Raw genomic sequence first — 60,948 nt, 5'->3', positions numbered from 1 at the left:
CTGGAGGTGCCCAGGACCAGGCTCAAGACCAGAGGGGACAGAGGCTTTTCGATAGCAGCTCCTAGGCTCTGGAATAGCCTCACCTTCCACATCAGATCAGCCCAGAGCCTCGTGGCTTTTAAATCCCTGCTCAAGACGCACCTTTTCTCCCTGGCCTTCGACCTAAATTGAGCCTCCTGACAACCAAATTGCTGTTATATTGGTTTATTGTATAATTGTTTTATACTTGTTGTTTCTATACTTTTATTGTTTTATCCATACTTGTACTTGTACTTGTTGTTTCTATACTTTTATTGTTTTTATCTGTGAAGCACTTTGGTCGGCCACTGGTCGTTGTAAATGTGCTCTATAAATAAACTTGACTTGACTTGACTTGACGTCACTCTGACTAGTTCCTTCCTCCTTTTACCATGGCAATGGAGATCATTATTAGGGCTTCAAAATGGGTAGTGGGTGGAGAAAGGCTGCAGGGAGGGCTGCGGCTCCCTCCAATTAGGGCATACATGGATGACATGACGACTATGACGTCAACCGCTCCATGTACTAGCAGATTGTTGGATAAGTTAAATAGTAATCTGCAGTGGGCTAGAATGAAAGTGAAGCCAAGTAAGTCCAGGAGTATTTCAATCATTAAAGGGAGGGTAGTAGGTAAGAAGTGTGTTATAAATGATGAGGTGGTGCCTACAGTGTTAGAGAAACCAGTCAAGAGTTTGGGAAGATGGTATGATGCAAGTCTCAGTGATAAGGGACAGTTTGAGGAGGTGAGGCAGGAAATGATTCAAGGTATTTCAAGTATAGACAAGTCAGGGCTCCCAGGAAAGTTAAAGTTGTGGTGTTTGCAGTTTGGATTGTTGCCTCGGTTGATGTGGCCACTGACAGTGTATGAGGTTCCCCTTTCAAAGGTAGAAAAGCTAGAAAGGATGATTAACTCATTCATTAGAAAATGGCTCGGAGTCCCACGCTGCCTAAGCCAGTGTAGCCTTATATGGGAAAGGCATATTGGAATTGCCATTATCTAGCCTGACAGAGGAGTTCAAGTGTGCTAAGGTTAGACTGGAAATGACTCTGACTCAGTCAAAGGATCCAGTGGTTAGGAGTGTAGCGCCCACAGTTAAAACAGGGAGGAAGTGGAACCCAAAGGAGGCAGTACAGCAAGCACAGTCAGCTCTTAGACACAGGGATATCATAGGTCAGGTGCAGCATGGGCGTGGAGGCTTAGGGTTGTGCATAGGGAAACCTGTGTGGAACAAGGCATCAGTAATAGAAAAGAGGAAGATGGTAGTTGAAGAAGTACATAGGCAAGAGGAGGCAGTAAGATGTACTAAGGCAGTGTCGCAGGCAAAGCAAGGACAGTGGGTGAACTGGGAGAGTGTAGAGAAGAGAAAGTTGAAGTGGAGAGAGTTGTGGAGCATGGAGGCCAGCAGAATTAGATTTATTCTAGGGGCTACTTATGATGTGCTGCCATCTCCCCAGAACTTAAATCAGTGGTTGGGCGAGGATGGTGCCTGCCCGTTGTGTTCTAGTGTATGTACACTGAGGCATATACTGTCAGGGTGTAAGGTCAGTCTCTCCCAGGGGCGATACACCTGGCGTCACAACCAGGTGTTGAAATGTTTGGCAGGTGCAGTTGAGGAAAAGCGGCTAGAAGTAAATTCTCTAGTTGCTAGCAAAGAGACTAGACAGATCAAATTTGTACGTGAGGGAGAAAAGATTAGACCAATAGGTCAGGCACAAGTTAGGGCAGCTAAGTGTAGGTGGAGCCTGGGAAATGAGGGTTGACTTGAATGAACAGCTAGTCATCCCAGCATATATAGTTAGCACCCGGCTACGTCCGGACTTGTTACTGTGGTCTGAGGTAGAGAAGAGAGTTTATTTTATCGAACTCACAGTCCCGTGGGAAGATCGAGTTGAGGAGGCTTATGAGCGCAAGAAAGCTAGGTATGCTGAAATGGCAGCAGAGGCAGAGCAGCGAGGTTGGAGGGCTCGAGTGCGGCCTGTAGAGGTGGGCTGCCGTGGTTTTGTGGCAAAGTCCGTTATTGCCTTACTAACTGAGTTGGGCATTCGGGGACGGAGCCTGAAACTTGCGGTTAGCAACATGTCTCAGGCAGCAGAACGAGCAAGTGAATGGCTGTGGATAAGGAGGAAACATGCTAGCTGGGGAGCTCGCTAAGGTCAGATTGATTGTTTGTTGTTGGTCATGATTAACGGTCCGCATTAACAGGGCTGAATCATTGACGGTGGTGGTGTAGTTAGGGATTGTTTGTTGTTGGTCATGATTAACGGTCCGCATCAACAGGGCTGAATCATTGACAGTGGTGGTGTAGTTAGGGATTGTTTGTTGTTGGTCATGATTGACGGTCCGCATCAACAGGGCTGAATCATTGACAGTGGTGGTGTAGTCAGGAATGTCATACCGAACCGACCTGGATAGCTAGGCTTAGATAGTGAGGTAATATGCAGTTGTGCGGTGGTAGCATGGAGGGGGGTGTTTCCAGGACGCTGGATTACACCGTTAAGCCTTCTTGAGGTGTCGTGGGCCTAACTTAACGAAACGTCGGTGAAGGAAGGTGCCCACTTGAAAACCCCAATGACATGCTTCATACTGCTGTTGGCTAGGGTAGGTAACTGGTGATTTGTGTCTTCTTGTTTATTAGTTTGTTAGCCTGTTAGCTTGTTTTATTCTGGATTGGGCTTCTAAATGTGTTTTTCCTCTGATTTTGGCACAAGGGATAGTAACATCTTGTCCTGTGTATTAATTAATACTCCTGCGGAGCCTATCCTGTCTTTGTTTCTTTCCCATCCCCACTTCTTAACAGCCTCACAGCCTCAGCACATGATAAGCTCCGTTCTTCTCTGATCTTGCTCACTTTCCTTTCCTTCTTTCTTCGTGGACATTGAGCAGACCCCATGATTCCCATCACAGTGTAGGCACTTCTGTTCCTCCTCCTTTGCATCACACCTTGTACTAACTCCCCACATCTCCTACATATCTTGCTTTTAGTATACACAGCATCCACATGCCCACATACAAACACACACACACACACACACACACACACACACACACACACACACACACACACACACACACACACACACACACACACACACACACACACACACCTGACAGCAGAAGCACCTGAGAGGAGCTCTCTCAACTCATCCCTTCTCATCTCTTCATTCTCCTCACGCGCACACACACCTTTCACCCCCTGCACACACACATTTAATATATTTATTTATGTTCACATTTTACAAGAGAAATTCTTGAACACAAATAGTGGTAGATGCACATACAAGCTCAGAATCTCATTGACATGTCTGATCTGTCTATGGATACAGGAAGCAGCGTCTCCTCCATATGTGGCGGCTGCCTATTATCACAGATATCGAGCAGAATTTTGCTAATACTTTAGCTTTTGGCTTTGGAATTCCTGCCATCTGCAAACCCCTTACAACTAGTCTGTGGACGTTGCCAAGGCTAAACACCAAATATAAACACAAGTAGTTTGCACTTGTACCCGAGTTGTTCAATCTCATTTTTGAGAGGTTGGTATTTTAAAACCTTAGCAAGGAATGTCTCCTCCAGACTATAGTCAAACGTACAGCCTACTTCAAAGATGGTGACTTCTCTGCTTTCTTCGTCAACAACAACAACATCTGCTGTATTGGCTGTCACATTTGAAAATATCTCAGTTTCGTTATTGCATAGTATGAACATGTCAGATGAAACCCTTGTGTGAGTATAAACTTCAACAGAAGAAGGTGGGATGTATAGAAGCATGTCCTTAACCAGTAGGTCAACAATCCTGTCATGTCTGGAAATATACATACCTTTGTATACATGGCAGCCATTCAGAATATGTGACAGTGACTCTATGGTTGGGGTGTTGTGATGGTGCAGGCAATGAGGAGAAAATGTATTGGGGTACCACAGAGAGAGATTGAGTCTGGTTGGGAGGACCTGTAATCTGGCTTTAACTGCAAATGTAAGAATATCCTCATTAACTGCATAGTTCTTGAATATTGTATGGGAAACTGTATGGTCTGCAGTGGGAATACATGCTAGCTTTCCCTGTAACTTTAAACCGGTCCAGTGTTGTTGCTGCCTCTGTTGTTGCAGCCCTACCAGGTACCTGCGTGTGTTGGCTGGTGATACATGATGTTGAGTATCATTAACAGTTACCCTTACTGAAACTGTACAGTCAGATATAACATCCTCAGACACGATTACAGTGTCTGAGTCAGACTTCACCCAGTCCAGGGACACTCCAGTTCGCACACAAAGGTCATTGAGGTCGGGCCAGTCCGACGAGACCCCAAACCCAGCAGAGTGAGAGTCCATCTTGTTGTTGGGCTTCCTTCTGAAGCCTAGGAAGCTCGGCTCACCTTCTCCTGCCAGGGGAACCTTTCGCCGCTTCATATCGAGAAACAGCGAAGAACGTGCAAGTTCCCTGACAGTGTGGTCATCACAGTTCAGCATGTTGGTCAGATGGGCCAGCCTGGTGGCGTTATAGATCCACTCCACGCTTGGAACACCTAGACCTCCCTCCTGTTTCGAATGAAAAACAATGTCTCTGGTGGTGTGTGTATTCAGTCCGAACCACTTCCTCACCATGGAAACCACCTTGTTGTCCAGTTCCCGCAGTGTTTTGACCATGAGGTGGATGTTGGAGAAAAGATGTTGAATTCTCGACAGGGCCACCTGTCTGATGGCCTCCAACTTCATGAGCAGTGGGAGAGGTGAAACGTCGATCAGGTCCAGTCTGGTGGTGAATTCCGTGACCATATACTCCACCTGCTCCTTCCACACACACACACACACACACACACACACACACACACACACACACACACACACACACACACACACCTTTCACCCCCGGCACACACATACACACACACACACACACACACACACACACACACACACACACACACACACACACACACACACACACACACACACACACACACACACACACACACACACACACACACACACACACACACACACCTGACAGCAGAAGCACCTGAGAGGAGCTCTCTCAACTCATCCCTTCTCATCTCTTCATTCTCCTCACGCGCACACACACCTTTCACCCCCTGCACACACACACACACACACACACACACACACACACACACACACACACACACACACACACACACACACACACACACACACACACCTTTCACCCCCTGCACACACACACACACACACAATCTTAGCTGTCCATCGTGTTCGATGATGACGCTTGCTCTGAAGGGGAGGGGGGGGGGGGTTCAGCGACGCTGTCGCTGGTGCCACTTCTCGTGGGCGTTGAGTCCGATCCTTGAGCCGCACACCCGTCCGCAGATGGAGCAAGGGGACCCGGATGTCAGGGGGGTACCAGCCACCCGCTGGTGTCGCTGAATGCGTCTCTCGGATCGTCGGTCTTGGTTGGTTTGGTGTATTTGTGAGACTGCAGTGGCACAGGTAGCCTGCCAGGCTGATCTATCGAGTGCCAGAGTTTCAAGCTGCATGGTGTTGATGTTTGCTCGCTTTAGGAGGTCCCTGGTGTAGTCCTTAAAGTGCCGCTTTTGCCCTCCAGCAGAGCGCTTTGCGTCGCTCAGTTGGCCGTAGAGGACTTGGCGGGGCAGAGGGTGGTCAGGCATACGAATGGTGTGTCCGATCCAGCGAAGATGTTTTTTGGCCACAGCTGCTTCCATGCAGATTGAACCGGTGTTCTTGAGGATGTCTGTATGGGGGACTCGATCTTCCCAGGACAAGCCGAGGATCTTCTGTAGGCAGCGGATGTGGAAGGCCTCCAGGTTAGTGATGTGCCGGCTGTATGGGGTCCACGACTCTGCCCCATAGAGGAGAGTGGAGAGACATACTGCATTGTAAACGGCAATCTTGGTGCTGACCTTCAGGTTACGGTTTTGGAAAACTCTGCTGCGTAGGCGTCCAAAGGATGATGAGGCTTTATTGATACGGGTGTGCAGTTCAGTGTCAAGGGAGCAGCATGAGGACAAAGTGGAGCCAAGGTAGGTGAAGTGATCCACTGTGTTAAGTGGAATGCCATTTATATGAAAGCTGGGGGGTGTGGAGGTTGGGGTAGTGAGTTGGGACATGACCTCTTTTTTTTGAATGTTGACCTGAAGACCAAAGGATTGATACAGACTGGATATGGTGTTGAGGGCGTGCTGCATAGAGTCTGGGCTGTGAGCTAAGACAGCGCAGTCATCAGCGTACTGAAGCTCGCAGATTTGGCAGGTCTTTGTTTTTGTATGGGCCTGAAGCCGACGGATGTTGAAGAGGCTTCCATCAAGGCGGTACTCCACCTGGACACCGTCTTCATGTCTCATGCCACGGTGGAAAAGGCACGTGATAGCAGAGAGGAGGATGTTAAAGAGGAGAGGACCGGAGCCAATACACAGCCCTGCTTCACCCCAACGTTCACCTCGAAAAGCTCCGACTGGAGTTCCCCTGTGAGCACTCTGGCTTGCATCCCGTCATGCAACTGCTGCAGGATGCTGAGAAACTTGGGTGGTACCCCAAGTTTGGAGAGGTGTTTCCAGAGCAACTCACGGTTGATGGTGTCAAAGGCTTTGCTGAGGTCGATGAAGGCTATGTGGAGGTCCTTGTGATGTTCTCTGCTCTTCTCCAATAGCTGCCTTAAGACAAAGACCATGTCTGTGGTGGATCTAGTCTTCTGGAAGCCACACTGAGTTTCCGGAAGCACAGCTTCCGAGATGTCCTCAACCAGCCTGCTGAGCATGATCTTCGCCAGAACTTTCCCTGCAATGGAGAGGAGAGAGATTCCCCGGCTGTTCCCACAGGTTGCTCTGTCCCCTTTCTGTTTGTAGATGACCACGATGTTGGCATCCTTCCAGTCCTGTGGGAGAATCCTATGTTCCCAGATGTTTTGGATCAGGAGGTGCAGGCGGCGTGTGAGGAGATACCCTCCGTGTTTGAAGACCTCTGCAGGAATGCCATCGGGTCCAGCGCTTTTGTTGTTCTTTAGGCCCGCAATGGCTTGCCGGGTTTCTGAGAAAGATGGTGGGGCGTCGAGGTTCGTGATTGGTGGCAGATCTGGGAGATTATCCAGAATATGTAGGTCGACAGGGTTGGTGTGGTTGAGAAGACTCTCAAAATGGTTTGCCCAGCGGGCAAGGATCTCATGGCGGTCCTTAAAGAGCGTAGAGCCGTCAGCTGATCGGACTGGGGCAATCGCCCGCTTCCTGGGGCCGTACAATGCTTTGATGGCATCGTAGAAGCCCTGAGTGTTATTACAGTCTGCCAGATTTTGGATCTCATGCACCTTCTGCACCCACCAGGTGTCCTCCATGATTCGGAGGGCTCGCTGGGTTGCTGTTCTTGCTGCAGTAAAGGTGGCTTTCAAGGTGAGAGATGTAGGGCAGGACAGGAGAGCTTTGTGGGCCTCATGCTTCGTTTTTAGAAGTGACTGTATCGTAGCTGAGTTACAGTCAAACCAGTCCTGGTGACGCTTCCTTGACTGGCCGAGCGCGTCCGAGGCTGCATTATGAATAGCCTGGCGCAGAGCTGGCCAGTCAGCTGATTCCTCCGGGATCTTGTCGAGGTTTTCAGCAAGGAGCCGTCGAAGATTGTCTTTTGGTGGTGGGGCTGTTCAGTGCTACACAGTTGAGTCTTCTGTTAGGAGCTGTCCTCGGGCCACGGGGTTGAATGCTCATGAGGAGTTTGGATCTGACCATGAGGTGGTCAGTCCAACACTCAGCTCCACGCATGACACGGGTTGTGAGGACATCCTGTCTGTCCTTTTGACAGACAATCACGTAGTCCAGGAGATGCCAGTGTTTTGAGCGGGGGTGCTGCCAGGTGGTCTTAAGCCTGTTCTTGAGCTGGAAGATGGTGTTAGTGATGACCAGCTGATGTTCTGCACAGAGGGAGAGAAGCCGAAGCCCATTGTTGTTCATTTCCCCCACTCCGTGCTGGCCAATGACTTTACTCCATACCAGGTGCTCCGTACCCACTCTAGCATTGAAATCTCCCATGACTATGAGCTTGTCCGTACCCGGGGTTTTCTGTAGGATGGCGGCAAGAGCTCTGTAGAAATCCTCTTTGATGTTGTGCTCGGCATCAAGAGTTGGTGCATAAGCAGTGATGAGTGTAGCGAAGCGTTCCTTTGCCAGGGGAACGCGCCATGTCATCAGTCTTTCGCTGATGCCGATGGGGGATTCCGGGATGCGCTGAAGCAGTTGGGACTTCACAGCAAAGCCAACTCCATGGTTGCGGCGAGTGCCTTCAGGGACCCCCTTCCAGAAGAAGGTGTACCCTGCACCAACCTCTGTCAGGGAGTCCTCTCCATGTAGTCTGGTCTCGCTGAGAGCTGCGATGTCGATGTTATATCTTGCGAGCTCCATGGCCACAAGTGCTGTCCTGCGGTGGGGCCTATCAGGAGTTTCAGCCAGGTCCAACAGTGTGCGGACGTTCCACGAAGCAATGCATAGGGTTTTTCTTTTTCTTATTTTGATTTTTCGACCGCAAAAAGGGATGCTCCAACGATTGCGGTTTACCGTCTGGAGTATGGGGAGCAGACAATTTTTAGACCACCTTTTCTAGGTCCCATCTCAGGGGTGAGCAGTGTGGGGCTGCTCAGTCGCAATGGAAGCTGCCGAGGAGATGCGCTGCTCCATCCCGTAGTCTCGACGACCATCACTCCATTGCCGTCTGTGTGCATGGTTTTGACTAGTCACTCCCAGCCACATCCTTGGCCTGTGCCCACCGTCGTTCCACATCGCCACAGGACTTTTTTTTTGGGGGGGGGGGGGGGGGGGAGGGGTGGAGCAAGAAGCTTGCGCATAGGTAAGGATTAAGGTGAGGGTGTGGGTGCGCAGTCCTCACTCCCACCGTCTTCACTCCTACCAGGTGGACCTCCAGTGGCATGAGGGAACCCATGACGACCTTCGTCTGGCATGAGTTGCAGGGGGCTGCCGGTGGTCCGGTCTGTTGGACTCCGCCTGTGCCTGTCCCCGAGGGCAGGTTTGTCTTCAGGGTTTGCTCCCCTAGCCACTGTACCCCCCCGGGTTAACCCACGTGGCTGTGGGGCTGCCTTCTTCCGCCCTTGCAGCCGTTGTGGTGGTTCTCACATCCACCATCTTCCGCCTGCTCTGCCGTTGAGGTCTTCTGGGATCACTCTTAGTCTGGCCTCTACCCTTCGACCTGTTCGGCTTGGGTGACCCTGCCAGGAGTACGATACTCCGGCCGACATAGCTCTAGGGGTCATGGAGACGCGCAAAGTGCCTCACCACGGTAAGGTGGTGATCCCATCGAGGCACACACACACACACACACACACACACACACCTTTAACCCCCGGCACACACACACACACGCACACACACACACACACACACACACACACACACACCTTTCACCCCCGGCAGACCAGAATGATGACGGGACAGACCAAATATGATTTTGGGAACTTTTAACAATATAAGGAAGTTGTTGGCAGTTAATTCCCAAAGGTCACTTCTTGGTTTTCTGTGAAATACTTCCTCATATTTCTGATATACTACTGATGTTCTAATAATACAAAGCTGGTTGAAAATGGGCGGAGTGTTCCTTTAACTGGAGACAGATATGAGACAGCAGCTCAGAGCAGCAGACATCATCTGACCTGAAACATCTCGGCATCAGTATCGACCACGACGGGCGGCGTGATGATGGTCACCCAGGTCTACCCAGCACCCCAACTTGGTCCAGGCACCCAGGTCTACCCAGCACCCCAACTTGGTCCAAGCACCCAGGTCTACCCAGCACCCCAACTTGGTCCAGGCACCCAGGCGTACCTGGCACCCCAATATGGTCCAGGCACCCAGAGGTTCAGCCAGGGCCGGCCGCAGGTGTTGGGGGTAAGTACTACTCCAGTCCATTGTTTTGTGTTGTCCTTGAGATGCTACTGTTGCTTTACTTGTCTTTTATTTGTTAGTTAGTTGATTCACTTGTTTGTTTTGAGGTGAAAGATTTCAATAAGTGTCTTGTTATTTTTGATCTCTTCATAATTCTAAATATTTATTTACATCTGTTTTTTATCATTCCATTTTCCATCTCTTGATTTGTCTTAGTTAGACACTTCACTCCCATGGGTGATCACAATGCAAAAATGAAAATAAAAATAAAAAACTAAACTAAAAAAAGAAAATGAAAAAAGATGTATATTCCTTCTCTTTTTATAGCCAGTGAGTTCTCCTGGCTCACATCACATCACTATGCTGGCATCTCTCCTCACCTGTCAGGTTCACAATCAGTGTTAAGGTGCATTCTGGGGACCACCAGGGGTCCTTGAGGGGATTCCAGGGGGTCCCCAGCAAACTGATGAATTGTTCAACTTCACCATTATTTAGTTTATTATTGAACACAATTATTTTGATAGTTTCACTGTTATCTGTCTACCTACAATACAGACAGTCTGTTATCTGTCTACCTACAATACAGACAGTCTGTTATCTGTCTACCTACAATACAGACAGTCTGTTATCTATCTACCTACAATACAGACAGTCTGTTATCTCTCTACCTACAATACAGACAGTCTGTTATCTCTCTACCTACAATACAGACAGTTATCTCTCTACCTACAATACAGACAGTCTGTTATATGTCTACCTACAATACAGACAGTCTGTTATCTCTCTACCTACAATACAGACAGTCTGTTATCTGTCTACCTACAATACAGACAGTCTGTTATCTGTCTACCTACAATACAGACAGTCTGTTATCTGTCTACCTACAATACAGACAGTCTGTTATCTGTCTACCTACAATACAGAGTCTGTTATCTGTCTACCTACAATACAGACAGTCTGTTATCTGTCTACCTACAATACAGACAGTCTGTTATCTGTCTACCTACAATACAGAGTCTGTTATCTGTCTACCTACAATACAGACAGTCTGTTATCTGTCTACCTACAATACAGACAGTCTGTTATCTCTCTACCTACAGTACAGACAGTCTGTTATTTGTCTACCTACAATACAGAGTCTGTTATCTCTCTACCTACAATACAGACAGTCTGTTATCTGTCTACCTACAATACAGACAGTCTGTTATCTATCTACCTACAATACAGACAGTCTGTTATCTGTCTACCTACAATACAGAGTCTGTTATCTGTCTACCTACAATACAGACAGTCTGTTATCTGTCTACCTACAATACAGACAGTCTGTTATCTATCTACCTACAATACAGACAGTCTGTTATCTCTCTACCTACAATACAAACAGTCTGTTATCTGTCTACCTACAATACAGACAGTCTGTTATCTATCTACCTACAATACAGACAGTCTGTTATCTCTCTACCTACAATACAAACAGTCTGTTATCTGTCTACCTACAATACAGACAGTCATGCGACAAAATCAAATCTAAAGATACAAATATTTTCAGATTTGGGTCTGAGAGACAAAATATAATTAAATGGGGTACTCTAATGTGGACTAGGGTCCTTGATATTTCCTCATTTACTAAAGTGAATCTTGAATATGAGAGAGGTTCAGAATTTAACTGCTTTAAACGCCCATCTTTATTCTCTTTGCTTTGATTGCGTCGGATGTTTAATTCTTGTACTCTTGTTCTCTTTGTTTTACTATTTTACTGCCTTGCTATCAGGGTAGGAAATTAGCGAGGGCTCTGGCAAAATGTCCTGCAAAAAAATCTAGAATTGCCCTTGGAACTGGGGTGACGGGGGCTTTTAAATGCCCCCATAAAATAAAGAGTTGAATACTTTCTGTATTTTAACATTATTCTGCATTTGCAAAGCCTAACTCGAAAATGGCCAACTAGGCATCCGTACAACCCCCGCCATCCTCCTACTAGCGTTATTTACCTGAGTGACAGGCAGCACAAGCTAGCTGGCCAGCTAGTTCACTCATGTTTTTGCCAAGTACATTAATAACACACCAGACAATCAACAGTGTTGTTGAGATAGGATATTGGGATCTTTAACTGTGATTGTTTATGAACTTTTAGAAATAAAATATAAGACTCATTGATTGGTCTGTCATGCTACATAGGTACAACTAAAGTATTTCCCAACATTTGATAGAATTGCGCTGGAAATGATCCAAAATGCCCCCGAAATATATTTCACAGGGGCAAAAATAGCCCTTGTTTAAAAAAGTTAACTTCCTACCCTGCTTGCTATGGATATGTTACTGTTTTACTGGTTAAGTGGTTTTATTTTTCCAGTAGCCTATCCCATTGTGAAGCACTTTCTAACCACAGTTAAAGAAGGTATTTACAGAAGCTTTTCTGTGTTGTGTTTTTCTAAACTGTATCAACAGCAGTGTTGGGCAAGTTACTCAGGAAGTGTAATTAGTTACTTATTACTGATTACTACTTTTAAAAGTAATACAATTACCTTACTTTATTAGTTACATTACTCGTTACATTGCTCGTTACATTACTACTGTATATTACTTTCGCTACCCCCCTTCCGAAAAACTTTACATACAACCTTTTTAGCTAGCTCCTTTTAGAACTGAATCCACTTTATTGGAACAATAATGAACCTGATAGGAGGAGTCAACAATGAGCCAAACTGCAGACTTTGTATTTATTTGCATACCTAAGACAAAAAACTAATCACGTTCTGGCAACGCAGTAGTCTCGCACAGCCAGACCTATCCCCACACTTTGCTTTAAACTGAACAATTACAATAGTGTTCCACACACTACGTGCTTGAACCCCTAATAATAATAATAATAATGATAATAATAATAACAACAATAATAATAATATGAATGATATTAATAGTATTATTAATCATAATACATTGAACGTATAGAGCTTTTCAAAAACTGCCAGCTCACAAAAACATTAGGTTGATGTTTCCAGACAGTTCCTTCTTGGTTTTGCAGCAGCAGTGCAGCAGCTGTAAGCTAATGGTCTCTGCTGCCTCCCTTGTGGTCCCTCCAGACGGTGCAGATCATGATCGGCCTGCTGGCGTTCCTGTTCGGCGTTGTGATGTTGATGGGTGCAGATTCACTGGGCGTGTTCAGTGGTGTGTTCATCTGGGGACCTTTATTTGTAAGTCCATCTCACAGTCACCATCTGTATCTAAATACATCCCCATAGTCCAGTGGTTCTCAGCATGGGGTCCAGGATCACCAAGGGTCCTTGAGGGTCCCCAACAAATTGATGAGATGTTCAACTTCACCATTATTTAATTTACAAGAAGTTAACACAAGAGAATATAGAAGAATGACTGTTTGGATCATCGTTTCACTGTTATCTCAACCTACAATACAGACAGTCATGAAATTGTGGACAACAAAATTAATAGGGGTGTAAGACTGTGTTCACAAAATTCACATTTTGGTTCGATACGCCTCAGTAGTGTCACGGTTCTATATGTTTTTCGATATTATTTAAAATTAGTTTAATTTATTTGTATTTTGCTTATTTATTTTATTATTTTCACAGTCTAGTTACATTTTTTATTTCAATTTATGACGGTTTGGCACGGTTTGCAATGTGTCATGAACCTAAAGGCTTGTAGCCTACCTAAACGGTTCGATATGAACCTAAAGCCTTGTACCTAAACGGTTTGATACAAATATGCATATTGTTAAACCCCTGATATCTAATATCTAACAGTAGAACGATTCACAGATTTGGGTTTGAGAGACAAAATCTCATCAAATGGGGGTCCGTGTCCCTAATGTGAACTAAATTAGGGATCCTTGATATGAACAAGTGCAAACCTTTAAGCCCACGGCCCCTTTTCCCTCGCCCCACCATCCATATCCCCCTACCCTACCCACTCCACCTACCCACCCCTCGAATCCTGGCTCTCTACCACCTTCCTATCCTTAAGATCATAGAAAAAGTACTATCATTTGGTCTAAACCTTGTACCCCCCTATTTTTTCCCCTCTGTCGTTACTCTCTAGGTCCAGCAGCTGGATATTGATATTCATACTTATTTTTGATATTCATAATTAATTTTATTTTTTATTTTTTATTGATTCTTATCCATTGGTAACTTCATCCCTCATACCTCATATCAACATTCCATGCTTACTCAGAATTTTAACCCCCTCGAATGCCAGTTTACTGTACTTACTGTACAATAAAACATACAGTAGAAAACACAAAATATGATTTTTTCCCCTTCCCATAAATGCCACCTGGATCTTCCCCGGTGGGATTATCATAGCCTTGGATTCATCACATTTTTCACAGAGGAATTATTTTCTTCCATCTTTCATCTTTTGAGAATTGCACATTTGCTCGCAGAGGACTCTTGTCGCCCTTTGGGTCCAGCAGCCGGATATTGATATTCATACTCGAGAAAAGAGAAACACCGTGGCTCGTTGACACGGAAGTCCACAGAAGTACGCGCATGCACACCTGGGGCACTACCCGGATGCTGATCATGACCGAGTTTTGACATCCGGGTCAACACACACGTTGTCACATGGTTGTCACCCGAAACCAGGGAGGACAGACAGCCGAGAGGCTCTCTGCCGGGCATCGGATTTGCTGTGCTCCGGTGCAGAGAGCATACGGCATACGGAAAGCCATGGAAGGCCCCTAGAAGGCCCAATCATGACGCCTGTAAAGAGTTATACTCAGTTTTCGACGCTGATTCCAGCCGCGAGTCTCTACAATGAACGGTTGCTGAGATACGATGTCCTTTCAAAAAAGGTAAATTTGACCAAAAAAACATAAAACTGCCCACTGTCTCTTTGCAGTATATCCTGGCTGGATCTCTGACGGTGGCTGCAGGCAGGTCGATGAGCCGGTGCCTGGTTAGTAACTTTATAATTGTGTTGATAGGGAACAGTTTGAAACCTACTGTATCTATTTCCTGTCAGACTTGCACACAGCAACAGGAAGTTAGCTAGGGGCAATTTAGAATGTTTATGTTGTCAAGTTGAAACTGTCTTTATTCACTACCACCTTATATACTGTACATCACACTGATGCTCAGCAGCTCTCCAGACTTCAATTACTATTCTTAGGGGAACAAAAGGACAGTATCCAGTTGACACTCTCGGTCGCTCACATAATTTCCGAATTGGTATTGGCTGATAAATGGAAAAAGTTAATAAATTAATTACTCAATTACTCAATTAATTAGTTAATTCATTAATGTTTAGTCTCAACTACAGTAGACTTAGTGGCCAGACATTTTTTGGCCACACAGTTCACACCAGCCGCACCAGTTTCAGTCTAAATATAAGCATTTGTTGTGTGTTTTTTAGCTGCTGCATGGACACTTGAGGTTATTGCTCTGTCGAGTTGTGTCTGTGTGGCTCCGCCTCCCTGATGTGGTCTCTTTGCTCGGCAGGTGAGCGGCTCTCTGGGCCTCAATATTGTTGCTGCGGTTGTTTCCTTCACTGCCACCTGCCTCTACTTTTCGGATGCTGCCGGTGTGATGTTCTACTGCTATTACGGGGGAGGAGGTTATTATCCCTATGACGACTGCAATAATATGTGGGACTACCGATATGAGGTAAGACATTTTGGTTTGAAATATGTAGTTGTCAAAAAACTATAGGAACAACACGTGTTTGCTCCATGTTTCTCATGTGACGCTAATGGGCATTGATTGCTGTAAATAGAACAGGTTTGTGCCTCCATTCCAAGAAGCAAATAGACTGATGATGGTCTAGTGTTGATTTCTCACCATGGTGAAGAGAAACTGACGTGGAAACTAGTAAAGCTGTTGGAACAGAATGCACAAGTACTGTAAGTTGGACATAAACCTGTTGAGCGATTTCCTCCAAAGGCGTTTCCTCCCTGTTCTCCACAGAGTCGGTCTCAGGGTGTTTCAGGGGTCTTGGGTGTTTTCTCTCTCCTGGAGTTCATTGTTTCCATCACCGTTGCAGCGTTTGCCTGCAAAGCTAACTGCAACTCCACCCCCCAGGTGAGTCCACCTGTGTCTTACTGTACAAACACACAGTGTCATCACAGGGTGCCAAATGACAGCACAGAGCTTAGATGCTAACCTGGCTTTCACGGCAAACGCACAATCGCGCAAAACACATTTCCTCAATGAAGGACAGCGCAACATTCTCCTAAACAGCTGCACTTTTCTTTTCTTGAGGCTTGATCTGTTTGTTTTTCTTTGTATCTGTTTCAAATACAAAGACAATTCTGTTGTTTGTCTTATAGCAAGTGTTCATTGTGAGCAACAATTTACCTGAAGGGAGCAGAGTGACCATGCAGGCTCCGCCTACTTTACAGCCTTGGATGGCTTCACAGACTCCGCCTACTTCACAGGCCAACCACGAGGTTTGTTGTAAATGTGTGAAGTCATGTTAGTGGGTTTGTTGTAAATGTGTGAAGTCATGTTAGTGGGTTTGTTGTAAATGTGTGAAGTCATGTTAGTGGGTTTGTTGTAAATGTGTGAAGTCATGTTAGTGGGTTTGTTGTAAATGTGTGAAGTCATGTTAGTGGGTTTGTTGTAAATGTGTGAAGTCATGTTAGTGGGTTTGTTGTAAATGTGTGAAGTCATGTTAGTGGGTTTGTTGTAAATGTGTGAAGTCATGTTAGTGGGTTTGTTGTAAATGTGTGAAGTCATGTTAGTGGGTTTGTTGTAAATGTGTGAAGTCATGTTAGTGGGTTTGTTGTAAATGTGTGAAGTCATGTGAGTGGGTTTGTTGTAAATGTGTGAAGTCATGTTAGTGGGTTTGTTGTAAATGTGTGAAGTCATGTTAGTGGGTTTGTTGTAAATGTGTGAAGTCATGTTAGTGGGTTTGGGATCGCTTGTTTGCAACCACGTAATTCCCATGATGTCAAAAACAAAGGAGGGCATGCAGTGAAAAGCATACTGTGCTAGTTTAGACAATATTACAAGAGAAAGGTGTCAACAGAAAATCACTATATGTTGGTGATCCTTATGTTATGAAGAAGAGCTATTTCTCTACTGAATTGAGAGACTTCCTGCTATGGAGGCAGTAGATGAAAAGTATACTGAAGTATGGAGACAACTCACTTCACTCATTTTGCCATTTTCCAACATGAACGATTCATCAAAAATACACAGCGACAAATAAACGCCACCCCACAGATAAACCACATTCACAATAGCTCTCATCAGATAAACCACATTCACAATAGCTCTCATCAGATAAACCACATTCACAATAGCTCTTATCAGATAAACCACATTCACAAAAGCACTCATCAGATAAACCACATTCACAATAGCTCTTATCAGATAAACCACATTCACAATAGCTCTTATCAGATAAACCACATTCACAATAGCTCTTATCAGATCAACCACATTCACAATAGCTCTTATCAGATAAACCACATTCACAATAGCTCTCATCAGATAAACCACATTCACAATAGCTCTCATCAGATAAACCACATTCACAATAGCTCTCATCAGATAAACCACATTCACAATAGCTCTTGTCAATTATGCTCGATATGCCGTACAGCGTATCGACGCGGGTTACACCTCTTACTTCTATAGCTAGCCTATCCGCTGGTCATTTCTCTTATGGACATCTGCTACGGTATAGAATGCCCAGCTTACTAGTAACCCGCGGGGTAGAGAGATTCGTCCAACCGCTAACCACCTCCTATCCTCAAGTCCGACCTGCTGTATTTCCCCCCCCCGCGGGTCCGTACTCATTGACACTGTCAGATAAACCACATTCACAAAAGCTCTTATCAGATAAACCACATTCACAAAAGCTCTTATCAGCACTCGGCAATGTGATTTTTCAACTCAACCTAGCACGCACGGAGCCACAGCTTTACAAGCAGTCACACCACTCCACCACAGGACAAGCGGCTAACTAGCAACAAATACACAGAAAGGATCAAGACAAACATAAGCCTACCGCTTCTACCGCTGTGATGGCTGTTTCCGCCGCTTCTAACGTTAACATTACTCCAATCCAAACTGAAGAGGGGAAACAGTTACAGTCCAAACTTTCCAACAATATCCGTTCAATCCAAAACTCTGAGATCCACGGCGCCAGAACACCGGGCACTCTCAAGTCCAAAGTCTTCTCATTTATTTCTGAACTCGAGTTCTGTTCTGTCTGTTTTGAGAAACTCCGGCGGGCACAATATTTGCACAATATGTTTTGTCTATTATGTCCATGCGTCCAATCACATAATCATTTTGAAAGCAGAATCCCGCCCATCAGCTGTGTTGTGGATGCAGAAGTTGTTGTTGTTGTTGAAGTTTTGATCGATTTGTTCAAGCGTAAATTATGTAAAACAGGCATTTTGAGAGCTTGTGATAGTGCTTCTCTATGCCCTCTATGCAAGCGCGTCATTTTGTGTAGGGTCGGTAGGGTCCGGACCCTACCAACATTTCAGGGTGTCCAATTGTCCCTACCAACTTTTAAGCAACCTTATTTGCATTATCTTTGGAGTGCAGTTATATAGGTCATTTAGATTGTCTCCCCATATTTTGCAAGGATAGAATTGACCCGACCATTATTGAGTGAAATTAGTTTGCAATATGTTCAAAGTTACATTTACCCCTGTTTTTCACAACTGAATGAGCCAGTCCAAAAACCCCCGTTTGATTGGCTCATTTGGCTGATGACCAAACAAACGCCCACCCACACACATGGCTCTGACACACTACTAACACACCGACATGCGGCCGCCTCCTCCTCCTCCTCCCGCTCGGAAAAAGAGGGGTCGGTCCCCCTGCAGCAACTGTAAGTAACTCGTTACGTTAGGGTAGCAAAACGAGACGTCATTGTTGTATTTTTATTACTGAAAGTCCGACGCGCATCACGCGTCGCATTTGTGCCCCAGGCTGTCAAACTGTGACAGGCTAGAGGCTGTAGACAGGGACGCTGCAGCCTTTTCTTACGGCCAGGACACACATCTTGCATGTGGGTGGCGTGTGCGTGTGCGTGGCGTGCTTGCTGCGGCTGGCACGCCCGCGGCATCCACACAGGCAGCGTGGCTGCTGCGCGCTGCTGCCTGTCTGCCAACTATCTTCCTATAGAGTTTACCTTTTATTAAATTTGCTATAAACAATACAATGATGATTTTAACTGAAGATCGCTTGGGCTCACTTCAGAATCGAGGCAGTATCATTTGTGTGTGTGTGTGTGTCTGTGTGTGTGTGGTGGGGAGGGGAGGAACGAAGCCACTTGTAGCCTATGTGGTTTTCAGAGGGCAGGAGAACTGCAGCTGTGAGGTCAGCACATCCTCTCGTCTCAAAACACAAATCACTGTAATATTACTGGTAAGTGAAAGTTAGTATAAGTCAGTGCACATTCTTTTATGCATGGTGTGTGGGTTTCAGTGGCAATGTTTTCTTTCCAAACCGGCTGTTTGTGAAAGAACATGATTAGATGGCTAAACCTACAGTTTGTGTTTGTTAGTTACAATTATGCTGACAGGACACATAAATATGTCTAAAAAAGGTTAAAATAAACCAAATTTTTTTCATTTAAAATTAGATATTCCTCTAAATATGGCTAAAAAAGGTAAAAAAAAAAAGCTCAAATGGGCGCCGCCGAAGCCGCCTCCCCTCCTGCCGTCCTCGACCCTACCAACCTTGAGACCAAAACGACGCCCTTGCCTCTATGCCTCTATGCCCTCTATGCCCTCCAGGTATAATTCGCTCTGTGACGTGACATCACCTGAATAGAAGCTATGAAGGTCCATTCAGAGATTAAGTCATGTGAGTGGGTTTGGAGTAAAGGTCAAAGGTCAGTTCAGAGGGAGATTCCAACTCACATGATGTTGTTTTTCAGGCGACGGCTTCTGAAGAAGGATCACCTGGAGGTCTGAGCGACAAGGCCCCACCGTACACCGCTGTGCTCTACTGAGCTGCTGTTCATCAGACACGCACGCACGCACGCACACACACACACCCACACACGCGCGCACACACACACGCACGCACGCACACGCACACACACACACACACACACACACACACACACACACACACACACAAAGCAGTCCTGATTTCAATGTCTTTTACAAATGATTCACACTGATCATTATACTGGACCACCCTCGCAATGTATGTTTTCTATTAGCAGCAGACAGACTGTTCTCATTACCAACCAACGCATCCTATGTTGACTATTTGCAAAGTAAGTACCTCGTAACTATACTGACATGAGAGGTACCTTTCTCGTCATTTTTGGAGCCGTAGGGTCGTCCAAAAGAACTCACACAACATCTGAACTTGACGCCACGGGATTGTGACATCAATCCTTTGCCTTTCAGACGAGAGACCCATGTTCATGTCCCAGTGTGTCCAATAATGTTCAACCATAAGTAATATTTAACGTTTTGTTATTTAACCCTAACCCAAACCCTAACCTTACCTAAGGCGCTGACAGAGTTCCGCGCAGCCTTGACTCGAGCCTTGCCGCCGACTAGCGGCGACAGCGAGACTGTGCATACTCGAATGTAACTCGGCGCGTTGGCTGCGGTACACATCCAAAACACTAGGTGGCTTGTGGTACACTCATGTCCATTACATCTGATGCTATCATGTTGTTTACCAAGAACTTGCAATCATGTCGGTGCGGGGACATTTTATTGTCCGTCCATTTCAAAACTCATTCCGGTGAGCCTGCAGAAGGCTTTGCTAGATGAGGGACAAGCACTGTTAAATGAGGAAATGGCGTATCCTCATTCCTCACAACAAGTACATCAGCGGATACGTGCACGGCCCAGGGCAACGGCCAATCACAGCTCTCGTGCTGGTCACGTCACGACCATGTTGACGCCGCGGAGTCACATTTTCGAGGAGCTGCACGTTCCCTCCGCCGAGCTCCGCAGATAGGCCGGACAGCTGCTGCGCACCCCTCGGTGCAGTCGGCGCTGGCGATTTCGCGTAAGCATAAATCGGCTTTAAACTTAACCAAGTTGTTTTAGTTGTCTAAAATTAAATAAACTGATGTGACGGTTTTCAAATTAACTGAGGTGGAAATGTGAAAGTGACATTGGAAAATTACAAAACAGGGTACATTTAGCATCAACATAAGACTGAGGAGTTGGTACGCGAATGTGTTGCAGGCGCAGCACAGCGCTAGGCTTCATAATACATGTATTAGCTTCCTCTCATACATTCTTACATTTAGACACATTTAATTTCCTACCTGATGGCCACTATAATCATGCAATTTATTAGGGTCCAACCACCACAGGCCCTGAAGCTCTTTTGTTTTGTGCAGATTTTTATTATGTTTCTCATTCTTCTTCCATAAAAGTATCTGCATCTCAGAAACCATCAAATAAACTCAGTGTATCCAAACATCAAATAAACTCAAACAGTGTATCCAAACATCAAATAAACTCAGTGTATCCAAACATCAAATAAACTCAAACAGTGTATCCAAACATCAAATAAACTCAGTGTATCCAAACATCAAATAAACTCAAATAAACTCAGTGTATCCAAACATCAAATAAACTCAAACAGTGTATCCAAACATCAAATAAACTCAGTGTATCCAAACATCAAATAAACTCAAACAGTGTATCCAAACATCAAATAAACTCAGTGTATCCAAACATCAAATAAACTCAAACAGTGTATCCAAACATCAAATAAACTCAGTGTATCCAAACATCAAATAAACTCAAACAGTGTATCCAAACATCAAATAAACTCAAACTGTGTATCCAAACAGGGATGGAAATAAGTTTGATGGCTTTTTTGTGTCATCCTGATGAATTATGTTGTACTGTATTTTTTGATTGCTCAAATAAATAAATAAATAAATTCACTCCTGTTGGTATTGACTCTATTATTTTGAGTTGTTTATTGGATGATTGATCTATCAGTAACAAGGAACAAACAAGACATATTGGCAATTGTATGCTTGTATTGTATGTATTGTATGTATTCATTGAACAAGCACAGCACAAAACTCCGCCAAGGCCAACATTGTTTGTCTGTGAGGTTTGAGTTGCATCGGAATCCGCACCAAAATGTGACGGTCTTCCTTGGCCCATACTACACCATTCCACGAAGCTTCATGAAAATCGGTCCAGTAGTTTTTTGTATTCCTGCTGACAGACAAACAGACGGCACCGACCAATGTTGAGCAGCGCCAGGCAGTGAGTTGGAGTGGACTAAAGACGCAAGATGGATACAATAGTACCTTCTTCATTGAGGTGAAAAATGAGCTAAAATAAAATGAATACTGTATGCTATGTAGCTGCTAGATTATTGTCTCTGTTCCGAACCACATAGACAACACACGTGTCTATGTGGTTCGGAACGGTTGGCTTTCACATTTGCAAGTGTTCTGTGCCCGGGCACACTAAAGTGTTCCCCAAGCCACCTTTTCAAGTGGATTCTGTCACGGTTCCCCATTGCGTGCCCGGGTGCGGAATGGAACGCAACGTTCACACTCATCAAATGTTCCAAAACTGGGGTCAATTTGGGGACAAGTGTGCTCGGGAACGGTACCGGGGCACCAGTGTGAAAGCACCCTTAGGGCTAATGTACATTGATGAATTGTTAAACTTAACCATTATTTAGTTTATTATTGAACACAATTAGAGAATGTAGAAGAATGACTATTTTGATAGTTTCACTGTTATCTGTCTACCTACAATACAGAGTCTGTTATCTGTCTACCTACAATACAGAGTCTGTTATCTCTCTACCTACAATACAGACAGTCTGTTATCTGTCTACCTACAATACAGACAGTCTGTTATCTGTCTACCTACAATACAGACAGTCTGTTATCTCTCTACCTACAATACAGACAGTCTGTTATCTGTCTACCTACAATACAGACAGTCTGTTATATCTTTACCTACAATACAGACAGTCTGTTATCTGTCTACCTACAATACAGACAGTCTGTTATCTCTCTACCTACAATACAGACAGTCTGTTATCTCTCTACCTACAATACAGACAGTCTGTTATCTCTCTACCTACAATAAAGACAGTCTGTTATCTGTCTACCTACAATACAGACAGTCTGTTATCTCTCTACCTACAATACAGACAGTCTGTTATCTGTCTACCTACAATACAGACAGTCTGTTATATCTTTACCTACAATACAGACAGTCTGTTATCGGTCTACCTACAATACAGACAGTCTGTTATCTGTCTACCTACAATACAGACAGTCATGGGACAAAATCAAATCTAAAGATACAAATATTTTCAGATTTGGGTCTGAGAGACAAAATCTTATTAAATGGGGTACTCTAATCTGGACTAGGGTCCTTGATATTTCCTCATTTACTAAAGTGAATCTTGAATATGAGAGAGGTTGAGAATTTAACTGCTTTCAACGCCCATTTTTATTCTCTTGGCTTTGATTGCGTCTGATGGGCGGCTGTAGCTCAGGAGGTAGAGTGGGTTGTCCACTAATCACTTAATAAAAGAGGTCGGTGGTTCGATTCCCGGCTCCTCCAGTCTGCATGTCGAAGTGTCCTTGGGCAAGACACTGAACCCCAAATTGCTCCTGATGGTGTGCCAGCACCCTGCGTGGCAGCCTGCCGCCATCGGTGTGTGAATGGGTGAATGTACCTACTGACTGTAAAGCGCTTTGGATAAAAGCACTATATAAATGCAGGCCATTTACCATTTACCATGTTTAATTCTTGTACTCTTGTTGTCTTTGTTTTACTATTTTACTGCCTTGCTATCAGGGTAGGAAATTAGCGAGGGCTCTGGCAAAATGTCCTGCAAAGAAATCTAGAATTGCCCTTGGAACTGGGGTGATGGGGGCTTTTAAATGCCCCCATAAAATAAAGAGTTTAATACTTTCTGTATTTTAACATTATTCTGCATTTGCAAAGCATGACTCGAAAATGGCCAACTAGGCATCCGTACAACCCCCGCCATCCTCCTACTAGCGTTATTTACCTGAGTGACAGGCAGCACAAGCTAGCTGGCCAGCTAGTTCACTCATGTTTTTGCCAAGTACATTAATAACACACCAGACAATCAACAGTGTTGTTGAGATAGGATATTGGGATCTTTAACTGTGATTGTTTATGAACTTTTAGAAATAAAATATGCTTGGATAAGACTCATTGATTGGTCTGTCATGCTACATAGGTGCAACTAAAGTATTTCCCAACATTTGATAGAATTGCGCTGGAAATGATCCAAAATGCCCCCGAAATATATTTCACAGGGGGCAAAAATAGTTTAAAAAAGTTAACTTCCTACCCTGCTTGTTATGGATATGTTACTGTTTTACTGGGTAAGTGGTTTTATTTTTCCAGTAGCCTATCCCATTGTGAAGCACTTTCTAACCACAGTTAAAGAAGGTATTTACAGAAGCTTTTCTGTGTTGTGTTTTTCTAAACTATATCAACAGCAGTGTTGGGCAAGTTACTCAGGAATTGTAATTAGTTACTTATTACTGATTATTACTTTTAAAAGTAATACAATTACCTTACTTTATTAGTTACATTACTCGTTACATTACTACTGTATATTACTTTCGCTACCCCCCTTCCGAAAACTTTACATACAACCTTTTTAGCCAGCTCCTTTTAGAACTGAATCCACTTTATTGGAACAATAATTAACCTGACAGGAGGAGTCAACAATCAGCCAAACTGCAGATTTTGTATTTATTTGCCTACCTAAGACAAAAACTAATCACGTTCTGGCAACGCAGTAGTCTCGCACAGCCAGACCTATCCCCACACTTTGCTTTAAACTGAACAATTACAATAGGGTTCCACACACTACGTGCTTGAACCCCTAATAATAATAATAATAATTATAGCTGCTGCGCAGCAATGGGTCGTGGCCTGGGCAAGTCTCAAGGCTTTGAGCCTTGAGCCTTGAGCCTTGAAATCAGCTCAGAAGTGTCAAGTGTCAATACAAGAAAGAAGGTTGGCCATAATGACAATGAATCAGCACTTCCTGCCGCCCTTCAAAATAAAACAATTTAGAAGGTACAGGTACTGAATGCTGCTATAGCGCCCCCTAAAGGCGAAATGACACAATATTTATCCTATAGGCTCAGAGTACATCCTTCCACACCTTGACCAAGGTTGGTTAGGATCGCACGTTGTGTTCTAGAGTTATGGTGATTCTTGTGAAATTGGCCCCACCCACAGAAGTTTGGAAGTCGATTATATCGCAACGGTGTGCTTTTTTCAAATACCACGAAACAGGACACTCATCACATGATGTGTGCTTTGGTTTGGTGAAGACTGGACAAAATTTCAAGGGGGAATCGCAAAAAAACTGTTTTGGACCAAATTCAAAATGGCGGGAAATCTAGTCAGACGGAAATGGGCGTGGCCTAGATGAGTAGATGCGGAAGGACCCAAGGAATCCAGGGAAAAAAGAAGTTTGATGATAGACCATACGGTTCAGAAGTTATGGACCAGAATGTAAAGAGGGCTGTTATAGCTCCACCATCTGCTCAATTTGTGTAATTCTTTCATGTAGAATAAAAGGCCCCTCTGTGCACCTCCCTACCAAGTTTCGTAGCTGTAGCTGTTATGGTTTCTGAATTACAGCTAATTTACTGCAAGATTTTTCGAAACCCCATGCAAGTCAATGGGGAAAAAAAATATTATGACATCACAATTGCTCGAGTGACATCAGTGATGGCATCACAATTGCTTGACTGACTGATGACATCACAAATACAACCTAATTGCCAAAGGTAATTAAGGTAATTAGGCTATACACGGAGCCAGAATTCAACGTTTTGATGCACTGTGGGCTCAATTTTTGACCGATCGAAAATCTGGTTTGATACTTTTGTGTAGAACAGTCTAACGATGCAGATGCTGAAGTTTGGTGTCGTTTGAAGAAAAAATGTGGGAGGAGTAGGGTTTAATTCGTTTTTGCAGTTTTTGCAGTTTTGCAGTCTTTAGACTTCATAATTGGCCATAGGTTGCATTGTACAAAAGCTTCCCCTCATTTAGGCGCACATTTCGGTGAAAGTTGCAAAGCCGTAGCACGTATGCAGTTATGGGTATGTAGATACAACGCCCATACTGACCACAACGCCTATACTGACCACCACGCCCATACTGACCACCATGCCCTGACTGACCACCACGCCCTGACTGACCACCATGCCCTGACTGACCACAATGCCCTGACTGACCACCACACCCTGACTGACCACAACGCCCTGACTGACCACAACGCCCTGACTGACCACAATGAAACCACAGAGAAACTGGGGTCAGATATAACCTCTTCAGAGACATTCACTGCCTCTGAGTTAGGCCCTGCAAGGCCGTGTGACAGAACGGCCTGCTACAAAGGTGTTTGTAATCACTGCACTTTTACTATGAACCTGATGAAGCAGCAAGCCTGCGAAACGCGTTGTTCCTCTTAAAATAAATATGATCATTTGATACAACATTGGTCACCTTGTTCTTCTGGAGTGTACGGTCAACTTCATATGGACTTGTTCCTGTAGAGACTGTTTTTATGTTATTTTGATCCTGCTTGCTGTGACCAGCACCTCCCTGCTTGGATTGTGCACGAGTAGCCTACTTTTCCCTATATATATATACTGTATATATATATATATATATATATAGCTATATCACACACACACACACACACACACACACACACACACACACACACACACACACATCATCATCATCACATCAGACTTATACATTCATGAATCAGACACAAATTGAACAAAAAAACATACTACCATCAGTTTATTGGTAATCGATTGCTTTGGAGTGGACATGTGTTTTCATTGCTCCCTGGCTTTACAGCTAAACGGTAACAGTAGCTTACTGTAGTTTATGCATCACAAATGCACTTTGGTTTGAGTTATTTAATGTTTTGGGACAATGCATTTGAAATGTGCTCTCCATATTTCTCTCATCCAGGCTTGTCCTTCCTCCTCAGGGCAGGCCAGAGGCAGTAGATAGCTTTCTCCTCTTAGCGCACATGGACCAACTTTCACTCAACCTTTGCTGGTCAAGCAGCAATCTTCTGCATGTTTTTTTTTTTTTTTTTTTTTTTTGGTGGGGGGTTCATGTTGTTCTGGAGGAACTCTCAGGGAAAAACATGCAGACTCCACAGAAAGGCCCTTTCACAATTTTAGACAACCTGAGCAGTGGACACTGGGGACATGGAGACACACTCAGTGCCCACAACATCACACAGCCACTTAATCTTCAGCCTACACTTAAGGTATTGCAAAAATTCATTACAACAACAATCTAGACTTGCTGTTCTTAAAATGTGAAGCATTTTTTATAGACAAATTGCACATACTATCACCACATATATAGATTTAATGAAACACTAGACTTGAGATGTTTTTTCAGATCATTGCTATAATGTACTTTTTGTTTTATATGTAGGTAAATGTATTTAGTACTTTAGCGGCTTTAGCTCAGGAGGTAGAGCGGGTCGGCCAATGATGCAAGGGTTGGCGGTTCGATCCCCGCTCCCTCGTTGTGTCCTTGGGCAAGACACTTAACCCTCCTTGCTCGGTGTATGAATGGGTGAATGTAGACTACCTACTGATTGTAAAGCGCTTTGGATAAAAGCGCTATATAAATGCAGGCCATTTAGTACTAACAATTTTGTTTGTTTTACAGGCTGGAATTATATCATTTAATTATGCCAAATTTTGTATGCAATTATTAGAAACCATTGTGGTACAGGATTTTCTCCTATATCATGGAATATAACTGTTAGATAGTCCATCTGGTATTTAATATTAAGACAATAAATGAACAGCGTAAGAGGAAATTAGTATTCTTTGGTTCCTTTTATGTCATTGACTATTGTGTTTATAGTTTGATAGATCAAAAATTAGTTTATTGTCACACTCCAGATCAGTAAGTGGCAGTATTGTACCCGAAAGCTAGCTGCCAACCAATAATCCAATCAAAGGAAGAAGGAGAAGACTTAGTGTCATGTGACTTCGTTAGAAGCACACTTGCTCATTATAAGCAGAGAGGTAAGCACCATGACATGTTTGGCACAATAAATGATCATTTCCTTAAAGGAATCCTGTGGTCTATGCAATGTGTAACTTGTACTGCAATGTAGTCAACCAATGTTTTGAGCTGTGAAAAGGCTTGATGATAAACATAGTGCTATATAGGCAACTAGATGATGTAGGCTATAATTATCTTTGGTGTGGTTATTAGCTAAATGCTAATGCTGCTAGGTCAGCTGGTTGCAAAACATGGGGCAACACAATGCATGCAATGGAAGTAAACGGCATCAACCGCTGTCCTTTAACATACTACTACTCCTAATATCTAATGTATACCTACTGAAACATAAAATGGATTACTTCAATTAAGATGTTCTTGATTTTGTAAATGTCTACACATAATACTCTTAATACTGGCATTATATGATATGATCTCACACAAATTGCAACATAAAATGGTAATCTTCCCATTCTCCTGGTCCTGTCTTGCACAGGCCTGGTGTTGTGGTCATTAGGTTGATTGGGTGCACCTGGATCTGGTGCACTCATTAAGCTTAAGAAGACCTGCAGAACTTGCAGTCTCTCTCCCTCCTCACCAATCTGTTAATTTGTGTAATACTTGTTATCTGTAGTTATTAGGGGTGTCACAATATATCGTCCCACGAAATTTCGCGATAGTAAAACGTCACGATATGTATCGTTGAGATGAAATCTCATATCGTGAATTTTTTTTTTTTTTTTTTTTTTTTTTTTTAAGTAGACAAAGAAACGTCTTTGTTTGTTGAAGTTCAATGTGTGGAAAGTAGTTCAGTTGAACAAGTCTCTGAAGAGACACATGAGAAGTTATACAGGAGAGAAACCATTCAATTGAGTTTCTGGCAAAACTGTTTACTTGACAGGAAAAACTGAAGATGCATAAAAAATAGACTAAGAAAAGTCTTGTTGTTTGAGTTTGAAGAAAAACTGAAGATGCATAATGAGAATTTATACTGCTGAGAAACCTTTTAGTTCAAAGTAAATCTAAGTGACGGTGTAACTCATTCTATTTCAAGATAAGCCTTATCTCCAATCCCATGTTTTTTCTAGTTATTGTAATAACAATTTCCCACAACAGCATGTTTTGTATTTGTGCATTTCAAATAAAATACTACTTTTCCAGTCATATATTGTCATTATTCAAGTTTAAAAAAATATTGTTAAAATCGTATCGTATCGTATCGTTATCGTGAACCCAGTATCGTGATACGTATCGTATCGTGAACTGAGTGTATCGTGACACCCCTAGTAGTTATGTTTCTTTAGGTTAGCTTTTTTATTATTACTTTTACTTTGGTGTATGACTCCCCTCATATGTTACAATCATAGACTACATAGGGAGGTACGGTGGTGCAGTGGTAAGCACTATCGCCTCACAGCTCGAAGGTCGTGGGTTCGATTCCCACCTGGGCCGATGTGAACACTGAAGGAATGCGTGCCCGTCCGCATGTCCTCGAGTGCCCACCACCCGGGTGGGGTTGGCAAAATGGCCTTTCTGTGTGGAGTTTTCATGTTCTCCCCGTGCCTCCCAGGGGTCTCCTTCATATAGGAACCCCCTTCACAAAAACATGCAACATCCTGGTTGCTTATATGGTTCCTCCTCTGATCGTTAAGGGGGCCTGTTCAGAGGGAGGGGAACTGGTTGGAATAGCGTGAACCTCCCACGTGTTATGTCCTACCGGTGAAGCTTCCTCGGGCAGGTGAAAAGAAGCGGCTGACTTGACTGCCCATGTCTCGGAGGATGCATGGAATCAGTCTCGGCCCTCCCCAGATCGGCAGAGGATGGAGTAGCAACCAGGATTGAGTAATTCAAATGAGCACTAAACTGGGGATAAAAATGGGATAAAAAAATCGGGAAAAAAACATAAATAATAATAATAATAATAATCATAGACTACATAAATATATGGAAGTAATAAAAAAGAAATGAGGAGTCATAGACCAAAGTAAAAGTCCAAACGTTTTTTTAATGCTATACTGTAATTCATAAGATTTCTGTTTTATTCTCTTGGGTGAGTGATAATTGCACATGAGTTCCAAACTATTATGACATTTATCGATTTGGCCATATTATCCACCTATAATGCAAGCAGAAACTGGAAAAAAGTTGTTAGTTATTTTTCCACACAAGAGTTGTGGAGAACCTACAGTAACCTACAGAGTGAGTCTATTGTGTTGGCTCTCCCTACCCTGTGTCACCAGACAGCAAGTGCATAAATGTGTACTGCAAATGTAAAGGTTTTCATCAATGTGCCATAGGCTCAATCATCATTGTGCTAAGTCAATATTAGATATAGTGACTTGACAAATATTTATTTAGATGGAAATATTTGAGATAACTTTAACTACAACTATTAGATAACACAAACTATATTAAACAGATCAAAAAGTGCATCAGTGAGGAGGGAAAGAAATTGAATTGAAGTTCTGCTTTAAAGGTCCATTCAGCAATGTTTTTGTGTTAAGATAAGTGTTAAATGGCTCTATATTCTGACAGCAATCACTGAAATGGAATGTTTGGTCAGTGACTTGAAACCCCAACCCCACTGTCCTATCTCTCTCCTGTAGTCCTGCATGCAGGGCAGACATATTTCCACAACCATAATTCGTAGAGACTCATAGATGGCAATGTTGGATTCAGGATGAAAAAATACACATAGTCCTTAAAGGAGAATTTCGTTTTTTTTTAACCTGTACCCATCTCCTGGCATTAATTATGATTTGGCCACTCACCCAGCGATGTCCGCGGCGTTTCTGGCCGTCCTAGCGTTGTTTTGAGATCAATAGCGTCCAAGTCAGTTGTAAAATGGAGCTGATTTGGGGCCAAGTGTGAGCCTGTCTTTCCTGCATCTAAATAGCTATTTTATTCCCGTTTTCACCACATATGGTAATAATGTGATCCCTCAACATCCACCAGAGTGATATTCTGCCCCAGGCCATTTCCTGGACTTTCACAGGGATCAAATTACCTCAAACGTGATCTTGGTCACCAAGTCTTGTGAAGTCCCGCGATACTTTCCTGCCGGCTGGCCAACTACAGGTATACGCTTTGCGGTGGTGGTTTTAGCGTAACCTATGTGGGGTTTGGCGTAACCTATGTGGGATTCGAAATAACGAAGGTTATGCCAAACCCCACATAGGTTACGCTAAAACCACCACCGCAAAGCGTGTACCTGTAGTTGGCCAGCCGGCAGGAAACCACCGTCTGTGTACTGTACCTCTGAACGGGGTCACCGGATCTCAACCACACACACACACACACACACACACACACACACACACACACACACACACACATATATATATATATATATATATATATATATATATATATATATATATATATATATATATATATATATATATACACACACACACACACACACACACACACATGCCCTGACACTAAACACACACACACACATATATATATATATATATATATATATTTTGCGAGCTCCTCCTAGACTGTTTGGCCAAATCACACAAAACTTTTTCTGGGTTATCTATGGACTACCCCGACCTAAAGTTATTAAAGGATTTTGGATACGTGAAACCGTTTTGAAATGATAAATGTCTAAACTTGTGTGTATTTGCTTTTGTTCTTTTCCTGCCCTAAAAGTGTGTGGATCTCAGAAACCATACGCCCCACATCACCCACCTTTCCACATAGTTTCAAGACATCACCCACTACTCAGAGGAAAAATTTACAGCAATCCACCAGATGGTGGCGCTATAACAGCCAACCACCACTACTACTGCTGCTGCTGCTACTACTACTACTACTATTCTTAGTACTTCTGCTGCTACTACTGCTACCACTCCCACTACTACCAACACTACTACTACTACTATTACTACTACTGCTACTACTACTACTACTAGTACTGCTTGGAAATCGTCAGGTCACCGGATCTCAACAAAACTTTGTTTACTTGTGCACATACCAAGTCTGAATAAATGTGCACTATCTGACATATACCCCCCAAGTCACCGGAAGCTTGGACCCCGCATCGCCGCTTGCGGCTATATTTATTATTATTATCCTTATTATCATTATTATTATTATATTATTCATAATAATAAATTTAACTTATACAGCTTTTCAAAAACTCAACTTGAACTTTTTGGAAATTGGGCCTGTCCCACAGGTTGGGAATGGCTGAATTACAGTAACTACTGTAGGAGACCACCGCCTTCACCTTGTCACAGACTGTGAAGCTCAGGTTGCCCAGGTGTTTGGCCTTGTCTATCAGAGCTCCTGAGAGCAGATGTGGATCATCCAGCAGGGGGGGGCTGGTCTTTAGCCTGGTAGTTCTGCAGGAACAATACATCTTCAGCTCTCAGCTCTTTCTCTATAGCTTCAAGAGCTGCTACTTCTCTGCCCAGACCCTCAATCTTCTCCTTCATCGTCTGACTCTTTTGCTCCTCTTCCTCCCTCAGTGCAACAATCCTGAACTCCTCTTCTTCTTGTAGGAATTTGCTGAAGCTTCTTAAACTCGTCCTTAATCTGCCTCTCTGTGCGTTGGGCCTGAAGCTTAATGTGTTCTGCTGCTTGATCACAGTTTCCTTTAACTTTATTAAAGAGCTTCAGTTTCTCCTCTAAGGACTTCAGTGATTCATGAAGTTGCTTCTTGTGAGGCCGTGCAGCTTCATTGATGGGTCTGAATATGTGGTTGGTGTGTGTTTCTGAATGCAGACAGACGAGACACACTGGCTGCTGATGGTCCAGACAGAAGAGCTTGATTTTCTCAGAGTGCAGACTGCAGAGAAGCTCAGATCCTGCTGAAGTTTTGTGAGCCATTTTGTATCTCAGTGAAGCTGAGAGCAAGTCATCCATTTTATAACCTCACGATGACATCACAATTGCTCGAGTGAAATCACTGATGACATCACAATTGCTTGAGCTTGAATGTAGAATATACGCCCCCCATATTATGACATCATCGGTGATATGACATCTTCTTCTTCTGGCTTTCCGGCAGACTGGATGCCTTGCGGCACATTGCTGCCTCTCACACACAAGGAATATTCTTCCTCTTCTTACCCAGACACTGTTGTCTGAGTTTGCTTCAACGCATCCCTCAGTATTTCATCTATCTTTGCTTCAGATACATCCACCTCCAGTAATCTCTTAACAGCATCCAGCCTTATCGCAGTCCTCTTTGTCTTCCCACTCAAACCAGCAGCACAGTTAATAACCATGGCAATGAAGGTCATGAATTTGTTCTTGTCCATGCACATCACGTCCGGCCAGAGCTTTTCAGTCCAGCTTGGAGAATTTTTCTCATCTGTGGCCCCCCCTTACTTCCGGCGTTCCTCAAGGGTCGATACTGGGCCCCATTCTCTTTTTACTTTACCTGTGCCCCTAGATTCAATCCTGGCTAAGCACATGTCCTTCCACTGTTTTGCTGACGACGTTCAGATATACTTACCTCTCAAATCAAAAGGTAAGGTATCAATCACTCCAGCCATTGCTCGATTGTTTGAGCGACATAAAAACATGGATGAGTGCAAACTTCTTGAACTTGAACGAAAGCAAGACTGAGTTAATTTTATTTGGTAACCCCTCTTTGATCCCTCCTGTTGATGCTCTGGGTCCTCTTGGTTATAACATCCGCTCTACTGTTCATAACCTAGGAGTGATTTTTGATAGTGCTTTTAAGTTCACAAAACAGGTCAGCTCTGTTGTTAAAACCAGCTTAGATTCCTAGCAAAGATTAAGGCCTACTTTCCCCAGAGCGACCTGGAGAGGGTGATCCATGCCTTCATCACAACCCGGCTCGATTATTGTAATTCACTGTATGTTGGCATCGATCAGCCATTGCTCCGCCGCTTACAGCTGGTGCAAAATGCGGCCGCTCGACTCCTCACCGGCACCAAAAAACGCGACCACATTACCCCAATCCTGGCCTCTCTCCACTGGCTCCCCGTCCGTTTCCGCATTGATTTTAAATTACTGCTGACTGTTTTTAAATCCCTAAACGGGCTGGCACCACCGTACCTCACTGAGCTCCTGCACCACCATACCCCATCCAGAGCCTTAAGGTCAGCTGACCAACTGCTGCTGGAGGTGCCCAGGACCAGGCTCAAGACCAGAGGGGACAGAGCCTTCTCAATAGCAGCCCCTAGGCTCTGGAACAGCCTCCCCTTCCATATCAGCCCAGAGCCTCGAGGCTTTTAAATCCCTGCTCACCTTTTCTCCCTGGCCTTCGACCTGAGTTGAGCCTGCCTCCTGACAACCTAATTGCTGTTATATTGGTTTATTTTATAATTGTTTTTGTTGCACTTTGTATTGAACTTTGCTTCGTAGCAGTGTATTTTGTACTTGTTGTTTCTAGACTTTAATCGTTTTATCCGTACTTGTACTTGTTGTTTCTATACTTTTATTGTTTTATCTGTGAAGCACTTTGGTCGGCCACTGGTCGTTGTAAATTTGCTCTATAAATAAAGTTGACTTGACTTGACGTCACCCCGACTAGTTCCTTCCTCCTTCTTCTCCTGCGGAGCCTTATGCATACCTATCCTGTCTTTGTTTCTTTCCCATCCCCACTTCTTAACAGCCTCACAGCCTCAGCACATGATAAGCTCCGTTCTTCTCTGGTCTTGTTCACTTTCCTTTCCTTCTTTCTTCGTGGACATTGAGCAGACCCCATGATTCCCATCACAGTGTAGGCACTTCTGTTCCTCCTCCTTTGCATTGCACCTTGTACTAACTTCCCACATCTCCTACATATCTTGCTTCTAGTACACACAGCAGACACATGCCCATACAAACACACACACAGACACACAGACACACACACACACACACACACACACACACACACACACACACACACCTGACAGCAGAAGCACCTGAGAGGAGCTCTCACTCTATAACAGACATAATCAAGGAACACACTCGGCGGCAATTCTCCTTCAAAAGTTAACACACAGATTTACACTCCTCTCTCATCTCTTCTCATCTCTTCATTCTTCTCGCTGCACACACACCTTTCACCCCCGACACGCACACACACACACACACCGTTCACCCCCGACAGACCAGAATGATGACGGGACAGACCAAATATGGTTTTGGGAACTTTTAACAGTATAAGAAAGTTGTTGGCAGTTCCCAAAGGTCACTTCTTGGTTTTCTGTGAAATACTTCCTCATATGACCGCGCTCGTGTGCCCGTTACACACACACACACACACACACACACACACACACACACACACACACACACACACACACACACACACACACACACGCACAATAAACTGCAAATTTACTGTAGTGCTTTAGGTCAGGGGATGTCATGCCAGCAACCAGGAAATTGAGCAAACACAATAAGGGTGTATGATTCAATAATTAACTGGAGACAGATATGAGACAGCAGGACGTGGAGCAGCTCAGAGCAGCAGACATAATCTGACCTGAAACATGTCGGCATCAGTATCGACCACGACGGGCAGCGTGGTGGTGGTCACCCAGGTCTACCCAGCACCCCAACTTGGTCCAGGCACCCAGGTCTACACAGCACCCCAACTTGATCCAGGCACCCAGGTCTACACAGCACCCCAACTTGGTACAGGCACCCAGGTCTACACAGCACCCCAACTTGGTCCAGGCACCCAGGTCTACCCAGCACCTCAACATGGTCCAACCACCCAGGTCTACCCAGCACCCCAACTTGGTCCAGGCACCCAGGTGACGGTCTACCCAGCACCTCAACATGGTCCAGGCACCCAGGCGTACCTGGCACCCCAATATGGTCCAGGCACCCATAGGTTCAGCCAGGGCCGGCCGCAGGTGTTGGGGGTAAGTACTACTCCAGTCCATTGTTTTGTGTTGTCCTTGAGATGCTACTGTTGCTTTACTTGTCTTTTATTTGTTAGTTAGTTGTTTCACTTGTTTGTTTTGAGGTGAAAGATTTCAATAAGTGTCTTGTTATTTTTGATCTCTTCATAATTCTAAACATTTATTTACATCTGTTTTTTATCATTCCATTTTCCATATTTGTCTTAGTTAGACACTTCACTCCCATGGGTGATCACAACACAACAGCCTGTTACCCTGTTACCCTGTTACCCTCAGGGAGGAGATACACGGTCCCAAAAGCACGCACAAATCGCTTGAGGGACAGTTTCTTCCCGCAGGCCACGAGACTCCTTAACATACAAAAATAGTGTAGTAGCTCTACTGTACTGTACCGTACCGTAGCTGCTACCATTACATATGTCTAATGTTTAATTGTATGTTTAATTAGGTATATGCTATTTACCTGTATGTAAAATACATCGAATTTAAAATGTTTAAGCACGTCTAAAGTATGCACATGACATGTGCACCTATGTGCAGTGAATATGCCACTGTCTCTGACTTGTCTTATCACTCTACTGCCGCTTGTTGTGTCTCTTTTTGTTTTTGCACTCATATGCCCTGTTATATTAGTACTATGTTGTAAACGGAGTCCACAGCACAAGAATTTCACACGTGATACTTGTACCACGGAGTGACAATAAAAAAAAAAATCTTGAATCTTGATCACTCTGCAAAAATGAAAATAAAAATAAAAAACTAAACTAAAAAAAGAAAATGAAAAAAGATGCATCTTCTTTCTCTTTTTATAGCCAGTGAGTTCTCCTGGCTCACATCACATCACTATGCTGGCATCTCTCCTCACCTGTCAGGTTCACAATCAGTGTTAAGGTGCATTCTGGGCACCACCAGGGGTCCTTGAGGGGATTCCAGGGGGTCCCCAGCAAACTGATGAATTGTTCAACTTCACCATTATTTAGTTTATTATTGAACACAATTAGAGAATGTAGAAGAATTACTTTTTTGATAGTTTCACTGTTATCTGTCTACCTACAATACAGAGTCTGTTATCTGTCTACCTACAATACAGACAGTCTGTTATCTATCTACCTACAATACAGACAGTCTGTTATCTCTCTACCTACAATACAGACAGTCTGTTATCTGTCTACCTACAATACAGACAGTCTGTTATCTATCTACCTACAATACAGACAGTCTGTTATCTCTCTACCTACAATACAGACAGTCTGTTATCTGTCTACCTACAATACAGACAGTCTGTTATCTATCTATCTACCTACAATACAGACAGTCTGTTATCTCTCTACCTACAATACAGACAGTCTGTTATCTGTCTACCTACAATACAGACAGTCTGTTATCTGTCTACCTACAATACAGACAGTCTGTTATCTCTCTACCTACAATACAGACAGTCTGTTATCTCTCTACCTACAATACAGACAGTCTGTTATCTGTCTACCTACAATACAGACAGTCATGGGACAAAATCAAATCTAAAGATACAAATATTTTCAGATTTGGGTCTGAGAGACAAAATCTTATTAAATGGGGTACTCTAATCTGGACTAGGGTCCTTGATATTTCCTCATTTACTAAAGTGAATCTTGAATATGAGAGAGGTTGAGAATTTAACTGCTTTAAACGCCCATCTTTATTCTCTTTGCTTTGATTGTGTCGGATGTTTAATTATTGTACTCTTGTTCTCTTTGTTTTACTATTTTACTGCCTTGCTATCAGGGTAGGAAATTAGCGAGGGCTCTGGCAAAATGCCCCCCAAAAAATCTAGAATTGGCCTTGGAACTGGGGTGACGGGGGCTTTTAAATGCCCCCATAAAATAAAGAGTTGAATACTTTCTGTATTTTAACATTATTCTGCATTTGCAAAGCGTAACTCGAAAATGGCCAACTAGGCATCCGTACAACCCCCGCCATCCTCCTACTAACGTTATTTACCTCAGTAACAGGCAGCACAAGCTAGCTGGCCATCTAGTTCACTCATGTTTTTGCCAAGTACATTAATAACATGCCAGACCATCAACAGTGTTGTTGAGATAGGATATTGGGATCTTTAACTGTGATTGTTTATGAACTTTTAGAAATAAAATATGCTTGGATAAGACTCATTGATTGGTCTGTCATGCTACATATGTGCAACTAAAGTATTTCCCAACATTTGATAGAATTGATATTCAATGATCCCATTGTAAAGCACTTTCTAACCACAGTTAAAGAAGGTATTTACAGAAGCTTTTCTGTGTTGTGTTTTTCTAAACTGTATCAACAGCAGTGTTGGGAAAGTTACTCAGGAAGTGTAATTAGTTACTTATTACTGATTACTACTTTTAAAAGTAATAAAATTACCTTACTTTATTAGTTACATTACTCGTTACATTGCTACTGTATATTACTTTCGCTATCATCTTCCGAAAACTTTACATACAACCTTTTTAGCCAGCTCCTTTTAGAACTGAATCCACTTTATTGGAACAATAATTAACCTGACAGGAGGAGTCAACAATCAGCCAAACTGCAGATTTTGTATTTATTTTTTAAGACAAAAAACTAATCACCTCCTGGCAACGCAGTAGTCTCGCACAGCCAGACCTATCCCCACACTTTGCTTTAAACGGAACAATTACAATAGTGTTCCACACACTACGTGCTTGAACCCCTAACCCCTAATAATAATAATAATAATAATAATGATAATAATAATAACAACAATAATAATAATATGAATGATATTAATAGTATTATTAATCATAATACATTGAACTTATAGAGCTTTTCAAAAACTCAACCTGAACTTTTTGGAAATTGGGCCGGGGGCCCCGGCCCACAGGTTGGGAATGGCTGAATTACAGTAACTAAGTTACTGCCCAACACTGAACAGGCAAATGCCAGCTCACAAAAACATTAGGTTGATGTTTCCAGACAGTTCCTCTTGGGGTTGCAGCAGCAGTGCAGCAGATGTAAGCTAATGGTCTCTGCTGCCTCCCTTGTGGTCCCTCCAGATGGTGCAGATCATGATCGGCCTGCTGGCGTTCCTGTTCGGCGTTGTGATGGCGGTGGATGCAGATTCACTGGGCGTGATCAGTGGTGTGTTCGTCTGGGGACCTTTATTTGTAAGTCCATCTCACAGTCAACATCTGTATCTAAATACATCCCCATAGTCCAGTGGTTCAGACAGTCATGAAATTGTGGACAACAAAATTAATAGGGGTGTAAGACTGTGTTCACAAAATTCACATTTTGGTTCGATAAGCCTCAGTGGTGTCACGGTTCTATATGTTTTTCGATATTATTTAAAATGTTTAACTTATTTGTATTTTGCTTATTTATTTTATTATTTTCACAGTCTAGCTACATTTTTTATTTCAATTTATGACGGTTTGGCACGGTTTGCAATGTGTAATGAACCTAAAGGCTTGTAGCCTACCTAAACGGTTCGATATTAACCTAAAGCCTTGTACCTAAACGGTATATTAACGGCATATTGTTAAACCCCTGATATCTAATATCTAACAGTAGAAAGATTCACAGATTTGGGTTTGAGAGACAAAATCTCATCAAATGGGGGTCCGTGTCCCTAATGTGAACTAAATTAGGGATCCTTGATATGAACAAGTGCAAACCTTTAAGCCCACGGCGCCATTTGCCCTACGGCCCCTTTTCCCTCGCCCCACCATCCATATCCCCCTACCCTACCCACTCCACCTACCCACCCCTCGAATCCTGGCTCTCTACCACCTTCCTATCCTTAAGATCATAGAAAAAGTCCTATCATTTGGTTTAACCCTTGTACCCCCCTATTTTTTTCCTCTGTCGTTACTCTCTAGGTCCAGCAGCTGGATATTGATATTCAGACTTATTTTTGATATTCATAATTAATTATATTTTTTATTGATTCTTATCCATTGGTAACTTCATCCCTCATACCTCATATCAACATTCCATGCTTACTCAGAATTTTAACCCCTCGAATGCCAGTTTACTGTACAATAAAACATACAGTAGAAAACACAAAATATGATTTTTTTCCCTTCCCATAAATGCCACCTGGATCTTCCCCGGTGGGATTATCATAGCCTTGGATTTGTCACATTTTTCACAGAGGAATTATTTTCTTCCATCTTTCATCTTTTGAGAATTGCACATTTGCTCGCAGAGGACTCTCGTCGCCCTTTGGGTCCAGCAGCCGGATATTGATATTCATACTCGAGAAAAGAGAAACGCCTTGGCTCGTTGACACGGAAGTCCACAGAAGTACGCGCATGCGCATCTGGGGCACTACCCGGATGCTGATCATGACCGAGTTTTGACATCCGGGTCAACACACGCGTTGTCACATGGTTGTCACCCAAAACGAGGGAGGACAGACAGCCGAGAGGCTCTGTGCCGGGCATCGGATTTGCTGTGCTCCGGTGCAGAGAGCATACGGCAGACGGAAAGCCATGGAAGGCCCCTAGAAGGCCCAATCATGACGCCTGTAAAGAGTTATACTCAGTTTTCGACGCTGATTCCAGCCGCAAGTCTCTACAACGAACGGTTGCTGAGATACGATGTCCTTTCAAAAAAGGTAAATTTGACCAAAAAAACATAAAACTGCCCATTTTCGACTCCCAGCTAATTTTCACAAAAAACACAAAATAGCTTCATTCCTACATCAATCTCGGTCTAAATGCTTCAAATGAGTAGTTTGCACCGGAAAATCCGGGTTCCAACCTTATGTGACATGTTGCCATGACGATCACTGTACTGTATATTTCAAACTGCATGGAATTGATTGCTGTGCCAACACTGAGCAAATAGGGGGGGGCAAACACAATAGAAACTACAAATTTGATGTCTTGACTTGAGCTGAGAGGTGTAAGATCAGATTTATTTTTTATTTTTGGGGAAAGTACCTGGGAGTCGATTTTTTTTTTTTTGCAAAATTAACATTGAAACCAATGGGAAAACTATGCAATGGATTTTGAAGCCTTGTAACTCCGCCAAATGTTCAACCAACTCCAAAGTCAGATATTAAGGTCAAATTTCAAGGTATTTGGTCATGGATGAAAGCAGAAAAAATTAAAATGCATGAATTTTGTAAAAATTTCCTAGAGGTCTCAAAAAGGCGGTTATAATGAAAGTATAATAAACCAAAAAAAAAACCTGGGCTGAAGTTCAGAAGTTTCGTTCCAAGATTTTCCAAACGGCCGATATGCGATTGTGTCATATCAGTCATGTAGTCAGAGGAGTCAGTGTTTCCAACTTGACGTCTTAACGGGCCTGAAAATTCAGACCCAACTCGACTCTATCGCTTAGCATAAATTGTCGGCTCAAACCCAGCCCGACGTCCCTGCACTGAATATTCTTGTCTCTACAGTATGTCGTGTCTGTCTCTCTGCAGTATGTCCTGTCTGTCTCTCTGCAGTATGTCCTGTATGTCTCTCTGCAGTATATCCTGTCTGTCTCTCTGCAGTATATCCTGTCTCTCTCTTTGCAGTATGTCCTGTATGTCTCTTTGCAGTATATCCTGTCTGTCTCTCTGCAGTATATCCTGTCTGTCTCTCTGCAGTATGTCCTGTATGCCTCTTTGCAGTATATCCTGTCTGTCTCTCTGCAGTATATCCTGTCTGTCTCTCTTCAGTATATCCTGTCTGTCTCTCTTCAGTATATCCTGTCTGTCTCTCTTCAGTATGTCCTGTCTGTCTCTCTGCAGTATATCCTGTCTGTCTCTCTGCAGTATGTCCTGTATGTCTCTTTGCAGTACATCCTGTCTGTCTCGCTCCAGTATGTCCTGTATGTCTCTTTGCAGTATATCCTGTCTGTCTCTCTGCAATATATCCTGTCTGTCTCACTGCAGTATATCCTGTCTGTCTCTTTGCAGTACATCCTGTCTGTCTCGCTCCAGTATGTCCTGTATGTCTCTTTGCAGTATATCCTGTCTGTCTCTCTGCAATATATCCTGTCTGTCTCACTGCAGTATATCCTGTCTGTCTCTCTGCAGTATATCCTGTCTGTTCTCTCTGCAGTATATCCTGTCTGTCTCTTTGCAGTATATCCTGTCTGTCTCTCTGCAGTATATCCTGTCTGTCTGTCTGCAGTATATCCTGTCTGTCTCTTTGCAGTATATCCTGGCTGGATCTCTGACGGTGGCTGCAGACAGGTCGATGAGCCGGTGCCTGGTTAGTAACTTTGGTAACGCTTTATATTAAGGTTATATTAATAAGCGTTAGTTAATAGGTAATAAGGCTCTTATAAGGTGCTTATTAACACTATTATTATGTTAATAATACTATATAAGTGTTAATAATCACATTATGAATATATTTATTGGTAGCTTATAAGACATTTATAAGCACATTATAACCACCTTTACTAGCTGGTTTTGCTACTTTATTAAGCCTAATAAATAGTTTGTTATTACTTTATGCAACCTTATTAACTATGCACTTATTAACAGTTATCTATGCTTTTTGCAGGTACCTCATGAGCCCATGCTCACTTCCTGGATAAGCGATGGAAATTTCAGAAAGATCCAAGCGTTGGTTCCAGTTATTCAAGAAAAACCTCTTATTGGCTGTTTAGAAGGCTCTCGGAGGCTTAATTTGCATTTTTGTCCCATCATGCAATCCTGCCCCTCTTAGAGACACAAAACCCTGAGTGAAACACACATCTCTCAGAATCATTCCCCTGGCCGTTTGGCCATTCAAACATCTGCCTCCATTGAGGCAGCATAATAAATGCAAAATAAAGGATTTATTAACCTTAATAAGACACTGTTCTCGTTTTAGATCCGGTACCTGCAAAAAGCATAGTTACCTGTTAGTAAGTGCATAGTTAACTGCTAATAAGGTAATAACAAACTATTTATTAAGCTTAATGAAGGAACAAAACCAGCTAGTAAAGGTGGTTATAAAGTGCTTATAAATGTCTTATAAGCTACCAATAAATATGTTTATAATGCAATTATTCACACTTATATAGTATTATTAACATAATAATAGTGTTAATAAGCACCTTATAAGAGCCTTATTACCTATTAATTAACGCTTATTAATAGAACCTTAATATAAAGCGTTACCGTAACTTTATAATTGTGTTGATAGGGAACAGTTTGAAACCTACTGTATCTATTTCCTGTCAGACTTGCACATAGCAACAGGAAGTTAGCTAGGGGCAATTTAGAATGTTTATTATGTTGTCAAGTTGAAACTGTCTTTATTCACTACCACCTTATATACTGTACATCACACTGATGCTCAGCAGCTCTCCAGACTTCAATTAGTATTCTTAGGGGAACAAAAGGACAGTATCCAAGTCGACACTCTCGGTCGCTCACATAATTTCCGAATTGGTTTTGGCTGATAAATGGAAAAAGTTAATAAATGAATTACTCAATTAATAAATTAATTAGTTAATTAAATAATGTTTAGGCTCGACTACAGTAGACTTAGTGGCCAGACATTTTTTGGCCACACAGTTCACACCAGCCGCACCAGTTTCAGTCTAAATATAAGCATTTGTTGTGTGTTTTTTAGCTGCTGCATGGACACGATGTTATTGCTCTGTCGAGTGGTGTCTGTGTGGCTCCGCCTCCCTGATGTGGTCTCTTTGCTCGGCAGGTGAGCGGCTCTCTGGGCCTCAATATTGTTGCTGCGATGGTTTCCTTCACTGCCGCCTGCCTCTACTTTACGGACGCTGCCGGTGTGCTGCTCCGCTGCTATCACTGGGGAGGAGGTTACTATGAGGACTGTAATATGTGGTTCTACCGATATGAGGTAAGACATTTTGGTTTGAAATATGTAGTTGTCAAAAAACTATAGGAACAACACATGTTTGCTCCATGTTTCTCATGTGACGCTAATGTAGCCTGGGTAAACCCAGCCTCCACGTGACCTGCTCTCAGACCTGCTCTGCTCTCAGTCACCCAGGGTAACGCTAATGGGCATTGATTGTTGTAAATAGAACAGGTTTGTGCCTCCATTCCAAGAAGCAAATAGACTGATGATGGTCTAGTGTCGATTTCTCACCATGGAGCACCATGTGAAGAGAAACTGACGTGGAAACTAGTAAAGCTGTTGGAACAGAATGCACAAGTACTGTAAGTTGGACATAAACCTGTTGAGCGATTTCCTCCAAAGGCATTTCCTCCCTGTTCTCCACAGAGTCGGTCTAAGGGGGTTTCAGGGGTCTTGGGTGTTTTCTCTCTCCTGGAGTTCATTGTTTCCATCACCATGGCAGTGTTTGCCTGCAAAGCTAACTGCAACTCCACCCCCCAGGTGAGTCCACCTGTGTCTTACTGTACAAACACACAGTGTCATCACAGGGTGGCAAATGACAGCACAGACCTTAGATGCTAACCTGGCTTTCACGGCAAACGCGGAATCGCGCAAAACACATACATTTCCTCAATGAAGGACAGCACAACATTCTGCTAAACAGCTGCACTTTTCTTTTCTTGAGACTTGATCTGTTTGTTTTTGTTTTTATCTGTTTCAAATACAAAGACACTTCTGTTGTTTGTCTTATAGCAAGTGTTCATTGTGAGCAACAATTTACCTGAAGGGAGCAGAGTGACCATGCAGGCTCCGCCTACTTTACAGCCTTGGATGGCTTCACAGACTCCGCCTACTTCACAGGCCAACCACGAGGTTTGTTGTAAATGTGTGAAGTCATGTTAGTGGGTTTGTTGTAAATGTGTGAAGTCATGTTAGTGGGTTTGTTGTAAATGTGTGAAGTCATGTTAGTGGGTTTGTTGTAAATGTGTGAAGTCATGTTAGTGGGTTTGTTGTAAATGTGTGAAGTCATGTTAGTGGGTTTGTTGTAAATGTGTGAAGTCATGTTAGTGGGTTTTACTTCGTTTCGAACTCAAGCTCTCACTAGTGCCTTAAACGCTGCAACGCAGCCCTATGGAAGACTGTTATTTTGCTCCAAAATTACTTTTCATTAAAACCTGACCACCCACCCGTAGGTGGCGTGGTACCCCCTGGGACTGACACGGATCCACGTGACTACGTCACGTCCTGCCAGTCCAGGGAAAAATCACTTCCGCTTTCTTCCACCCGCTGTGAAGACGTGTTTTGTGAAAGCTCCGACGGTTAACAAGGAGTTATATTATATAGCTTTAGATACTAGGCTCGTCCCGGCTGACTTGCCCACCTCAAGAGGGTCGCGTGGACGGGATAAAGCAGGCTTCGGAGACCGACCCTGTACCCTTCACCCTGCGGCGTCGGAACAAGTCATCTAAAGCTAAGAGTATCTTCCTTAGTTAACTGTTTATTGCTACCGCAGTGTAGCTCTACTGCTATCGCCGTATAGTGGTTATTGCTGCCGCTGTGTAGCTTTGCTTCGCTCCCCTGGCTGGGGCAGCGTTTTCGTTTGAGGGCCGATTTAGGTCCGCGCTCAAACTGTTAAGCTTTGCATACGTGCAAATAGCTTGTACCACGTAGCACAGGAACAAAGAGGCTAAGTAGCCCAGTTGTTGCAGATAGCTACCTTGGCACCCGTGCGGGTAGTTTTCGTGTGCTAGGTACTTTAGGCGCCGGCTTTAAAGCGCACGCGTTAGATAGTTAGCTAGTTTGCTCAGTGCAGCTAGCCTGGACTACCTTGTAAACAGCTAGGTGCTGTATTAGCTGTGAGGCTACGCTGGCCGGTTACGACCAGCACAATTAATTTGATGTGTGCATGCAAGGCAGGAGCACGCCGCACAGGCGTTGCTGTGACCTACATAAATGTAGTGTAGCTTTACTGGCGTCTGGGATTTTAGCTGGGCGATTCGCTAGCAAGGTGAGCCCGCCCCGCACCTTGTGTGGGCCGCTTCTCTCAGTACTTACGCCATCTTAAGGCCCAATTATACTCCATTTTCATCCGTAACTAAGGGCGTCCGTTTCAAACGGTGTAATCGTCACTGTCCACATGCTTCCATGCGTCTTTCACGTTGGTATCATGTTAAGTAATACATCCACCACAGTAGAGAGTCAAATGCATGAGTGTGTGTGTGATTTCCTCCGTTTCATGCGTATCTGTAAGCTTTCAGATGACGGACAGAAAACGGACGAAATGAACGCAGAGTACGGACAGAGGGTCTGTCCGTCTCCGTCTTTAACGTTGAGTATAATTGGGCCTTTAGCCAGCTTGCTTGTCTGCTAAGTGTTGCTTGCCTCGTGCAATTAGCATCTACTAGATTGCAACTCCCTTTGAGGAGTTTCTTCTGAGATTGACTAGCTTCACGGGCCGCTGGCCTTTGCTTGCGGTCACGCTTGCTTCCCGAGAGACGCGCTACACCGGCCTGTACGCAGGCTTGTGTTAGCGCACGCTTGTTTCAGTGCTTATGCTAGCTTAGCTAGTGGCTTCCACGTCTGTTCTCTCGGGTTAACAGGTTGTGGGTATTGGTGCCCCCCCTTCGGGATGGGCTATTGCCGCTTACGTTACCATTGCACGCGCACGTTCGCTAGCCTCCGGGTTGCTTACTGTCTAGCCTGTGCTTCTCGCTAGCTTGCTTAAGCAGTACTCCCGCTAATAGGGTGCGCCCTGCGGGAGCTTGCTATTAGTGGTTAGCTTCCTGCTTCCTCTTGCTACTGAGCAGGGAAGGTCAGGGAGGGGATGGGCCGTGTGTAAAACTACTTGGCCGAGTATGAATCGGCACGTTAAGTGCGTGTTCGGTAGGGGTGTCACAATATATCGTCCCACGAAATTTCGCGATAGTAAAACGTCACGATATGTATCGTTGAGATGAAATCTCATATCGTGAAAAAAAAAAAAAAAAATTTTTTTTTTTTTTTTTTTCTTCAAAAGTAGACAAAGAAACGTCTTTGTTTGTTGAAGTTCAATGTGTGGAAAGTAGTTCAGTTGAACAAGTCTCTGAAGAGACACATGAGAAGTTATACAGGAGAGAAACCATTCAATTGAGTTTCTGGCAAAACTGTTTACCGTACTTGACAGGAAAAACTGAAGATGCATAAAAAATAGACTAAGAAAAGTCTTGTTGTTTGAGTTTGAAGAAAAACTGAAGATGCATAATGAGAATTTATACTGCTGAGAAACCTTTTAGTTCAAAGTAAATCTAAGTGACGGTGTAACTCATTCTATTTCAAGATAAGCCTTATCTCCAATCTCATGTTTTTTCTAGTTGTTATTGTAATAACAATTTCCCACAACAGCATGTTTTGTATTTGTGCATTTCAAATAAAATACTACTTTTCCAGTCATATATTGTCATTATTCAAGTTTAAAAAAAGATTGTTAAAATCGTATCGTATCGTATCGTTATCGTGAACCCAGTATCGTGATACGTATCGTATCGTGAACTGAGTGTATCGTGACACCCCTAGTGTTCGGCCTTGGGCACGAGCACGCTGCACAGGCGCCTTGAACCTTCGGTTTTGTCCGCAGCTAAGCTCTTTAGAGCTGACCAAGGTCCGCTCTCAAAGAAGTGTTAAAGCTAGCGTGCCTTGCATAGGTGCAGATAGCAATATTAGTACTGTTTAGCACAGAACGATAGCATTTTGCAGATAGCTGGCGTGCACCCGTGCAGTTAGTACCTGTGTGCTAAGTACATTGGGCGCGAGATACCTCCGCTACAATAGACATACTGCTCCTTGCTGGCGCTACGCGTCCAGCAGGGCGTACAGCTCGCCAAGGTCTGGGCTCAGTGCCAGCCTTTGGCTTGTAGCTCTAAGGACAAGCCCACCGCCCTTGGTGCCCAAGGCCCGGGGTGGTTGGGAGCTCTCCATGGGTCGCACTCCCTTGTTGGGGCGCCCCCTGCAAGTGCAGGGAGCCTGGCTGGGGGCACAGCGCACCTTGGTCCATGGCCACGGCCTGGCCTCGGTTGGCAGCAGGCAAGCCCACTGGTTGGCTCACCAAGGCTGGGCTTAGTTCCAGCCTGCGGCTTGTAGCTTTAGACCCACCGTCCTCGGTGCCCAAGGCCCGAGTTCGGTCGGGAGCTCGCCCAGGGTCTCATACCCAGCATCAAGGCTCGCCTTGGTCCATGGCTACGGCCTGGCCTCGGCTAGAGGCTCCTAGGACAGCCCACCATCAATGGCGCCAACAGCTCATTGCTGGTCGGGAGCTCGCCTGGGGGCCGCACTGTCGGACAAGTCCACGTGCGTCTCGAGAGAGAACGTTACCTCCGCAGTCCCCCCAGCCTGCGAAAGGCGCACGGCAGGGGGGGGGGGGGGGTTACTTCGATACAACAGCGCGTCAGTAGGCGGAGCTTGCGTAAGAAGTTCTCCCCCAGCATGCACAGCTTCTACGGAACTGTCCATGCGGCGGGGGGGCCTCTCACGTCCCGCCCCCCCCATCAGGGCACCGGATCGAAAGGTCCCGGGGCCCAGCAATATGCTCATGACTATATTTCAGGGATCATTTCTATAGTTTCTAACTTGAGAAATGTGTTTCTAAAAATGTTCAGTCTCGCCTATCCACGATGATGAGACGGTGATACTTTTTTCTGAGCGCGAAGCGGGCAGAGAGACTTGATTCAGTTCATATGCTCTCTGCTTTTGATGACCGTTCACTGTCTCCTATGGGGACATTGAGGGAGAGAGTATGATCCGAGTGGTGGAACGGGTTCCGCTCCGTTGGCCACAAGAGACCATCTTGTCCAACAGGCTCGATGCCTGGGAGCATCTATGTTCCCCCGTCCCCATTACGCGCACCCTCCAAAAGAGGGGATACGCGCTACAGTTTGCCCACCCACGTTCGACGGGACCCCCGATCTGGCCGTGGAGGAGGAGGCCATGGACGGCTCCATGCGTCCAAAATTGGACCTTCGGCGTCTCAAAAACAAGACGCTGAGGAAGTCCCGTCCCGAATGCTCTCTTCCCCGCCTGTTCAAGTTGAGACAGGGGGATTTCTTACTTCCAGGGATCTGGAAGGTGCGGTCTTCCATGTCCACATGGTCAGGAGACACAGGAAATACCTGAGGTTCTCCTTCCTGGGGAAGGCTTACGAGTTCTGTGGCTTGCCATTCGGCATGTCTTTGAGCCCGCGAACCCTCACGGTGTGCGTGGAGGCAGCCGTGGCTCCCCTCCGCGTGAGGGGGATCCGCGTCTTCCTATATCTCAACGTCGTTCTCTTAGCGGCCGACTCGAGGGTCGGTGCCGCGAAACATACCAAGGTGGTGATCGATCACCGGCAAACCTTAGGGTTTTTGGTGAACCGGCAGAAGAGTTGCCTCGTCCCAGCGCAGGCGGCGACCTTCCTGGGGCTCGAGCTATACTTCCTGCGAGCCTTTCGCCAGAGCGACAGGCTCGCACGGTTCGGACAGCAAGCCAAGGACGTTAGGTCTGTGCCCTCGGTGTCAGTGCATCAGTGCACAGTGATGTTGGGCCTGATGGCCTCAGCACTGCATGTGCTCCCGCTAGGGAGGCTACACATGCCCTCGTGGTCCAAATATGGTTCTCAGGCTTCGCCTGGACTCGGCCGGGGACCGTCATCGCAGGATTCCTCTGACAGGTCAGGCCTGGCGGGCGATGGCTATATGGGCGGACCCCCCCGTTACCTCTCGAGAGGTACTCGGTGGGGCCCTGTCCCGCTCAGGATGGTGATTCGCACAGACGCCTCCCTCTGGGGAGGGGGTGCGATTTGCGGGCATTTTTCGGCGAACGGCCGGTGGGAGGCTCAGGAGCTTCGCCACATAAACGTGCTAGAGCTGAAGGCGATTCGCCGGGCTCTGCCTCAGGACAAGCCCACCATCAATGGCGCCATGGGCCCATCGTTGGTTGGGAGCTCTCTTGGGGACCGCACTGCCGGACAAGTCCGCGTGCGGCCAGACTCGAAAGAGAACGTTGCCTCCGCAGTCCCCCCGGCATGCGGAGGTAACACTTCCAGCGGCTCACACATGGGCACCATGTGCTGATTCGCTCGGACAATAGGGCAGCGATCGCCCACCTGAACAAACAGGGCGGTGTGCGGTCGGGGGCGCTGAACCATAGCGGGGATTCACCTGTGGGTGTATCCCCGTCTCCTTTCAGTGTCAGCGGTCTATCTGCCGGGATGGCGGAGTTACGACCGGCCTGCTGTCTCGAGGCAATCCCCGTTATACGGAGTGGTGCCTCCACCCTCGGGTGATGGAACAGGTTTGGGCCAGGGTTGGTCGCGCCTGCGTCGATCTCTCGCATCGCGGCGCGCGACACACTGCCCACTGTGGTTCTCGATCCAGGAGGACAGCCCCCGTTAGGTCATGACGCGCTAAAAGCGCACGCGTGGCCGAGGGAGGGGCTCTATGCGTTTCCCCCGACCCCCCCTGATCCGTCAGGTGTTGGACAGGGTGAGGGAACAGCGCCTCCGGCTCGTTTTAGTCTGTTTGGCACAGGCAGACATGGTTTGCGGACCTGGTCTCCCTGGCGCAAGATCCGCCCTGGGCATTGCCGGTACGGGCCGATCTCCTATCCCAGGCGGAGGGGGAGGTGTTCCACCCCTCGCCAGGCAGGTGGAAGCTAGCGGTCTGGCTCCTGAACCGGACCAGTTGCTAGCCCAGGGCTTGCCTGATAATGTGGGATGCACTATGCAGCAAGTAAGGGCGTGGATCCAGTGAACTGCAGTGTGCGACCAGTTCTCCGTTTCCTTCAGAGCCTGCTTGACGCGGGTCAGTCCCCGCAGTCGTTTAAGGTGTACGTAGCCGCGATTCTGCTTGCCATAGGGGAATTGAAGGGAGCCCCGTGGGGGCGTACCCTTTGGTCTTGCACCTCATGAAGGGGGCGCGTAAACTGCGCCCGCCGTCGCGGTGTGTTTTTCCCCCCAAATCGGACCTGGTTACGGTGCTGGACGGGCTAACGGGTCATCCGTTTGAGCCCTTGGACTCCGCCGATTTAAGGGTTCTGTCTTTAGAGACCGCGCTGCTGCTGGCCTTGTCGTCAGGAAAGAGAGTTGGTGACCTGATTGCCCTCTCGGTGCAGCAGGCCTGTGTGGTAATGATGGGCGCAGGGTTACGTTGCGACCTAACCCGGCTTACCAACCTAAGATTATTGATGTCAGCTTTAGGTCTATGGTCATAGACGTATCAGCATTCTGTCCCCCGCCGTTCAGTTAGAGACGGGCGAGGAGAGACGTTTGCTCATGCTGTGCCCCGTAAGGGCGCTCTCGGCCTATGTGGCCAGGACGCGTTCTTTACGCATTACAGATCAGCTGTTGGTTTGCTTTGGGCAAAGGGCCCAGGGCGGGCCCCTTTCCAAGGATCGCTTATCACACTGGATAGTGGAGGCGATCGCGTTGGCATACTCTGCCGTGGGCAAGGTTCCCCAGGAGGGTATCAAGGCGCTTTCTACGCGAGGTGTTGCGACATCCTCTGCATTGTTGCGCGGTGTGTCGGTGGAGGACATGTGTGCCGCGGCCTCATGGTCCTCTCATCACACTTTTGTCAGGTACTACAGTCTCGACGTGTCCGGTGCGCAGTTCGCGCACGCGGTGCTGTCGGTGGCAAGAAAGTAGTATCGTTGCCACTCTAATATGTCAGACGGTTAGGCATAAACGTTGCCATATGGCCGTGGTTCACCGGTGCCGTTCGGGTCGCCCTGTGGGGTGCTCCCGGCAGCAAGGTCGGTTGAATGGAGGCACTAGTGAGAGCTTGAGTTCGAAACGAAGTAAAACGTTAGGGTTGTGCTACAACCCAGGTTTTACGAGTGAGAACGAGAGCTCTCACTACCCAGCCTTGCTGTGTCGATGCGTCACGGGGTGCGTCGGATCTCAGCGGGCTGGAAGAAATTAGAGTGATTTTTCCCTGGACTGGCAGGACGTGACGTAGTCACGTGGATCCGTGTCAGTCCCAGGGGGTACCACGCCACCTACGGGTGGGTGGTCAGGTTTTAATGAAAAGTAATTTTGGAGCAAAATAACAGTCTTCCATAGGGCTGCGTTGCAGCGTTTAAGGCACTAGTGAGAGCTCTCGTTCTCACTCGTAAAACCTGGGTTGTAGCACAACCCTAACGTTTGTTGTAAATGTGTGAAGTCATGTTAGTGGGTTTGTTGTAAATGTGTGAAGTCATGTTAGTGGGTTTGTTGTAAATGTGTGAAGTCATGTTAGTGGGTTTGTTGTAAATGTGTGAAGTCATGTTAGTGGGTTTGTTGTAAATGTGTGAAGTCATGTGAGTGGGTTTGTTGTAAATGTGTGAAGTCATGTTAGTGGGTTTGTTGTAAATGTGTGAAGTCATGTTAGTGGGTTTGTTGTAAATGTGTGAAGTCATGTTAGTGGGTTTGTTGTAAATGTGTGAAGTCATGTTAGTGGGTTTGTTGTAAATGTGTGAAGTCATGTTAGTGGGTTTGTTGTAAATGTGTGAAGTCATGTTAGTGGGTTTGGGATCGCTTGTTTGCAACCACGTGATTCCCATGATGTCAAAAACAAAGGAGGGCATGCAGTGAAAAGCATACTGTGCTAGTTTAGACAATATTACAAGAGAAAGGTGTCAACAGAAAATCACTATATGTTGGTGATCCTTATGTTATGAAGAAGAGCTATTTCTCTACTGAATTGAGAGACTTGCTGCTATGGAGGCAGTAGATGAAAAGTATACTGAAGTATGGAGACAACTCACTTCACTCATTTTGCCATTTTCCAACATGATCGATTCATCAAAAATACACAGCGACAAATAAACGCCACCCCACAGATAAACCACATTCACAATAGCTCTTATCAGATAAACCACATTCACAAAAGCTCTTATCAGATAAACCACATTCACAAAAGCTCTTATCAGATAAACCACATTCACAATAGCTCTTATCAGATAAGCCACATTCACAATAGTTCTTATCAGATAAACCACATTCACAATAGCTCTTATCAGATAAACCACATTCGCAAAAGCTCTTATCAGATAAATCACATTCACAATAGCTCTTATCACAAAAGCTCTTATAAAATAAACCACATTCGCAAAAGCTCTTATCAGATAAACCACATTCACAATCGCTCTTATCAGATAAACCACATTCGCAAAAGCTCTTATCAGATAAATCACATTCACAATAGCTCTTATCACAAAAGCTCTTATAAAATAAACCACATTCGCAATAGCTCTTATCAGATAAACCACATTCACAATAGCTCTTATCAGATAAACCACATTCACAATAGCTCTTATCAGATAAATCACATTCACAATAGCTCTTATCACAAAAGCTCTTATAAAATAAACCACATTCGCAAAAGCTCTTATCAGATAAACCACATTCACAATCGCTCTTATCAGATAAACCACATTCACAATAGCTCTTATCAGATAAACCACATTCACAAAAGCTCTTATCAGCATTCGGCAATGTGATTTTTCAACTCAACCTAGCACGCACGGAGCCACAGCTTTACAAGCAGTCACACCACTCCACCACAGGACAAGCGGCTAACTAGCAACAAATACACAGAAAGGATCAAGACAAACATAAGCCTACCGCTTCTACCGCTGTGATGGCTGTTTCCGCCACTTCTTTTTTTTTTTATAACTTTATTTACAGTTTTGCAATTATTCAGACAAACAACCACAATCACATAGACTCTTACAAACATAGACCCACATATTACCCACCCCTTTCCCCTCCCTACCTCCCCTTAGACCAAGAGCACATACCAACAGAAAGACAACAGAAACAAAGCAAAAACAAATATAAAACAAACAAAACAAAAACAAAAAAGATCCAGTGTCAGATATAGGTTGTGGTAGCAATAGGCTAGATGTTCAGGTGACAGGTCAGAGTAATTCTTTTACATGCACAATGAAAGGAGACCACACTCTGAGAAATTTCCCATACGACCCCTGTATGTCGTATTTCCTCAAGTTGAAGCAAGGACAGCACCTCCTGAATCCATCTCTTAAAAGGGGGATGTTTGTTGGATTTCCAATTTGTTAGAATCAATCTGCGTGCGATGAGGCTGCTGAATGCCACCGCTTTCTTTTTTGAATTTGTAACAAAAGTTTCCAATGGAATAACACCAAAAATGACGGTCAGTGAGTTGGGTTCAAGAGACGCATTGCATAGAACAGAAAGGCATTCAAACACATCAGACCAAAACTTAATTAGCGAGGGACAGGACCAGAACATGTGACCTAAGGAGACTGGGTTACTGCATCTAGGACAGGTGGGACTAACAGATGGGTATATTTTAGCAAGTCTATCATTGGAATAGTGTATTCTGTGGAAAACCTTGAATTGAATTAACCCATGTCTAATACAAATAGAAGAAGTATGAATAGTTGATATGCAGTCTTCCCAGACATCCTCCGAGATTTTCATTTCTAGGTCATGTTCCCAAGCCTGCCTTAGTTTAGTCGTTGTTGGTGGGTCTATATTCTGAATGACGTTATACGCCCTGGAAATTAGGCCCCTCACATACGGATTCAAGTTCAACAATCGGTGAGTGACTGTTTCCGCCACTTCTAACGTTAACATTACTCCAATCCAAACTGAAGAGTGGAAACAGTTACAGTCCAAACTTTCCAACAATATCCATTCAATCCAAAACTCTGAGATCCACGGCGCCAGAACACCGGCACTCTCAGGTCCAAAGTCTTCTCATTTATTTCTGAACTCGAGTTCTGTTCTGTCTGTTTTGAGAAACTCCGGCGGGCACAATATTTGCACAATATATTTCTCTCTATTATGTCCATGCGTCCAATCACATAATCATTTTTAAAGCAGAATCCCGCCCATCAGCTGTGTTGTGGATGCAGAAGTTGTTGTTGTTGAAGTTTTGATCGATTTGATCAAGCGTAAATGCTGTAAAACAGGCATTTTGAGAGCTTGTGATAGTGCTTCTCTATGCCCTCTATGCCCTCCAGGCATAATTTGCTCTGTGACGTGACATCACCTGAATAGAAGCTATGAAGGTCCATTTAGAGATTAAGTCATGTGAGTGGGTTTGGAGTAAAGGTCAAAGGTCAGTTCAGAGGGAGATTCCAACTCACACAATGTTGTTTTTCAGGCGACGGCTTCTGAAGAAGGATCACCTGGAGGTCTGAGCGACAAGGCCCCACCGTACACCGCTGTGCTCTACTGAGCTGCTGTTCATCAGACACACACACACACACACACACACGCACACACACACGCGCGCACACACACACACACACACACACACACACACACACACACACACACACACACACACACACGCACAAAGCAGTCCTGATTTCAATGTCTTTTACAAATGATTCACACTGATCATTATACTGGACCACCCTTGCAATGTATGTGTTCTATTAGCAGCAGACAGACTGTTCTCATTACCAACCAACGCATCCTATGTTGACTATTTGCAAAGTAAGTCCCTCGTAACTATACTGACATGAGAGGTACCTTTCTCGTCAGTTTTGGAGCCGTAGGGTCGTCCAAAAGAACTCACACAACATCTGAACTTGACGCCACGGGATTGTGACATCAATCCTTTGCCTTTCAGACGAGAGACCCATGTTCATGTAACCTTGCTTGCAAGATGGATAACCTCGCGAGATCAAAAGAGATTCTCTCGAGTAATCCATCTTGTCATGCAGAGGCAGTTAAGATGATTGGCCGAACCATGCCGGCCCGACGAATCAGCGGCAACCTTAGGCGGGCTCAGGCTCGTCTGGGCAAGTAGTGGGTACATGGTCCTTGTAGTTCTTTTCACTCGTCAACATGGCTGCCGCCGCAGAAGTGACAGGCAGTCTGAATGAAATTGAATGTAACGTTCCCAATTCTATGTATTAAATTCTCAAAAACTAACGGCAACATTTGGGAAGGCTAAGCCACACAACTAGTTCGTTATAATCTAACTAAATGCTTCGAAGGTGACTTTACGACGATGAGGACTCAATCAATGAATACCACGGAGATCAGGCACAGGCACCTTCGGCGATCTGATTGGTTGAAGTTAACACCAACCAGCGGTGATAGACAGATGGGTCATCCAATCACCTGCCAAGTAGCTTGGAAAAAGTGCCCGCCTCCGTCAGCGGGTCTGGTTCCTGCATTCCCAGATCGACTGGTTTAGTGAAACGTATGTGGAGCTATACCGTCCATCTGGCAGCGTCAGGTTAATGTTCATGTCCCAGTGTGTCCAATAATGTTCAACCATAAGTAATATTTAACGTTTTGTTATTTAACCCTAACCCAAACCCTAACCTTACCTAAGGCGCTGACAGAGTTCCGCGCAGCCTTGACTCGAGCCTTGCCGCCGACTAGCGGCGACAGCGAGACTGTGCATACTCGAACGTAACTCGGCGCGTTGGCTGCGGTACACCTCCAAAACACTAGGTGGCTTGTGGTACACTCATGTCCATTACATCTGATGCTATCATGTTGTTTACCAAGAACTTGCAATCATGTCGGTGCGGGGACATTTTATTGTCCGTCCATTTCAAAACTCATTCCGGTGAGCCTGCAGAAGGCGTATCCTCATTCCTCACAACAAGTACATCAGCGGATACGTGCGCGGCCCAAGGCAACGGCCAATCACAGCTCTCGTGCTGGTCACGTCACGTCCGTGTTGACGCCGCGGGGTCACATTTTCGAGGAGCTGCACGTTCCCTCCGCCGAGCTCCGCAGATAGGCCGGATAGCTGCTGCGCACCCCTCGGTGCAGTCGGCGCTGGCGATTTCGCATAAGCATAAATCGGCTTTTACCTTAACCAAGTTGTTTTAGTTGTCTAAAATTAAATAAACTGATGTGACGGTTTTCAAATTAACTGAGGTGGAATTGTGAAAGTGACATTGGAAAATTACAAAACAGGGTACATTTAGCATCAACATAAGACTGAGGAGTTGGTATGCGAATGCGTTGCAGGCGCAGCACAGCGCTAGGCTTCATAATACATGTATTAGCTTCCTCTCTTACATTCTTACATTTAGACACATTTCATTTCCTACCTGATGGCCACTATAATCATGCAATTTATTAGGGTCCAACCACCACAGGCCCTGAAGCTCTTTTGTTTTGTGCAGATTTTTATTATGTTTCTCATTCTTCTTCCGTAAAAGTATCTGCATCTCAGAGACCATCAAATAAACTCAGTGTATCCAAACATCAAATAAACTCAAATAAACTCAGTGTATCCAAACATCAAATAAACTCAGTGTATCCAAACATCAAATAAACTCAAACTGTGTATCCAAACAGGGATGGAAATAAGTTTGATGGCTTTTTTGTGTCATCCTGATTAGGGATGTCAACGGTTAACCGTTAATCGATTAACCGTCGCTAACGTCGTTGTTCGGTTATTGCTGTCGGTCTATCAGTTAACTCATTGAATGCCATGGACGTCCTTCGACGTCCAATTAAATAGTGACGTAGAATGCCACGGACGTCCTTCGACGTCCAATGCGTTTTTTGACGGTGGGACGTCGATCAAAGCCTTCCGCAGCTCCTGTACAACTATAGTAGCTATTGGAGGTGTATAACCTATTTTACGGACTCATTAGGTGGCGACAGTGCTTGCTCGGTGCAGTCCAGATTAGAGACAGGTCCGAGAAACAGCCTAAAAGCCGTGGATCAAAGACAACCCGATGCATGCTCCCAGAGCCATTTGCTCTGTCGCGGGAGCTGACATTGGCTCCGAACAGGAGTCAATCCGCGCTCACAACTGAGCCCCTCTGTCCCTGTCTGTCTGTCTGTCTGTCTGTATAGTTTCTCCACCCGATTAGCAGACAGGAAAGCAGCCCCTGACGCCAAACCATTCAGCAATCCGGGTTGGCTCTTCCCTGCTGTGGCGCTGAGAGCCGACAGCAGCACACAAGCGCAGCACTCCGAAAATATAATGGTTGCGTGAGGCTGTGTGCAGTGTGGGGAGGAGTTTACGGGGGGAGGGGGGGAGGGGGGTGGTGCACGCAGGGCATCACACAACAACTACGTCACTACATCAGAAAATATTATCTTCAGACTCAGTGAATGTGCTTGAAATGCTGCATTTCACAAAAGGCGGATTATCTCAGCTAATAATTTGAAAAGCCTGAAAACGCTGAAAACAACCTATCTTCTCCGGCTCATAACTAAAGAACGGAAAATGGTATCAATAAACTTTTTTTTGCTGATGATACAATAGAGCCAGCTCGTTCTTGTGCGTGTTCGGTGTTTACATAGTAATATCACACAATATTCTGTGGGCCTCGAGAAATCACTGAAAACGCTCTGAAAACTCTGGCACTGGGAGCATCCGTTCTCCAAAAGTGGCTGGCACTGAATGAGTTAATATTAAAAAAAAAAAAAAAAAAAAAATTTTTTTTTGGTCTATTTACTCAATGAGCTCATGCCCAAACAAGGCGTGTCTATTTAGATGCTGAAATGTTAATGCTTTTTGTGTTAGAAATTCTAACACAAAAAGAATTTGTGTTGAAATGTTGATGCTTTTTGTTAATGCTTGTTAATGCTTTTTGTGTTAGAAATTCTAACACAAAAAGCATTAACATTTCAGCATCTAAATAGACACGCCTTGTTTGGGCATGAGCTCATTGAGTAAATAGACAAAAAAAAAAAAATTTTTTTTTTTTTTTTTTTTTTTTAATATTAAAAAATTATGAATTAACCGATAGGTTAATCGATTATTAGCGTCGGTTAATCGAAAGTGAAATTAACCGAAAATTGACATCCCTAATCCTGATGAATTATGTTGTACTGTATTTTTTGATTGATCAAATAAATAAATAAATAAATTCACTCCTGTTGGTATTGACTCTATTATTTTGAGTTGTTTATTGGATGATTGATCTATCAGTAACAAGGAACAAACAAGACATATAGGCAATGTTATGCTTTATTCATTGACAAGCACAGCACAAACCTCTGCCAAGGCCAACATTGTTTGTCTGTGAGGTTTGAGTTGCATCGGGATCCGCACCAAAATGTGACGGTCTTCCTTGGCCCATACTACACCCTTCCACGAAGCTTCATGAAAATCGGTCCAGTAGTTTTTCTGTATTCCTGCTGACAGACAAACAGACGGCACCGACCAACGTTGAGCAGCGCCAGGCAGTGAGTTGGAGTGGAGTAAAGATGCAAGATGGATACAATAGTACCTTCTTCATTGAGGGGGAAAATCAGCTAAAAGAAAATATATATAAACTTTATTACAGGCTCATGGCCCACAGGGTATAACAATACATTACATTTACGAAAAGGATAAAAAAATACAGTTCAATTATCAGTTCGTGTGTCTATACAGTTCATTTACCAATCCCAAGTGGGATATTGAGATAAAAGTGTCTTAGTAAAAAATGCAATTCATTCCATAAGAAAATATAATATATATACACATACACATATATATATGTACACACCCATATATACATACATATACACATAAACTTCATTGACAGGCTCTTGGCCCACAAGGTAAAACTGCACCTTACTTTTACTAATAATAATAATAATAAAAATACAGTACAATTCATCTACCCAGCCCCACAGGTTACTACTCTAATAGAGGCACTCATGCCAGTGTCCTCTGATGGTAGAAGTATACCTGACAGAACTACGGCCCTGAAAATGAATACTGTATGCTATGTAGCTGCTAGATTATTGTCTCTGTTCCGAACCACATAGACAACACACGTGTCTATGTGGTTCGGAACGGTTGGCTTTCACATTTGCAAGTGTTCTGTGCCCGGGCACACTAAAGTGTTCCCCAAGCCACCTTTTCAAGTGGATCCTGTCACAGTTCCCGATTGCGGAATGGAACGCAACGTTCACACTCATCAAATGTTCCGAAACTGGGGTCAATTTGGGGACAAGTGTGCTCGGGAACGGTACCGGGACACCAGTGTGAAAGCACCCTTAGGGCTAATGTACACCACCTCCTGAACAGATGCGGTACGGCTCCGGTACGGCTCCGGTACGGCTCCGAACAGACCTACACTCATGTAATCTGTCAGACGGATGCAGGATCTGACAAAAATAGAACGGGTGCATAATTTTTCCGTGCCACATGTATCACCCATCTATTAACATGGGCGAGAGTCGATCCGGCACTTTTGCCAGATCCGCAACGCACCCGTAACGCAACTGGTGTACATTGCCTGTTACTGTCATACTGGACAAACTACAATGGCACAACTTGGCAAGTCTTTGTTATTTTGATCTCTCCTTTTATTAGACTATACCATACATTATATCCTATGCTACCATGCGTTGTATCCAACATGATGTGTTTTTAGCAGTAGAACAGCATTTTTAGCAGCAATTTTAATTAGCGGATTCTGTCGGATCCAAACGGACAATCCTTGTCCAATGAAGTGTATCAGCTGCTGTGATGTTGATGGGTGGTCTCTGGTTGCTTCCAGCCTGCATGTCTCCACAACTTCAGCCATCTTCTGCAGGAGTCGGTTGTGGCTCCACCTGTACCAACCCTGAGCAAGTGCTGTTTTGCAACTGGTCAGGATGTGCTGCAGGCTTGGCTTCAGGGCATTACAGATTTGGCAGTTTTCATCTGAGCCATACCACAGACACAGGTTGCTGGGGCTTAGGAGAGTGTCATAAGTGGACCAAATCAGGCCTGTAGTCAAGAACGCCTTGGTCAAGTCTAAGTCCAGATCGAGTCATTGCTGAATCGAGTCCGAGTTGAGACCAAGACCAAGGGGGGGTCGAGACAGAGTCGAGACCAAGACTGCAAAACTATGAGTCCAATTCAAGACCAATACCAGCGCAATGTGATGATGTCATATCTGTTTCTTGTTTGGCAGCTGATCGAGCTTGTTCTCCTGTCTCTCCAATTTGCTTGATCTCTAATTTGACACTCTAAAATTTAGAACTTACAAGATTTAGAATCTAAATCTGTGTTTAAGTCAGTGTAGGCTACGGCAACTTATGTCAAGCTAAGTGGAAAACCATCCAAAAGCTGTGGATGGTTTTTGGAAACTTTGATATTGGGGGATCCACTACTCTACCTCGGCCTATATTCCCTCTGCTGTGCTGAATCAGCCTAAGCCCAGGACTGCAGTAACAGCCCAGCTGCCAGGCCAAGCCCAGGCACCCAGCAACAGGCCAATACACACCAAAGTGAATCAAAGGAACGCGAATAAAGCTGAACCAGAGTTCGTAACTATGGACACACTCAAGGAAATGTTGAATCAACAAAAGACTCTATGAGGAGGTATTAAATAGACAGAAAGCATTCAGACCCTTCACACAAATGAGCATGGTTTCGAACACCAAAAAGGTTGATGAAAATATGAGAGTTTCAGGACTTGCGTAAGGCCCCGAAATTAACTTTTTGACCCACCGGCCAGTGGC

General features: G+C 44.5%; 1 protein-coding gene across 1 annotated transcript; it reads left to right on the top strand.

The window, feature by feature from the left end:
• Positions 1-8,629: 8,629 nt before the first annotated feature.
• On the top strand, positions 8,630-19,871 carry LOC310773340 (uncharacterized protein; the record flags this gene model as incomplete). The annotated part of the gene is made up of 10 exons (XM_083633212.1): positions 8,630-8,664; positions 8,894-9,020; positions 9,214-9,277; positions 9,668-9,882; positions 12,960-13,070; positions 14,740-14,796; positions 15,339-15,503; positions 15,804-15,917; positions 16,166-16,285; positions 19,744-19,871. 10 exons carry the CDS (start codon positions 8,630-8,632, stop codon positions 19,816-19,818), a joined length of 1,083 nt encoding a protein of 360 aa, XP_083489338.1. The 3' UTR covers positions 19,819-19,871.
• Between the last annotated feature and the right edge of the window lie 41,077 nt (positions 19,872-60,948).

Source organism: Poromitra crassiceps, assembly GCF_964638095.1.
Source record: "Poromitra crassiceps genome assembly, chromosome: 3".
Lineage (NCBI taxonomy): Eukaryota > Metazoa > Chordata > Actinopteri > Beryciformes > Melamphaidae > Poromitra > Poromitra crassiceps.
Note: the sequence above shows the minus strand (reverse complement) of the source record. Positions and strands in the feature narration are given on the sequence as shown.